General features: G+C 42.5%; 9 protein-coding genes and 2 pseudogenes across 9 annotated transcripts in view; 7 read left to right on the top strand and 4 right to left on the bottom strand.

The window, feature by feature from the left end:
* The first annotated feature begins 1,271 nt into the window (after window positions 1–1,271).
* On the top strand, window positions 1,272–2,960 carry LOC110308473 (PC-esterase domain-containing protein 1A-like; annotated as a pseudogene).
* Window positions 2,961–11,289: 8,329 nt separating this feature from the next.
* On the top strand, window positions 11,290–12,869 carry H1-2 (H1.2 linker histone, cluster member). The gene has a single exon (XM_021180449.2). It carries the CDS (start codon window positions 11,347–11,349, stop codon window positions 11,983–11,985), a length of 639 nt encoding a protein of 212 aa, XP_021036108.1. The 5' UTR covers window positions 11,290–11,346; the 3' UTR covers window positions 11,986–12,869.
* Window positions 12,870–18,210: 5,341 nt separating this feature from the next.
* LOC115029089 (histone H3) lies at window positions 18,211–18,672 on the bottom strand. The gene has a single exon (XM_029468396.2). The coding sequence runs from the start codon at window positions 18,667–18,669 to the stop codon at window positions 18,259–18,261; it is 411 nt and encodes a 136-aa protein (XP_029324256.1). The 5' UTR covers window positions 18,670–18,672; the 3' UTR covers window positions 18,211–18,258.
* Window positions 18,673–19,292: 620 nt separating this feature from the next.
* Window positions 19,293–19,784, bottom strand: LOC115029090 (histone H2A type 3-like; annotated as a pseudogene).
* Window positions 19,785–19,855: 71 nt separating this feature from the next.
* Window positions 19,856–24,620, top strand: LOC110308108 (histone H2A type 1-B). Its single transcript, XM_085831223.1, has 2 exons — window positions 19,856–20,003; window positions 24,168–24,620. Exons 1-2 carry the CDS (start codon window positions 19,928–19,930, stop codon window positions 24,590–24,592), a joined length of 501 nt encoding a protein of 166 aa, XP_085687349.1. The 5' UTR covers window positions 19,856–19,927; the 3' UTR covers window positions 24,593–24,620.
* Window positions 24,621–25,398: 778 nt separating this feature from the next.
* Window positions 25,399–25,869, top strand: LOC147001044 (histone H3). The gene has a single exon (XM_085830780.1). The coding sequence runs from the start codon at window positions 25,407–25,409 to the stop codon at window positions 25,815–25,817; it is 411 nt and encodes a 136-aa protein (XP_085686906.1). The 5' UTR covers window positions 25,399–25,406; the 3' UTR covers window positions 25,818–25,869.
* A 4,246-nt stretch (window positions 25,870–30,115) lies between these two features.
* On the top strand, window positions 30,116–30,527 carry H4c2 (H4 clustered histone 2). The gene has a single exon (XM_021180465.3). The coding sequence runs from the start codon at window positions 30,160–30,162 to the stop codon at window positions 30,469–30,471; it is 312 nt and encodes a 103-aa protein (XP_021036124.3). The 5' UTR covers window positions 30,116–30,159; the 3' UTR covers window positions 30,472–30,527.
* A 2,369-nt stretch (window positions 30,528–32,896) lies between these two features.
* Window positions 32,897–33,530, bottom strand: H4c1 (H4 clustered histone 1). The gene has a single exon (XM_021180466.3). It carries the CDS (start codon window positions 33,391–33,393, stop codon window positions 33,082–33,084), a length of 312 nt encoding a protein of 103 aa, XP_021036125.3. The 5' UTR covers window positions 33,394–33,530; the 3' UTR covers window positions 32,897–33,081.
* A 579-nt stretch (window positions 33,531–34,109) lies between these two features.
* H3c1 (H3 clustered histone 1) lies at window positions 34,110–34,715 on the bottom strand. Its single transcript, XM_085830779.1, has one exon. It carries the CDS (start codon window positions 34,682–34,684, stop codon window positions 34,274–34,276), a length of 411 nt encoding a protein of 136 aa, XP_085686905.1. The 5' UTR covers window positions 34,685–34,715; the 3' UTR covers window positions 34,110–34,273.
* Window positions 34,716–35,965: 1,250 nt separating this feature from the next.
* Window positions 35,966–37,130, top strand: H1-1 (H1.1 linker histone, cluster member). Its single transcript, XM_021180448.3, has one exon. The coding sequence runs from the start codon at window positions 36,041–36,043 to the stop codon at window positions 36,680–36,682; it is 642 nt and encodes a 213-aa protein (XP_021036107.1). The 5' UTR covers window positions 35,966–36,040; the 3' UTR covers window positions 36,683–37,130.
* Window positions 37,131–61,349: 24,219 nt separating this feature from the next.
* Window positions 61,350–69,935, top strand: part of Trim38 (tripartite motif containing 38) — a 10,105-nt gene continuing 1,519 nt past the window's right edge. Inside the window, exons 1-5 of the mRNA XM_021181045.2 lie at window positions 61,350–61,766; window positions 64,675–64,770; window positions 67,005–67,235; window positions 68,128–68,150; window positions 68,251–68,363. Coding sequence (XP_021036704.1) covers window positions 61,350–61,766; window positions 64,675–64,770; window positions 67,005–67,235; window positions 68,128–68,150; window positions 68,251–68,363 — 880 coding nt within the window. The remainder of the gene's footprint in view (window positions 61,767–64,674; window positions 64,771–67,004; window positions 67,236–68,127; window positions 68,151–68,250; window positions 68,364–69,935) is intronic.

The raw sequence follows: 69,935 nt of genomic DNA, 5'->3' as shown, positions 1-69,935 counted from the left end.
TTTAGCATCAGTGTCTTAGTCACTGTTCTATTGCTGTGAAGAGACTCCACGGCCTGTTATCCTTACTCACTGGGCACCTGCAGGCCAAGGGAAAAGTCAGAGCCTTTCAGTACAACTACTAAGTTCGTGTTATATGCATAGATCTGGAGACTCCTCCCTCCTCCACAACCCAACTTTCTGGGATCTCTGAAGTAAAATCAGTTTGCATGCAATCAGTTGCATTATAAACCAATTGAAAACTATGAAGCTCACTAAGGCTCCTTTGTAAAGCAAACAATAAACAACAGTTACTTCATAGAATATTTAAATGTAGACTTCAATATTTCCTATTTAATATAATGAATACATTTAATAATATTTAAATATTCATAGATATTTAAAACTAGAAAAGCTGTTGTAAAACAATATGGTGTAGGGATCTTGATTGGGTACATTTTCTCTTCCAGTTATATTTAGAATTAAAAAGCAAGCAAAAGTCTTTGAGTGAAAGAGCAGAGACTTCTCAAACACTGCAGACTGCAGCAGAGTCAGCTGTTGAAGAAAAGCATTCACTGAAGGCGAGGAAAAAAAAACACATGTAGTTGACACAGAACAAAAGACCTTCTACAAACCAAACGGTCCAACCCCGCCCCCCTCCTGCCCCCTCCGCCACCGCCCTGGTCTACCTAGCTCAGAGAAAGGTAGGATGGTTGATTCGTCCATAACTATTGTATAACATGTCCTGATCAGGCCTCAAACTTCTTGAGCTAAACCATCAGAAAAGGCTTATCGGAGAGAGAAAAAGGCCTGCCAAGTTATCGTTGTTTAGCCACCATGCGTTTGTCTCAGGTCAGGAGGGTGAGGAAGACGCTCTCATCTTGGAAATTTGCTACCTTTATTACCTAGCTATGACCACTCTCCCTATCTGTCTGAATATCAGGGGATCCGTCTAACTCCTACTCTCTCGAAATAACATACGAAGCCATCAGCACAGTGCCTGGTACCCCAATTCATGGCAACTCTGGGTCGTTAAGACTATATACCCTGCTCTGCTCCTACTGCTTCAATCAAATACTTATCCTTATTTCTTCTTCTAGAATTGGAGATTAAATCCAGTGGCCATGAATGTGTTAGGCAACTATTCCACAACTGAGCCACTCCTCTAGGCTATTTCTTAATTTTGATTTTGACAAGGGTCTCGCTAAGTTGCCCAGGTGGCTTGGAACTTGTTCTGTAGCCCAGACAGGCTTTGAAATTGAAACTCTACTTCCTTAGTCTCTTGAAGAGCAGGAATGACAGGGAGGCCTGCGTCCGTGGGCCTGGCTGATGGTATTGTTTATAAGAGATTGTCTGCTTTCCATTAGGAAATAATCCAGTATTCTCTTATAAATGGCTTAGACTGTGGTTATCTTGAGAAAATAAATAACAAAAGGGAATAAGCATATTTAGCTCAAGAAGGTGCTTGTGTTTCCAGCTTAATTCTACACTCTCCCTATGACACAGTTAAAGTGATTTCTCCATGAAACAACCACTTTCTCTTTTGGTGTCTACCCTAAACTAACAAGCATAAAATATAACCAGTCTTGAACTGCAACCCAAGATTCTATACAGGAAGTTAGTCTTCCTGCAAAACAGCTGTTTGAAGAAGCAAAATGACTCTTTCGCTGAAGCGAGGTTCTTCTCCCTGTGTTAACTTGTCCCTCTAAAAACATTTGAGTCATATATGGTGGCTAACACCTGCAGTCCCAATATTTGAGAAGCTGAAGTTTGAAGCCTTCTTGAATGAAATAATTCTAGGTCAGCTATGGCTACAAAACGCGATGCCGCACTGCCTGCTGGGAAGTGCCATGGTCCACTTCCAAGCCTGGCATTGAGAAGCCCTCCGTTGCATTGTGTTTGATTTCACAGGGTGGAAAGGGCTAGCCTTGGTAAAAGTGAGTATTCCGGGGCAGGGGTGGGAACTTAGGAAGTGGTGAGGGCTAAAGTAGATAAGGAAAAGACTGCTTCTCAAGTCCAGCAGCTGCTACACAGCAAGTTCGCGGTCATTTTGGGAGACTCCATCCAAAGAGAGGTGTAAAAGGACCTGGTGCTTCTGCTCCAGAAGCACACACTGCTCACAGCTTCCCAGTTAAAAGCCAAGATGAGAGAAGCTTGGCTGCCATGCTAGTGTTGGGTGGGGGCTGACCCTGGCCTGAAAAGGACCACCTACCTGGCATGGATCTGACTGTCGGTGTGTGGGTGGGTGGGCAGGGGGAGCTGAGCTTTGCACAGGATCAGCTGGTGGCTGGGGGGCCAGCTGGGAGAGCTGCACAATGGGAAATAGTGTTGCCAGGTCCGCCAGTTCTGCTCTGGTTCTGACCACTACTTTGTGTGCTTCTACTTCCTCACTCGTGTTACTCCGAGTACCTTGAGGACGTCTTGGAGGAGCTGTGATATGGACCTGCCCCTGACCTAGTGATCATCAACTCCTGACTCTGGGATCTCTCCAGATATGGCTGCTGCTCAATAGAGAGCTTCAGGGAGAATTTGGAACGAGTGTTTGTACGAATGGACCATGTTTTGCCAGACTCTTTGTTTGCTGGTGTGGAACTTGGCAATACCTTTTGGGGAAACTTGTCACTGGAGGTTTCTTCCTGCCAGGCTCCATCCCTTGGCCGTCTCTCTGCTACAGGATGTGGTTGAGAGGAACTTCTACAAAGCTACACTAGCAGGGAACTACTGTTTTGTTGTCCTAGATCCCCAATTCTGTTTCCAGCATTGTTGTACATCACCGTCATCGATATTGTGTCCATTGGGACCAGCAAGCACACTGCCACCTCTCACACTTACTTCTGACCCACTGGGCTGTGGAGCCACCTAAACATGGCCGTCTCCCAGACCTGTGGGTTGAGGTCTGACCAGAGATGGGGAAACTTGTCACTGGAGGTTTCTTCCTGCCAGGCTCCATCCCTTGGTCGTCTCTCTGCTACAGGATATGGTAGCACACACACACACAAAAGGAAAAAAGAAAAAAGAAAGAGAGAAGAGAGAAAGAAAGAGAAAGAAATGGCTGTTGTAGTTTTCTTTCTGACAGGAAGCTCAGTTTCAAAGACAAACAAACAATAAAAAGTAAAACAAATATTCTTAATGGAACTTTTGATTCGGCCTCAGCTCCTTACCCTGTCACAGTTCTAGGTCATCAGTCTTGTCATCAAAAAACTCTGTATGTGGAAGGGTTTTAAAATCTGCTGAGTAATAGTTAGTGAATGATTAGCCAGCTGACGCTTTAGCCTGGAATTCATGGACCGTCTGCCAGTACAAACACCCGCAATTGCAAAAGCCTACTGTGAGGAAAGAAGCAAGCTGCAGGCGACCTGTTCTCTGTCTATACCTCAGCAGCTCTCCTGCCCCTGGACAGCTTCAAGCAGAACCCTTCTTGTTCAACTCAGTGTCTGAAACTATTTAAAATGATTAGTTAGCAATGTGAGATGGGTGGGTTTTGTTTTTGCATGTGCTTTAAAAATTGTTTCTTATTAATTTATTCTTGTGTATTCTTAGCTGGCTTCCTGAGTACTGAGATTTACAGGGATCATGCCTGACTTGAATGTTTTGGTTTTTTTTCCTCTCCCCTCCACTAATGCTTTACATAATTTGTGTTGTTCCTCTCAGCAATGACAAAATAGTCCTGGGGTGCCCGTTCATTTGGACTTTCATATGATCATGATTGAGTGCAACCTGAGCTTCCTTTAGTTTATTGGGAGTATGACTCAGGGTGCATGTTGGAATCAGGTGCTGGGCTAATCTTGAGCCCACTGTACAGTTATGAACCCTTTGTATGTCCACAATCATCACATTTATAATCATGGGTACTGATAGACCTTAATTATGAATTTCATAATTTTCTCACTATAAGACAAAAGCTGCTCTTGCCTTATGATCACCAGCAGGGCTGGTCAGGGTCAAGACAAAATTCTGGGTCCTTAAAGATACTGCTGAGATGGAGCCAGGGTACACTACCAACAGGAACTTCAGTAGAAGTTGGAAGCAGAGTTAGAGTTTAACTAAAAGATATTTCAACACATATTTCCATATGTTAGCAGATAGAGACACATAGGAAGATAGTCACACCAACTGTATATACAGGATTCTCAACAGAGTAGTGCTTGAGTGACTTTACAGTGGTCACGTACATGACTTTAGTGACTGCAGTTAAGATGAGTGCTCAGGGACTTACATGACATCATAGGGCAACTCCTAATTTGTGTGCATAATTCAACACATTGGGTGGGATTACAGTTGATAAGGTAAAACCTTGGGGCACAAAGGTTACACAAGGGTTTTTTTTTTTTTTAATCTATAAATAAAGTTTATGTTCTTTGTTAGATTGTAAGAGAGCTGCAGGTTCACAAACAGGCAAGGCCTATGGGAAGGTCATGTGGATTCAAGTCTTGAACGTGGTTCATTGCTTACAACTCGCTATGAAAGGAATATTGTCTCTACATAGGCAACCTTCACAGCAAATATTGCTAATTGAGCTGCAGTTGTTGACTTTTAGCTCTCAAACTTCAACTAGACACCCAGTGAGGGATTCCTTTGCCTTGTGTATCCCTTCAACTGCCTGTCTTTCTATTTCCCCTGTTTTGCACGGCAGTGTCTTGTTAGCCTATTTATTGTGGCCATTTTACTTAAAAGCAAACAAACAAACACCCCCCCCCAACAACTAAGAACTGATTTAATAACTTAAATCAAGGTTCTATCATTAAAATCTACCACCGTATAAAGTGACCATTGTTCCTGATCATCCTGCTGTGAGCTCTTTCTCACAGCCAGCATCACTTAACTTTTCTGAGGAGAGCTCCGTTCTCCAGTTCTTACAGGAGGACAGACTGCCTGGATTGCTCTGTCACTCCCTAAGCCCAGCAGTTGTGAGGCTTATTGTAGTTGCTGATGAACTCATTGTAGAGGGAATGAGCCACCATGGATTCTTCAGTCACTTAAGAGAAGAGTCCAGTTCACTTAATTTCTTTTTCTTATGTTCCGTGCCAGTGGACAGACTGCATATCATGAATTTCCGGTTTGTTATCATGATTATATGACAAACTGTGTTAATAACTTCTGAAAGGGATAGAAAAATATGAACATAGCCGAAGATTAATGCTTATCTAGGTCAAGAGAAATTTGAGTGGCATCTAAGGTAGCAGTCTTGTTTTGGCCTGCCATCTAGTGTCTGCTAAGGCAAACAGCAGCACATGTTGAAAATGGTTGTGATTCCTAGAAGATACAAATTTCACACATGTCATGTAGGGGTGAAAACCTATCTAAAACTAAATAGAGTGGTAAGTAGTTAATTGGTAGGGATGTGTTTTTTGCTTTGTATACTTTATATATAGAAATTTGAAAGTCTTATGTTATTCAAGCTTAGTTCAATTGATGACCTATCTCATTATGTAGTCCAAATTGTTCTCCAACTTTGGAGAATCCTCTTGCTTTAGTCTCCAGAATCTTGGGATTACAGACATGAGCCATCACACTTACAACTAACTATTATCTATCTATCTACCTATCTATCTATCACCTATCATCTGTGTTTTGAGAAAATCTCCATGTAAGTATTGGCTGGCCTGGACTCTCCATGTGGAACATGTTGGCCTAGAACTCACAGAGGTCTGGCTGTCTCTGTTTCCTGAGTGCTGCCATGAAAGGGGTGTGGCACCTCGCATGGCTTTAGTTGAAAAGTTTATGCCTCCTTGAACTGTATGTGGTGCTGAAGGCATGAAATGCTAAGACTGCTGCTCTGTGCTGGGGAAGTCTGAGTTTGGGGTTTTCCTTTGCTGAAATGTTAAGGCTGGGTAGGATGCTTGCTATTCGCTGGGATGACCACAGTGCTGGAAAGGCCTCTTTTGACGAGTACTCACTAAGCTCTTTATGAGCCTTAATGACACTCACATCAGCACAGTCAGGGATGGGCACTAGTTTGTACATAGGTGTTTATGTACAGTATTCTAAACTAGTTTTTATTCTTTGTATGTTCATCTGAAATTTGTTGTACATCATAAACATGTATGGATTCATAAATCCCACAACAACCTATAAAACATGTGGTTTATTATTATTGGCATCTTTCAAATGATGAGAGTAGCATGGGCACGTTAATTAACTCATCCAAGTTTAAGCAGCTGGAAAACAGCAAAGCTGAATTTAACTCAGATAATCCGTCTATAAGCCAGGGTAGACAGGCCCTTGGGTAATATACAATGCTGCTTTGTTTTGTAAAATAAGAAAGAAAACACAACTACTCTTATTAGCCACGAAAGTATATTTCATGTATTTGACTGCTACAAATCTTAGGTCAGTCAACTTGATAAGAATTTGGTCACATTAGAAGTTCTGTGTAATATAAGAAGATTGAGATAATGTGGGAGTGCATTCAAGGTCGAAACATCATGGCTTTTCTTATGAAAATTAACCAGCCATAGCCTCTTGTCATCAAAAGTATGATCTGCCTGGAATGGAGGAAGCAGCGACAGAGGTGTTGTGTGAGGGTCTTCACAAGCTTGCAAAGTGGACATGGAATGGGGTTCTGGGTGACTGTTGGGACAGACCCTTATGTGCAGAGTCATAGACTTGCATCATTTACTCATCTCCTGGTCCTCCAGTGCATAACCATATTTGTTTACACACACATACACACACACACACACACACACACACGCCACTCCTTCCCATCTGGGATGGCCCAGCAACATCTCTTATTAGGGTAACACCTGGGTCCTTGGGCCTTTGGGATGCATCTGAGAAATACAAGTAATCCAAAAGTTGGAACCAACTGGTTGGACTTGCTCTACTCTCATCCATCGGTCAGACTTGATCTATTCTCATCAATCTCTTCAAAGCAAGGAAGGGACAACCTGTCTCAGAATCATGCCCACAGCAGAGGGTTCTCCCATCTTAAGGGTCTGGGGGGAATAACTGTTACATGAGCAGTGACTGAGTGAGCACACCCCAAACATTGAAGGGGAACCCTCGCTACTAATCCTCACTATCATCAAAGTGTAAGTTGTTGCTCAGGAACTGGGCATCGTCCCCAGCACGTGACTGAAGGAAGTGGAGATAAAGCCAAGCCTGTGTGCTTCAAAGCTCTGTCTCTCGATCACCGTCTTCACCAGTAAATTGTAATCTCCACCCACGCACAACCGTGCATGTTTTGGATCAGTGTGCTATGGTCTTCTGAATGAGCGGAAGCATAAGAACTTCCCATCTGATGTTATATATGGTTTCTTTGTATATGAGATAGAAATCTGTAGTGTAGCATATATACCTTACATATGAATAACATATAATTATTAATGCATTTAATTAAGTTTGTATCTTAAAAGATTATTAAACAAGTCATGGTTATCAATGATCAGATTACTTAATTTAATACCTAGCTTCAATACCCTCCTTCCTCCTTATCCTCCCCTGGGCTTAATCAATTCTCTTATCTTACAATTTCATTGCTGCATCACTAATTACCTAAGGAAAAAGTTTAGCCCATAGACTAGCCTCTTACCGTTCTTTGTCTTTCAGATTTTTGTTTTCCTATCACTTGATCTTTCCCTGTAATGCTTGTTTGTGTCTGTCCTAGCAGGCACCTGCCTGGCCTTGAGAGGAAATTCTCTCCTTGGATGGTTGTTGTTTATGTTCACTGCAGGTGTTCTATGCTTAAATAAGTGCTGGGAGGCTGCCTGGTGCAGGGTGTCCATAGCAAGCTTGTGCTTAGGGATGACAAAATACTATCTTAGTACATCGAGCTACATAATTCCCACAAAACAACCATGTGTGAGATGATGCCTTGGCTCTCATCAAGGTGACTATCTAACTTACGTCTCCTTTTGTGCCTTCATTATAAGCTTAGACTGAGAAGGGATAAAAAGTGTATATTGTCATCATTGTCAATTTTGTATATTTGGAAGGTGAGATTACAATTTTGAAAGTATTTTAAAGTCTTTTGCAAATCAGTTGGTGGGGGGGAAGGGTGTCTGGGGCGGTATATCCCAGCACTCTGTTGGCAATTCCAAAGTGTCTGGGGACCATTTTGTACTGTGTCTCTCTTTGGCAATTCTCTACTTGCATTATGTCCTTCCTCTATGCTTTACTGTTATGGTGCATGTTGGTTTCCCTATTGCATTTGAGGGTGCACTGGGGCAGAAACGTGCAAGAGATCTTGGCCCTTCATGTACTTAGGTATCAACAGGGAAAACATTGTAGCACAGGTTTGATCTTGTAATTGGTGGACGTCTGTCTGGAGAGACTGAGAAAATAAGAGAACTACTGCTCAAGGTTATTTGTAGAAATTATTTGTGAGACTGAGGTGAGACAACAGACTAGAAGGCTCTAAACCTCCTGACATCACTTATAGTTTTTACTTGTGCTGCCAACATTGTCTGTCTCACAATGGACCAGTTATCATTTATCATTATGAGCAAGGAATTCGAAATAATGTGGTTGTGGCTTTTACCATCATCCCTTGGTGAGTTAGGAAAGCACCGGTTTCAATCACTTCAAGTTGGAATCTATACTAACCTCAAAAAGCGTCTCCAGCTAACCCTACTCTGGCATGTGAGAGCGAGGAAATGAGAAGAAAAGGTGGAAGCCCATCCCTTAAACTTGTCCTAAACACTCTCACCCTCCTATGAGTGTTTCTTGCTGTTAAACTTTTCTGCCTCCAGCTTCTTCTGCACATTCTCTACATATTTAATTCTGTCCACCAGGGCCACACAGCCTGAAGACATGGCATGACAAAACCCTCATGCAATCTTCATCATACAAACAAATGTACGACATCACATGACATCATCACGTTTCATCAGTGTCCTCATTTCATTGGTAGCTATCCAGTGATACTGAATCTAAAGGTCATATTGCCAATCTAATCCTTTGCTTGGAGCACATATGAATGGAAGTTTCCTTGCCCATGATCTTATTCAACTTACTTTAAAATCTCGGACTCCATCATTAAGTCTCAGGTTGCTTTCAAGTTCCACCTTTCATAGTTTTCATTTCAGAGGGCGACATCTGAAGGTTCTGATTGGATGCCCTTAGGACAGTCTGACTAATAAGCATCAGCATGTAATTTTCAAACTATTAAAAAATATGACTCATATATAAATACTATATGTAGTAAGCTCATGTATATGTCGAAGAATGATGGACCTCATTAGTGAGTAAGCGAGCTGGATGACTTTTTAGTTCAAAGAAGAATACAGGAAAATAAAGTGTGCATTTACTCAGAGAAAGAATGAGTGCGGAATGAATACTGAAAAATTAGAGATATAATTTATTATTGTACAATACAAATGTAACTTTCAGGGTTATCTTTTCTATTGGAAGCAATTAATTTGCATCTACACCAGACAAACTTTATTAGTTAATTGCATTAAGGAGTTATGATTTGATTGATTCGGCTTGAAAGGCTATAATAAGTTAAAGAATTACAGCACTCAAATTAACAAATCTAGGATTTTAAAAATAATTTGACAATTTTCAGTGACAGGAAAGTGAGCAAACTGGAGAGCTAGATCACACACAGCTATTTTCCTGGAGGAGATGGACATTCATTCATTTCCCACGTAATCAGAGCAAGGTGACATGTTCTCATTTCTTTCACTGAAGCATATTGGTTTGTCGAAGGTGCTTGAGTTGTGTACTTTCAATAATGCCTTGCAATTCCTGTTTCAAAGTCCACACAGGAAGGCAACTCTTAAACTGGTTCTATTGCTAGCAATTCATCCATCCCTAATCCCATTAGGCTGTTAATTCCCAGAGGACACAAGCCTAGGAGATGTTGTTTGCAAGTGCTAAAGTAATGTTATTACATGAAACCACAGGGCCATTCTCAGTCTTATAAAATATGCTTCGTTTCACAAACATCCCTGAACTCAATTTGTATAACCTTGTGACTTTACCACGCTTTAGTGCTGACAACCTCATCATATGTTTTTATGTAGACATATACTTAAACAGAGACTTCTGATAAAACTAGGGGAACTTCCTTTGCCCCATGTATTAATTATACTAGCAGAGAGTTTATCTTGTATTTTCTCTAACAACAAAACCATGTTGTAGTTATTGAAGCCAAAGGCTGAAATATGAAGCTGAAAACCTTAAGCTAACAAAGCAAAGTTGACTAGAATGCAGATTGCCATATTCCGAGGAACTGAGAAGTGTTGACATACAGCTGTCCATTATAGATGACATGATAATTTGTACTTATCTTGTCTCTTATCTTATTGGTAAAATTGGCTACATTTTCTATTTCAAATATTTAGCTTGTTCAAATCTATGTCAAAGGTAACCTTTAGGAAAGCCAGTAAGTTTACTGACATCTGCACCTCATAGTCTCCAAGTCTAGAAGATCCTCCTGTACTAAGACAAACTATTTTCTAGATTAGAATTTCCATGCACTGAAACATATATCTGTATTGCTGCCAAATAAGCAAATAAATCCTCATCACTTTAAAAACAGATCTTTCAAAGACTCTAATTGCATTTGGGGGAGGGCTCATCTAAACTTTTAGGGTTCCTTTCCTTTCTTATTATCTTTATTCTTCAGAGCTAGACCCCTACCTTGCAAAACTCAGAGGGGAACCAGGAGCTTTAAAAATATAGCCAAAGGTCTCCCTTCATAGAAGTGAATGGGGTGCCCCGCCCCCACCAATGTAAAGCATTTTAAAGTCAGTGTCTTTAAATCAGATATTTAAGTTCTAAAGCCCCCATCACATTATACACCCCCAAGGCTTATGAACCCCCTCTCAATTTACCCCAAGTGTTTTATACTGGAAATCCCAGTCCTAGTCCATAGTTGTGGTGGGTCTGTACTCAGAAGTTACTAAGGACTTGTGTTACTTCCCTTGCGAAGAAACAGAATAATTGTGAAAATTTAGGCGGAAATCGTTTCATTTTTGTCCCTAAATTAAGGGAAGCATGTGTTCTATAGTCCCTGAGAAAAAGAACTTTCAAGGGCAAAGGAGCGACCAGGTAATTTAGAAGAAAAACAGAAAGTGGTCTCTATTTACCCCGGACTTCCTTTGGAGTTGGGGGAATTAGGGACTCCTAGGCGCGTTGTCTTTAGGGATGAGGAAAAAATAAACATATATCCTGAAGCCTGAGACTTCTCGGATCCTTTACCGACCAAACTCGAGAGATTTGGTGCAAGACATTTTAATATTTTCTCCTTTTTGTGAAGTGTAACAAACACAAGTTGGGCGCAGCGCGGCTGCTCAGAGCTTGCCAGGCAGGCCGCCGGAGCACCAATCAGCGCGCGCCTGCGCTCTATATATACAGCGGCCGGGCCCGCGCTACTCTATCGGTGTACTGCCACTAGTTCCTGACTTCCAGAGACTCATCATGTCTGAGGCTGCTCCTGCTGCCCCCGCTGCCGCGCCCCCTGCGGAGAAGGCGCCTGCCAAAAAGAAGGCCGCCAAGAAGCCCGCTGGGGTGCGCCGGAAGGCGTCCGGACCCCCGGTGTCCGAACTCATCACCAAGGCTGTGGCCGCCTCCAAGGAGCGCAGCGGCGTGTCCCTGGCCGCGCTCAAGAAGGCGCTGGCGGCCGCGGGGTACGATGTGGAGAAGAACAACAGCCGCATCAAGCTCGGCCTGAAGAGCCTGGTGAGCAAGGGCATCCTGGTGCAGACCAAGGGCACCGGCGCCTCCGGTTCCTTCAAACTCAACAAGAAGGCGGCTTCCGGCGAGGCTAAGCCCCAGGCTAAGAAGACAGGGGCTGCCAAGGCGAAGAAACCCGCGGGAGCAGCCAAGAAGCCCAAGAAGGCGACTGGTGCTGCCACACCCAAAAAGGCGGCCAAGAAGACCCCGAAGAAGGCGAAGAAGCCCGCGGCGGCGGCAGTGACCAAGAAAGTGGCCAAGAGCCCAAAGAAAGCGAAGGTCACCAAGCCCAAGAAGGTCAAGAGCGCGTCTAAAGCCGTAAAGCCGAAGGCTGCCAAGCCCAAGGTTGCCAAGGCCAAGAAGGTTGCAGCCAAGAAAAAGTAGGCTGCCTCCTCTAACAGTCCCAAAAGGCTCTTTTCAGAGCCACCACTTCCACTTAAGAGCTGTGACATTTGTGATTAATGAAGCAAGGTTGCGTGGGACTCGGCCCCGGCAGCACTCGCTCCCTCGGTGGGATGGGTGGGGTTGCGTGTCCCACCTAGACTTGTTTGTGCTGGGCGGCTCAGGAAGTGCTATGGCCTGGAACACCCTCCCCCCACGGCTGTCAGCTGCTGAAAGCAACCCTCGGCGCTAGTTCGTATTGGACTGCAAGGTGATTTGAAAGTTCCGCCCTGCTTGTGGGTTGGCTCACTCCGTCCCAGGACTCTAGTTCTTAGTTTGATTGGGCGCCATCCCCAAGTTTGAGCTTCCTGCCTGGAGAAACGCATCCGGGGCTTGTAGGTGGCTTCAGTGCTCAGCCTCTTTTCTGGGGGTTAGCCTGGAAGTTTGGGAGAAGGTGGGGTGCTGGCGCCAACGAACTGCCTTCCTTAACATTAAAGACATTTATGGGGCAGCTGCCGGAACGATTAGCCTGCACAGTTAAGTTGAACTCAGGACTGAAACGATTGCTTCTCTTACTTTCGATTTGTTTGCCACAGCGATGGAGTTGTGGGTTGAACTGCGTCACAACCTTTGTCAGCCATTTTTTAAAGTTTTTTACCATTACCAATTATACTTTCTTTGCCTTATTTTGATGCAGCATAGTTGTAGATTAACTTTGTTTTGCGTCACCTTCCGGAGTCGCTTGCTTTATACGTGTGTGTCGTCACTAAAGATTGACTTTATAAATACTGAGGTTTCTTGGTAATGCTTTATACAATCCAAAATGTTAAATTGGCTATCTGTTGAAAGTTGTGTGCTTCTAATAAAAAGCGTTTAGTTTTCATTCACTGTTGGACTCTTTCATACCCACAGTCTTTAAGAGAGAGATTCAGATTGCTGATTTGTTGCAGCCTGGATCATATTTCTGGTCTTCCATATAGTGAGAGATGTGAAACGTGGTTTTTGGAGACCTAAACCAGAAATTTGCTCAGTGGATCTAGTGTTGATTTCAGTGACCTAAGTGTTTAACATGGGAAAGTCAGGAGATCAGAAAGTAAAAATCTCCCGTTTTCTCCCAGGGTTTTGAGCCCTCAGTTTAAATGAGCAAACAGCTGTTTTAGTACAGAGCATGATAAATAGACCCATCTTCGCAATTCCATGCCCTTGGGACCGACCCTGTCCCGATTCTTCCCAGTTTTTATTTCATGTTTGCCATAGGTTAAATTCCTTGAATAACCCGAATCTCAACTTCCTGCGTCTTTTTTGTAGTTTCTAAGGTAGAATTAGACTAACTCTTCTCGGTGCTATCGTCAATGTGGAGGAACTTGGTACGTAGCAATGATTCAAATATTGTTTGGTAAACTTATAATAGGAGATAACTAATTCTCACAACCTTTTTGTTATTTTTGTTGCTGTCAGACCACCCCCACCCCACCCCATCCCATCCCATCCCCGCCCTCTCCCAACCCCTTCTCTGAGATAGGGTTTCTCTGAATAGTTATGGCTGTCTTGAAAGACTAGGTTGACATCTGAGATAGGGTTTTTCTGAATAGTTTGGCTGTCTTGGAAGACTAGGTTGACATTAAACCCTTGCCACCTCCAGGCCTCTTCTCAAAATCTTTCAAGGTATTCCTTTTATATTCGTTGTTAAGGGGACTGAACGTGCTAGCAGTTATTCTACCACTGGAATGTGTCTCTGACAATGTATTTGAAGATATTGTTAGTATCCCAACACTCAGAGAAAAGCTTCTTGGTATTTTTATTGAGATTGTGTTAAGGCACATTTGTAGAGCTAGCAGTTTTCTTATGTAAAAACATGTTATCTATCTATAGATCTTTGAATTTTCTCCAAATATGTTCCAATATTTTTAACCGTAGAAGCATCTTTATTGTTGTTTGCAATAATACTTTATGAAATTTTATTTCTTTAGAAGCAAAGAAAGTGGACATTAAAACCACTTAGTTATTGAAGCCATCTCTGTACAAATGAATTAAGAATTTTAGACCAGGTCTGTCCATTGATACATAAGGTGAGAACAGATCCATGCACATATGTAACTTTAAAATCTAAAAGCAGTATTCATAGGGAAAATCCACTCTAAATCTACTCGATCCAAAATACTGTCTTCCATTGTAAAATGAATATAAAATGAGTAATAATCTATATTTTTGTTTCTTATATCTTTGTAATATATTTTGTACTTGTAGTTCATCTCAGTCCAGAATGTATGTTATTTCTAATGTTCAATTAGCTACCCATGACTGTGGAAACAATCTAGATCAATTCAACTTTAGAATGACCTCAGACCTTTCCTCTACATCTTTGTTTATGATGAGAGTATTTGAAAATGTGTATTGTTAATAAGTCATATACTGAAATAATGAAGACAGTGTGTCTGATTATTGGAATCTCTGAGAGCTCTTGGTGAGGCTGGTCCAATTAGTTCTAAACTAGGTAGGGCAACGTAGTTGAGATCCTGAATCAAAAATTAATTAAAAATTAAAAGGTGGAACAGTGGTCACCTGATGTTAGGTGACGAGCTTGTTTTCTAAGCCACCAGAAAGGAGAACAAGAAAAGTAAGAATAGAACGGAGCAAAATTGCAGGGAAGGGCCTAGATAAAAGATGGGCAGAATTTCATATTCTTATTCACCCCCCACCCCCTTCTGAGTTTCTCATTTCCTCTTGGAGCCAGGTGATATGAATTCTAGTTTTTGGAAATACCTTACTGACCAGAATTGAATCTCTTTTTCAATTGTAGCAGCAATGTGGAGATCTAATTGTGATGCTAAATATAGCTCAGTGTGGTGGCAGGTTTGTAAAGCTGACATTTAGGAAGGTCAAGTAGGAGGATCCTGGGTTGTAGACAGAGCAAAGTCTTGTCAGAAAAAAACCAAAAGAAAACCTGTTGAGTGTGGTGGCCTTTAATCCTAGCACTCTGCAGAAGGACATGAGGGTATCTCTGAGAGTTCAAGTTCAGCCTGGTGTATGTAATAAGTTCCAAGGCAGCCAGTGCTATGTAGAGAGATTGTCAAAAGAAAACAAAAACAACAAACACATACAAACAACAACAAAAAACAAAATAACCAACCACCCAGCCAACAAACATGCTACTTCAAATAAAACCAAAATTTTTAAAGTAAGACTGAGAATGTGGGTCTGTAGCTCAGGGGTAGACTGCTTGTCTGCCATGGGAGATGCCTTGAGTTACATCACCGGTACATAACCGTAACCATCACAACAATAAAATGATAATAATAACAAAGCTCAAATTAATGACAGTATTCAAACTATCAACTACAGTGCACCTTCAGATATTTTTCAATTCTATACATTGGTAGGCTTTCAGCACTCAAATAGTTAGACATGTAAAGAATCATTCCAAGAAAAGATAATTGATTTTCTAGTTTTCATTCAATGCTTCCTTGGGTTTCAATTTATTGGATTTGGATATTTAAAATAGATCTGAATATAGGAAATGTTGCATAAATATATTTTTTAGATTTATTTTTAATACTTTTCCTTCATTTTGGTACTAGAGGGGAAACTAAGGGTCTTGTGTATACCAGACAAATGATCTTCCATTAAGCTATATCTTCAGTCTCCATCTGTACTTCTTTTATATGAAATATTTCCTTTTATTTGAGAGCTAAACATTATAACCCACCCACAGTCTTTAGTTCAGAGTTCACAGAACAGAATAAAACTCAAGGATAAAGTTAGAGTGGGGAACTTAGAATGAATGACGGTAGCCCAGGAAAGTGGGGCTCAAGCTTCAAAAGATGACACAGTTGGTGAAAACTGGTCCAGACAGAGGTTCAAGGTGCATTGACAGCCTTGTTGTCTGAGTAAGGCCTCAGGGCACTGCCATCTGACCTCCGGAGTGGTCGCAATTGTTCCATTTCCAGGGGTCAGAATGGAGATACTTCCATAAGGACAACTTATTCTGATTTTAGGTTAGAGAACCTCATGCCAACATAACAGACATTGAGGTGACATTCTCGTTTCTTTACAAGTTTGCATCCTTCCTCCCGATAGCTTTCATTGTGTTTGCAGTCCTAGCTAGAGATGAACAGAAGCTAGGCATGCAGGCTCACACTGTTAGAAACATTTGAAAGAGAGCAGGGATTCAGGGCTTGTGGTCACACTTGCTAAGAGCTAGTATTTCATGTGCACGATTTTGTAGCAAGCCAAACATAGTAGCTGTAATTAATACATTCATTTCCTGACACAGGCTTGGCATAGCAAATAGAGGGGGGTACTATTATTATTTTTCCAGTTTTAGAGATTAAGAATGGAGGCTTGGGAACATCAAGGATTCATTTAGTTTCTGCTCTATGAATCAGTATATCTTCTATACAGTAATAATTTTCCACAAAACTATATGATCATATGTTTAATTAAATTTTTCTAATTAAAAACTAAAACAACTGAAACCTATCTTAATTCCATCAACCAGGATAAACAAATAGACTTTCAATAAATAATATGAAACTATTCTGTCAATTTTTTTTACTCATATGATGTCTTTGTAATCTGGAATTGAAGTATAATTTGGACTAGACTAGCTAAATTTAAAATGCTTGTCAGTTACAGCTCTCATATTAATAGTGTAGGAAAACAAAAATACATGCTCTGGGGTAGTATCTAGCTGTTTCTAAGGAAACAATAATAATGATGTCGTCCTGAAGTTTATAGAGAATCCTGATGTTTTCCTGCTTTGTCCTACCTGTCTCCTCATACCAGTGCTGACAGAGTTTAGGGTCTAAGGAAGGGCGGTCTCTCACAGCTTCTCCGGCCTACCTTGGCATAGCTTAATACCTGAAACACAGTCACCTTTGAAGATGATGAAGACAAATTTACATTTGATTATCCGATTTGGTAAAAACCCATTTAGCAGAATAACTACATTTGTTTGTTGTGAGACTGGCTGGAAATATTTGCTAGTAGTTAACTTCTCAAAATCCCTTAATGGGAAAAAATGCTTTGAAATTTAGTAAAAAATTATAAATAATAATTCAGTCTAAGCTCCTGTTCTCCCTCTCCCCCTCCTCCTCCTCCTCCCCCTCTTCCTCTCTCTTGAAACAAGTTACTTTGTTGCCCACGCTGACCTGTTACTCACTGTATTGGGACAGCCAGGCCTCAAATTCTTTATCATCTTGCTTCACACCTCCTGATGAGTTTAAGAAATGCTTGGTTCATTTGATTTGTACCAGACTTGTCTGTTGGGGGTCTCTCTAATGATTCACAGTTCTAATTTTTACTTTCTTCCCTGAGGACCTCTTTGTTTCTAGGAAGATGCAATTCAGTGCTGAATCTATAAGATGTTCTAAAGTTGTACCAGGAATTTTCCCCGAGGATCAAGTGTTCAGATTGCTTACAGCTGACTCTATATTGCCCATCACATGCTTTCTCCTTCCCTGTGTCTTATAATGGCATCCCCAGCAAAGCACCACAGCAAGCAGCTATACCCCCGGGCCAGAGTCCAGAGTCTTAATGGAGATGAACTGTGAAAGTGAATAGTTAGTTGGCTTGTTGGGATAGTTGGGTGTAGGGTGGAGAGGCCATGTATTCTTTGAAAAAGCCAAAGCTTAGAGGCAAGTTTACCTGGCAGTTAATGAAAGCCCCATCTCCAACTTCATTTTTTGTTTTGCTCCGGTTGTTTTTTTGTTTGTTTGTTTTTTCTCGACACAAGGGTTTCTCTGTGCACTGGAACTCACTCTGTAGACCCGACTGTACTCCAAGTCAGAAATCCACCTTCCTCTGCCTTTGCCTCCAAGTGTTGGGATTAAAGGCGTGGAGTACTACGCCCCGCTTCCATCTCCAACTTCTAAGGCCCTTGATGGGTGTCGCGGCTTTTTCTACTATTCTGTATTGTCATTTTGGCTTATTTTTGCTGCATTTCCTTGGTTTATAGTTCCAACATTAGCATTTGGTAAACTTCAATTTACAAACTTAATTATAATTCAGGTTCATGCCTATAATTTTAGTACCAACACTTTCTGTGCGGAAAGTTTAATTCATATGGTAGGATTATATATTTACATATTATATATATATATATTTTATGGTAAAGCGACTATAAAAAAATTTCTAAAACAAATGTAAATAACTGCTAGCTTTTGTTGAAACATATACTGTAAGTGAGATACTAAGAATCAGAAGTATACAGCAACTTTACATGACATCTTAGGTGGCTCTTAAAAGAGCCTTTTTTGAAACAGAAAGCATAACACATTACGCTCTCTCGCCACGGATGCGGCGGGCCAGCTGGATGTCCTTGGGCATGATGGTGACACGCTTGGCGTGGATGGCGCACAGGTTGGTGTCCTCAAACAGACCCACAAGGTAGGCCTCGCTCGCCTCCTGCAGAGCCATCACGGCCGAGCTCTGGAAGCGCAGGTCGGTCTTGAAGTCCTGCGCGATCTCGCGCACCAGGCGCTGGAACGGCAGCTTGCGGATCAGCAGCTCGGTCGACTTCTGGTAGCGCCGGATCTCGCGCAGCGCCACGGTGCCGGGGCGGTAGCGGTGAGGCTTCTTCACGCCGCCGGTGGCCGGGGCGCTCTTGCGGGCGGCCTTGGTGGCCAGCTGCTTGCGCGGGGCCTTGCCGCCGGTGGACTTGCGAGCGGTCTGCTTAGTACGAGCCATTCTTGGGAGGGAAAATAGAAAAGTGCAGGAAGAAAGAAATCTTGCCCTTAAATATACTAAGAAACATTTTGATTGGCCTTGCAACTTTTTGAAAGTCGCGCGCCACAAATTCATTGGCTAGGAAATAGCTTTTGTGATTGGTAGTTTTAAGAGTATCTGATTGGTTACCTTGTTTCGACAGTGTCAAGTTACGTTTTGTCTTTACAAAAAAAAAAAAAAAATTAAAAATTAAAATTGGTGTTTTTAATAGTTTTATCTCCATATGGAACCACAATCTTGTTTTCGAGATGCGGTGATCGCAAGTCTGAGTGCTTAGACGTTGCTCCATTCCTTTGTAATTTTGTGTTACAAGGTACAAAGGGTAATGACTTGTAAGTACTTTGGAGTTGGGAAAACTCATGGTCCAACAATCTTAACTCACATTCTTGGTCTTAAAGGGAGCAACTAGTATGTCAAGCGTTGTGGGTGAGTTATTTTAAAGGTTACCAATTTTTACTTCGTAGGAAACTGGACCTTTAAATATGAACACTCACTACTCAGAGCAGTATTTGTGTATTTTCTACAGAAGTGCAGGGCACTATAGGTCATCACAAGCTGATCTTGGGAAAAAGTGGATAACGTATCTAAGAGCTGTTAGATACGTTAATCGTATAATTTCTTGACTTAAATATATTTCCCTTGGCCCTATGGTGGTTCTCGGTCTTCTTGGGCAGCAGCACGGCCTGGATGTTGGGCAGGACGCCGCCCTGCGCGATGGTCACGCGGGATGATGCGCGTCTTCTTGTTGTCGCGAGCCGCGTTACCCGCCAGCTCCAGGATCTCGGTTGTCAGATACTCAAAAACGGCCGCCAGGTACACCGGGGCGCCGGCGCCCACGGCCCAGGAGGAACTGTAGGCCGGCCGGGAGGAGCCGTTCTTGCCTTTGGCGGGAGCCTTGTCGCCCCACTTGCACTGTCCAGACATCACTAAAAGTTCTCAAATAAGGAAACACTGTAACCTACTGCTAACATACCACATAGACTGTGTAGTGTCACGAAATATCGTCGTCCTATTGGTCAAAATGGTCTTCTTCTCCTGCCCAATTGTAGATGGGATTTTGGGTCTCTTATTTGCATAAACCCTTTGAGGCAATTATTCTTAACCAATCAAAAGTAAAGGCACTTGTGCCTTCATTTGAATTTCAGGAGTATAAATAAAATAAGTGCGCCTTCTCTGGCTACCAGCTTCTGATCATTTTGCGTATCTTCTCTTGAGCAAAATGCCAGAGCCTTCTAAATCTGCTCCAGCCCCTAAGAAGGGATCTAAGAAAGCCATTTCTAAAGCTCAGAAAAAGGATGGCAAGAAGCGCAAGCGCAGCCGCAAGGAGAGCTACTCGGTGTACGTGTACAAGGTGCTGAAGCAAGTGCACCCGGACACCGGCATCTCCTCCAAGGCCATGGGCATCATGAACTCGTTCGTCAACGACATCTTCGAGCGCATCGCGAGCGAGGCGTCCCGCCTGGCGCATTACAACAAGCGCTCGACCATCACGTCCCGGGAGATCCAGACGGCCGTGCGCCTGCTGCTGCCCGGGGAGCTGGCCAAGCACGCCGTGTCCGAGGGAACCAAGGCCGTCACCAAGTACACCAGCTCCAAGTGAGCTTACAGAGCTCACAACAAACACAAAGGCTCTTTTAAGAGCCACCCACACTTTTCACAACAGAGTTGTAATTCATGACCTAACTTTGTCAGCCAAACTGGCTTTATGAAAAATTGAAATTGAGCATTTGCTCAGTTAAGGATTGCCATTTTCCCAGTTTGTGTCATGAGTATTACTCAGTGTATTGTAGCAGTGGTATCTGTAGGAGTTGGCCTTTAATGTTTATTTAAAAGTAGGTTCCTACTGTGAAATTGAGTATTACAACATTACAGCCAATTGCCCTTCAGTGAAAAGCAACCACAGCTTTCTAATTTGTTTTTTCTTGTTTCTTATGTATTGTGACGTTTACATTGAGGCTAGGATATTGACAGTAGATGGAACCAGAGGAATTATAAATAACTTGTAGCCAGTTAGCTTTTTTGAAAAACCACCATGTTGACAATTGGATTTCCATGACTTACAAAGTAATTTGTTTAAAAACTGGTAAAGGCTTTGACTGGGAAAGAGTCAGTGCCTGGAGCATTTGTGCAGGAAGACTAGGAACCAGATGGGGCAAATAGTTTAATGGGTGTTAAGTTTTAAATTTCTTTTTTCTTTTTTTCATTTTTAAACTGAGAGTATGTGGTGACAGGAGAAAATAAAGTTGCTCAGAATGAGTAGTTCATGAAAAATATTTTAAAATATTTTACCCATGATTCGGGACTTTACCCCTGCTTTCTCATTGGTTTATCGATTCGTTGACTATGAAAGGCAGGCTCCTGAAAAGGCTAGGCAAAGACTTCAAGAGCTGTTAGAATGCTGGGCAGTGGTGATATACCTTCCTTTAATCTTGGGAGACAGAGGCAGGAGGATTTGAATATGAGGCAAGCCAGTCCTTCAGAGAGAATTCCAGGACAGCTGAGGGCTACACAGAGAAACCTGGACTACAAAACACACACACACACAATGCGATTGGGGGTGGGGGCGCAGAGAGACAGACACAGAAGTCGAGAGACGGAGAACTCTCATACATACAAAATACCATGGTTAAAATACTTGTCTTAGTAACATTTCTCTGTGTGTGTGTGAGAGAATACACACCCCACCTTAACAGCAAGAAAAGAACATAGCATACAGTTACTGAAGCTTACTTACCTTGAGAATGTCCCTTTGGAGTAATGTTAATATTCTTACCGTTTTTGAAGTGGATCTCTCAAGGTAGGGATTATTTTCTCTGTTGTCTTCATACCTTTCCCTTTTTATTTTCTGTTTCTTTTACACAAAAAGACATGAATACTTGATGTTTTACTTGATCATGCCATATTGGAAGAAACCATGGCAAATGTTGGAAAAATAAGCAAGGTCTTCAAAGAAACAGGTAGCGGGAAGTCCAGACAGTTCATTATCTGAGGGAGCATGAACAAGAGACACGAATGCCGTACTCTGCCTTAATTGTGAGGAGGAAAATGCAGGCTTCTCAAGTCTGCCTTAGCATCTTTCAACACATTTTTAATTTAATGAAGAAATTGAAATCTCTATGTGGCTGAGATTGACATGAAGCTTTGGATCTTCTTCCTTTTACCTTTCAAGTACTAAGATTATGGGAGTCTCCCAGTCCTCCCTGACCTTGAGTAGTGTGGAACATAGGACTTAAGGCCTGCTTTTCAAGCCTTCTGTCCTACTCCTTTACATTTCCAGCAGTGGTGGTTCGTTTGTTTTTATTTTTGCTTCTGTCTTTGGTTTTTTGCTTGCTTGTTTTATGTTTGTTTTTGTCTTGGTTTTATTGGTGAGTGACTCCTGTTGTTGGGTTTTTCATAGTAATGTCCTTAAAATATACTACCTGACCATTAGTTAAAATATTGGAGACTTACCAGTAACTTCAAATTTTTAAATCATAAAAATACAGAGTGATACCTCTCTATGCAGTTTTGTAAAAACCTTATGGGAAACATTAAGAGGTGGGATTTATAGATTGAATCACAATTATAGAATATTTTCCATACTTGTTCCCTAGCTGCCTTCGAGAATGGCTATTTTCATTCACCAAAATACCATCTTGCTTTCCAGAAGGCATGTACGGTTAGACTTCTAGATACTTTCCACTGGGAAACTGTAAATGCAAAACAGTCTACTCACTGCTATTTGAAAACAAGACATTTTTGTGACATTTCTTCCATTATGTTTCCATGATTCATATCTTCTGTTTTTCTTCTCCATTGTTCAAACTGGCCCAGGCTCCTTAAATAATTCTGAAAATAGCAGTGTTCGACACAAGGGATTTTTTTTTTTTATATCCCCTTTGTCACCTAAAGACACACACTCCAATAAAAGCTCAATTTTGATAAATCCTTTCTATAAACTGAAGCAGGGTCAGTTGATTACATTGTTAACTGTTATCTGTTATTTGTTTACTACACCTGAGCACCTATGTAATAATCTTTTCTTTGATTTATATTGCTAAGGTCTATGATGAAAATGCCACAGCACCACCTCAGTTACACTGGATTTTGGCATAGTTTAAGAATAGTTTACACAATCTTTCTTGTGATGCTCCCACACGACTCGTGTATCTGTGTGGTTCTTTTCATTCTTCTATATCTCTATGTGATACACCGACATTATCAGACACTGAGTCATGAGACGTGCCCCTGCTTTTATACTTATTGTCTGGCTAGGCACAAGGAGTAGAAGGTAAGGTAACAGGGAATTTAAAAAATGGTTAAAATGCTTTGTCATGTCAAGTGGAAAAAAGACCAAGAACATGATGGAAACAGCTCAACAGGAGCTGGGCAAGGTTTCCTGGAGCAGGAGAGTCCTTAGTCTCATTCTTTTAGGCTGGCCTTGGACCAAAGAAATGATGTTTTCTCCTTGAACATAGATGTTTCATCTATGTTGTCTCCAGTCACCAAGACAGCAACACTTTTCAGTGCAAACTCTTCAGGACCTCCTCAGCCTCATATATTGCAGGTTTTCCTGGGTCAGTGACAGGGCAGGGTCTCCTTCTCCCCAGTCTCTATTTTCCAGTCAGTTTAAGGATAATTCAACCATGATGAAGAATAATTTTGCAAGCTTTTACATTCTTTGATATTGGTGGAGCTAAAAGAAAGCCTGCCATAGAACCTCAAATTATGTACCTAATCTATTATGAAAAGCCCACCAAAGATGACCATTCAGAAACAGTTTGTAGCTGATTGAAATGATTTACTCCTTGTATTGAGGACCACATCCTGGTATCTCACTCTGCTGCTAGAGGGATTTTGTTTTTCTGTTGTTGTTGTTTGTTTGTAACAAGCAGTTTAAAAGAAGCTAAATTAGGTAAGGAATCTTGAACTCTGGTTCATAAAACAGTTTGGTAATATTCTATAAGATTCTACGTCAAGATCAAGAAGTAAATAAACCTGAAATGGCCTTACCAGGAATACAAGGTTGAGGAAGTGCCACACTGACTTTCCTTGTCATAAAAACACAATTCTAAACCCTGAAAACAGGACAGTAGCTTAACAACTCAGAAACACTCCTACTCTATATTTCAGAGTTTTTAAGACTACAAAGACCTTGATGAAAAGAAGAAAATCAGTCATTTACTTACTTCCATTTAAGTAAAAACTGGAAAAGAAAGTAAAAAAAGTTCTTGACTATTAATCATGAAAACCAGAGTTTAAATCCCAGAATCCACGTGGTTTTTATTTTTGAAACTACCATGTAAAAACAGACTAGATGCGAAAAACAAAATGCAGGCCTTTATGCAAATGAGGAGGTCAAATTCTAGCTTTCTATTGGGTACAACGTATTAACCAATGGGAGAAACACAAACAGAATACCTCCAACTAGTATAAATGCTTGCTGTTCAGCTTCAGAATTTACTGGTTTTTTTTCCTTTCTCTGCTTTTCCTTTTACATTTAAACGCATTCATGTCTGGGCGCGGCAAACAGGGCGGCAAGGCTCGCGCCAAGGCCAAGACCCGCTCCTCCCGGGCCGGCCTGCAGTTCCCCGTGGGCCGCGTGCACCGGCTGCTCCGCAAGGGCAACTACTCGGAGCGCGTGGGCGCCGGCGCCCCGGTGTACCTGGCGGCCGTGCTGGAGTACCTGACGGCCGAGATCCTGGAGCTGGCGGGCAACGCGGCCCGCGACAACAAGAAGACGCGCATCATCCCGCGCCACCTGCAGCTGGCCATCCGCAACGACGAGGAGCTCAACAAGCTGCTGGGCCGCGTGACCATCGCGCAGGGCGGCGTCCTGCCCAACATCCAGGCCGTGCTGCTGCCCAAGAAGACCGAGAGCCACCACAAGGCCAAGGGGAAATAATCTGGGTTTTGTCTTTACTGCCCACAAAACAAAGGCTCTTTTCAGAGCCACCCACATTTTTCCATGAAATGAGCTGCCACCTCGTGAAACGTTTTTCTTCCTTCCACTGTGGTTTTCATACATTTATGGAAAGGTTACAAAGTAATTTTAAATCTTGGAAAGTTGACTTTAATACTATTACTCCCTGAAATAAATCTTTGCGACCTTACTTAGTTTGAACCAAAATGTGTAGAGATGAAACCTTTAGAACATACTATAAGTTGGCACCCACGTTTGTCATTCACGTCACGATTGTCTAAGAGCATAGTGGTAGTAAGGGCTAAGGATCATTAAATCCCACTTCCATAGTTTCGGCAGTATTCTCATTAACATGATCTGCCTGTGTGTATCGGCTTAACAAAGATTTCTTTTTAGTTGATAAACTACATTTAAACTAGGTCTTGCAAAGCTCACGAAACCTGTTTAAATTTCTATGTTCACTTGCTTGATTACCTGAATTGAGTTTTTAAAGTTTGAGACAATTTGATGTATGTAAAATGTAAAATTTTCTTGTATAAAATCTCTGTTCACTGGAGTTATATACACTACAGTGTAAAATTAAAGTTATAGCAAAGATGGAGGGGAAGAGAGGCGGAGAGTGTGCATGTTCTGAAAGCTTTTTAACCAGGATTTAGAAACAGAGGCTGACCAATCCGAACAAAGCGCGGGCCCTTTGAATGTTCTTCCGTCCAATAGCGGATAGTCTGATTGTTTAAAAGGTCGACAGCGCCTTGTAGCTCACGATAGTGTCTGTCTGTTTTCCTTTGTTAACGTCATGGCTCGTACTAAGCAGACCGCTCGCAAGTCCACCGGCGGCAAGGCCCCGCGCAAGCAGCTGGCCACCAAGGCCGCCCGCAAGAGCGCCCCGGCCACCGGCGGCGTGAAGAAGCCTCACCGCTACCGCCCCGGCACCGTGGCGCTGCGCGAGATCCGGCGCTACCAGAAGTCGACCGAGCTGCTGATCCGCAAGCTGCCGTTCCAGCGCCTGGTGCGCGAGATCGCGCAGGACTTCAAGACCGACCTGCGCTTCCAGAGCTCGGCCGTCATGGCTCTGCAGGAGGCGAGCGAGGCCTACCTTGTGGGTCTGTTTGAGGACACCAACCTGTGCGCCATCCACGCCAAGCGTGTCACCATCATGCCCAAGGACATCCAGCTGGCCCGCCGCATCCGTGGCGAGAGGGCTTAAACTAAAGTGCAAACTGGAACCAAAAGGCTCTTTTCAGAGCCACCCACAGTGTCTGTAAAACAGCTGTTACTTTTCTACTGTCTTGGAAACTTTGTTTTTCAGAGATTTATCTAGTTTTATTATATATATAAGTACACTGTAGCTTTCTACAGTCTTCAAGAGAGGGCATCAGTTCTCATTTCAGTGGTTGGTGGTATTTGAACTCCTGTCCTGGAATAGCAGTCAAACTGTCTTTAAATTAGTAATTTACATATTGTAGTAAGTGGCCAAGTAATGGACTGTCAGGATTTATGTCATAAGTATTGCTTGTCTTAATTCCTTGGTGCTCTGTGTTTTTGGGTTTTGTCTTTTTGATTTTTGTTTTGTTTTCTTGACATATATTTGATTGTGCTCTCTGTTGTGTAATTTCCACTACAGGTCATATCCATGTGTCTTGTTCACATATTGCTGGTTCCAACACTTGTCTGTCCTAGAAGCTACCAGTACATACTGTGCAATATTTACTGTTTTTGCTGTTACTCATTAAAATCTATTACAGAACTTAAAATGTTTTGTTTTTTATGTTTTAATAGAGGCTGGATAGTAAAGTAGTGTTTCAAGTTAAATACAATTTACATTATGCTGGGATATTAAAGGCAATCGTCAGAATTTTTGGTTTTTGTAAATTTTTTTCACGATTTCTGAACTTTAAATTACAGAGGCCTCTCTACACAACCTCTCACTCCAGACATTGGCTCCCATCCCTTTCCCACTACTTTCTTACATGTAACAGCGCCTAAATCGGGAATGTGAATAGACAAACTGCCAAGATTTAACTTGAGTGGGTGATTCGTGTGGATATATTTTCCACGGATAATAATAGCAAATACAATGACATAAAAACCTGGCTTACAAAATGATAATTTCTTTTAAATCACATCTGCACTCCCTGATACTCTTACATAGGTTGAGTGGGGCAGCAGGATCACAAGTTTGAAGGTCCCTTTGGTTACAGAATGACTTCAAAGACAGCCTTGGTAGTTTAGTAAGACCTTGTTTTGAAATTAGAAGAGACTGGGGTCCAGGTCAAAAGGCATCGCACTTGCTTAGATTACCTATTAAACAAACCAAACCAAACAAAAAGGAAGAAAAGGTATATGTCTAGTTATTTGATTTCCGAGAGGCTGCTGTAGATAGCTCTGCCTGGCAACCATATGTCATCCACATATGCTGTCTTATGGTGATGATGTCCATTGAATGCTCAATATCTAAATATTTGGTTTTTGCTGTGCTGGCATTCATGTCCCCTGCTTAACTGCTATATATATATTACTCTCCTCTGTAACAAAGTAGTTTTAGGTACAGTTTGCTGAAAGGCAGCAAACTTGCTATTTTTCTGTAAGAATCAGATGAGCAGTCTTCAAGGGTCTGGCTCTTCTTGCCTCATTGTCCTTACTAGAAGCATGCATTTAAAAACTGGATTCTACATTCAGTCATTTATTTGAAGATTTAATAGAATTTCATAATATAACAAATATAACAATATCTTAATAAATAATAAAATTGTGCATCTTCTTTGAGAGTCCTCAGTAGTGGATAGTCCTCAGCAGCAGATAGTAGCCACTGTGTGGGAAGCTTGCACAGGCTCAGATTCTATCATAAGTGCCTACTAGGCCATCTCAGATGAATCTTTTTCTCCATTTGAAATTGGAATCAACACCATCTATCTTTTATGATTATCATTAGAATATATTCCAATGCATAGTTTCAATTTTTCTGAGCTATATATTGTTTTTTAATAAAAATTTTAAATAACTCAAACAAGCTTCCGAAATTACATCTTACTTAGCATCACTTAATTGCATAGACTCTGCTCAGTTTATAAATTATCACCATGTACTTAAAAATCTTAAAGATTTGTTGTTTTTGTTCTTAGCAAGCGAAGGTAGTATGGTCTAATATCCCCCTATTCTCTCTGTAGAGCAGGAAAAACAAAAACAAAACCACAAACTAATTTTCAAATTTTGCTAAAGTAATATTTATCTTTCGTTAGTGTTCTACTATAGCTTACTCTCCCACAATTGCCTCTCTGAACTCCACTTGGAATAAAAACACTTTTTTAAAAAATCATTTATTGGGTCTTTCTTTATGGTAACTTGTAGCTTTGTATTATATAACTTGTAAGTTATATAAAAAATGTTTTTGCCAAATCCATCCTAGAGCCCAGATGGAGGGTCTAACTGTGAAGTTTTACCTTGATATATATATATATATATATATATATATATATATATATATGTAATTTAACAGATAGTATGCATTTGAGATTGATTGTTCCAGGATCTATAGTAAACATGATTTCCATCCTCCAGGAACTGCACACAGATTGATATCAGGCACATGATAATGTTTACAGCTAGTACTCTTGAAGAAAACAGTTGTGTTATGGATATTTGTATGAAAGTTCAAGGCTCTTAAAGACAACTTGGAAGTCAAGTTTTAAGATCTGCTGTTTAGATTACAAGTTTTAACAGTAAAAATCATACACAGTGGCACAAACCTGCTACTTAGCTCTGAGGAGACTGAGGCCAGAGAATTGCAATTTCCACCTAGGGTTACATAGCAAGAGTCTTTCTGGGAAAAAGGAAGAAGGGGAAGCAAAGTGGGAGGAGGAGGAAAAGAAGTGGGGGGAGGAGGAGGAGGAGGAAGAAGGAGAAGGAGGAGGAAGAGGAGAAGATGGACTAGAAATAGAAAATGGAAAGAAAAAGAGCACAGAAAGACAGAAGTTAGCAGTAGGCCTTACAGTGTAGACTGGGAGAGGCAACTTCCAAGTATTCAGAGAGCCTTAGTAAAATTAAACATATGCAAAATAAGTGAATGGAAATTCATAAACTGAGCTGTAACATGGCTGCATTGTGATTGTTAATTCACCTTGGGAAATGGACCAACAGTTCTTAAATCTTCACCCATGAAATACAAAACAAGATCTGTCACTATACTTCATTACATGCTGTAATAAAATGTAATCCTGATACACATTTGGTGATACTGATAGTGTGTTGGAAATAATAGCCTGATATGGAAATACTTCTAGGAAGAGTATTAAAATAGTGTTTATTTGGGGTTTCTATTGCTGTGATAAAACACTACTATCAAAAGCAACTCAGGTAGGAAAGAGTTTATTAGGCTTACAGTTCTGCATCACTGTTCATCACTGAAGGAGGTAAGGAATAGGAAATCAATCAGGGAAGGAACCTGGAGGCAGGAGCTGGTTGCAAAGGCCATGGAGGGATGCTGCTTACAGGCTTGCTCTACGTTGACCCCCCCACCCCCCCAAGCCTGATTTCCTGTAGAACACAGGCTCACCAGCCCAGGAACTGCACCACCTACAACGTGCAGGACACTTCCCTCATAAGACACTAATTAAGAAATCCCGTACTGATTTGCCTACAGATTGATTTTATGGAGGTATTTTTTCTTTTTTTTTTTTTTATGAGGTTCCTCCTGTATGATGGCTCTAGTTTGTGTCAAGTTGGAATAAAACTACCCAGCACAAATAGTAACAGGTAAAAATATTTATTATCTCTTCTAATGTAGTACCCAAGCAAGCAAACTGTGGGCAGCATTATCAGACAGGTTTTATAAGTATAAAGGGGGAACAGGAAAATTACCAGTTCCATTATCTCTGAATTCATTCCTTTGAATGAGAGCATACACTGTGTAGGTGTGGCAAAATAGAATACAAGCATCATGCAGTTTACTGCTTTAATAAAAAATGTGGCAATCCAAACCAGCAATGAATGGATTGCAGACAGGGAATAGCCAAGTGCATCTATATGACTAGGCAAAGGGGCTTGAGCTATGTTGACAAGTAGAACTTTAATAACTTCTACTTGTAACGATTCTTTCAATTCCTATTAACAAAACTCTCTTACAATTTATTTTTAAAAGTATCTTTCACATTTGAATTTTTAGGTTTTAAGAAACAATAATCACATGGTCTTTTGGCACCTGGAGAATTTTTTAAAAAGATGTTTTAAACCTAAATACTTTACAGAGGTGTTTGTTTTAATCCTCCAGGTACTGGTCCATAAAAATGTAACTCCTTGCTAAAATCCTTATAGAACAATATAACATATACTAAAAGCAGTATACTCAAATCTGGGGAAACCTCAGGGACTCTATGATGCCTGCACGTGCTGTATACACTACTCCAGAGTTACCGCCCTGAAATGGGCTGAGCAAAAGAAGCCTTTGGTCCCCGCCCACTTGAGGTTCTCAACCAGGTCCGATAAGAGCCTATAATAACACAGCGTATTCTTAGTTCATCAGCTTCCTGGTGAGAGGTTGTAAGAGTTTAGCCATGTCGGGTCGCGGTAAGGGAGGAAAAGGTCTGGGCAAAGGCGGCGCCAAGCGCCACCGCAAAGTCCTGCGAGACAACATCCAGGGCATCACCAAGCCCGCCATCCGCCGCCTGGCCCGGCGCGGAGGAGTGAAGCGCATCTCCGGCCTCATCTACGAGGAGACCCGCGGTGTACTGAAGGTGTTCCTGGAGAACGTGATCCGCGACGCCGTCACCTACACGGAGCACGCCAAGCGCAAGACCGTCACCGCCATGGACGTGGTCTACGCGCTCAAGCGCCAGGGACGCACCCTCTACGGCTTCGGCGGCTAAGGGACTGAAACAAATTTCTTAGCTGTTAACAAAGGTCCTTTTCAGGGCCACCCACTTAATTACTTAAAAAGCTGTGCATTTGGTTCCCTCACCCTTCCCCCACACTAGCAGCCACCCTCACCGATAGCTTCAGGTTTAACTAAGGCTGTGGATAGTAAGCATAGTTGAATTCAGATTTTTCTCCAGGCTGAATTTGTGCACAAAGTCATAAGAAGGCCTCACCTTGTACAAATTAAAAGACACTCTGAAAGGCTCTTCTCAGGATTTGTTCAAGGACGGGTTCAAGGACAGTCTTTAAAACCTAGAATAGTGAGGAAAGCTGTTAGAACCTCAAGTTCAACGACTCATTACCACCGCCTGAAAATAACCTTGGGTAGGTTCCCAAAGGTAACCATCCAGATGAGAATTTACTAAAGAAACAGGCTCATCGGGTCCTGGAGGTAAACACAGTTGAGTAAAGAGTGAAGCTTGAAGATCTAAGCTTCAGAGCAAGCCTTAGGTCGAGAACTCATCAGCATGCACTTTGTGTGTGTGTGTGTGTGTGTGTTACAGATAAGTGGATTTGACATACGTGATGTTTTCTTGACCAGCCCTCCCTTTTAAACAGTTCATTAAAACAAATATTGACATAAAAATCTACATCGTATTAATTACTACAGGTAATACCAAGATAATATAAAATGTAAGGGTGTGTACATACAGGTTATTTGTATATACCACTGACACCATGTACAGGGCTTCAATATTTTCATATAGTGGTATGGGTCTTTAATTCTGTTCCCATGAGTTTTGACAGTCGACTAAATAGTGAAACTAAATGAGATTAATGGCATAAAACACAATGTAGTGTAACATTTGTAGCGTGAAAAAACGAAGTTTTAGCCAACACACTACACACTGACCAACAGCTGTCATCCCAGCACTCCAGAAATGGGTGCAGAAGCCAGCATATGTTCTGTGCTATTCAGAGAAACTCAGAAATGAGATTATATGCCAGCATGTGTTGTATACTCTTTTTCAGTTCTTGGACCCTTTCATCAGCCCTGGAACTGCATCTTGTTAACAACGGAACACTAAAAAAATTACACAATTGTTAATAGCACAGAGCAGAACTATCAGGCATTCGCAATTAACTCTCTTTTCTGTAGTGTCTTTGTTAAAACACTTTTCTTCCTGCTAAAATGCATAGGTACTGTAAAATAGTTTATGTTCAATATAACTCCATGGCCTGCTTGAGAAGCTAGGACCGACCATCTTGCTGCAATCCCAGATCTGCATCTACGTGGCATTTACTGCTGGTGAGAATCCAGTGTTTTCTGCTGGCCTCAGGGAGCGGCTGGCACATTACCTAATAGCAAACAAATACCTCCCAAAGGAATTTAGAGGAAGGATAAAATGATCAATCACGATCAAGAGATCACATTTTCTTGTTCTTCTGTCTGCTCTACTCCTGAAACTTTCCAGGATGTGTTATCCATGAATTATATTCATTAGTTTAAGATGAAGCTATGCTGAATAGTTCATTTTTCTACCAGAAATTCACGGTTGGAAAACAGGAATTCCCAAATCAAGGAGAGATACTTAGACCTAGCTAACAGTGACAGGCTGAGGTTCAAATCTCTCCTTTGTAAATGATGATAAAATAAAGATAATTGAAAGAAAAAATATATAGACAACAAAACCACGAGAAGATGAAGATGGAGGAGGAGGTCCTGCAGGAAGAGGAGGAGGAGGAGGAAGGCAAAAAACTGCCAGCAAGCTGGGTGTGGTGGTAAACAGTAAAGCAAGAACTTGGGTGAAGGATCATGTTGTCTAGGCCATTCATTGCAGGAAAAGTTATTTTCCTATTTTCAGTCATGAAGTGAGCTCACATCCCCTTCACCTGTGCTCTCAAACTCTCACTGCTTCACCCCAAAATTGTAGCAGATATTTATTCCTCAATCTGCCTATACTGTCTAATCATATTAACAAAAAACAGACTACAGGAACCATTCCAAGAACACCCCCGCCTTTACCAACCTTGGCCACAGGGTGAAGCTGTAAAAGGGGTTATGAAATGGAAGCTACTATACTTACACAGCATTAGAGTTCTCAAATACAATGCCATTTATCTTAGTTGTGTAATCACCATGTCTGATTTTAAGACATGAATCCGCTGGGACACTGCCTGTTCTGAGGAAAAAAAAAGAGACAAAAAAATTTCTCGCAAAAAGGCCACTAATTGATGGCAAATGGTTGAGAATTATGAGGAATGTTTAATTCTGCCTTACAATGATTATACTTGGACCCCGCCCGGACTTACAGACGTCTTAAACGTGGTTTAATGAGAACCATGCTTAACCATGCTTAGCTGCTTTCCTATGCCTCAGGCTTTCCTCAAGGAACCGAGTTTAGCTGCGCACACCTAATAAGACAGTATTTCTTTTCCAAGAAAATGGTGCAAACTTGACTGTACAATTCTCCAAAGGCACTCAAGGTTTATTTTCTCAATTTCTCGATATTCTCGGAGATGCCCAAGCTGTTAGGTGGTTCAGTATTACAGCGCTTTTTCAGGAAATGTGGGCGGCCCTGAGAAGGGCCTTTGGTTAAGAAAATACAAACTAAAAAGTCTTAGCCGCCAAATCCGTAGAGGGTGCGTCCCTGGCGCTTGAGCGCGTAGACCACGTCCATGGCGGTGACGGTCTTGCGCTTGGCGTGCTCCGTGTAGGTGACGGCGTCGCGGATCACGTTCTCCAGGAACACCTTCAGCACACCGCGGGTCTCCTCGTAGATGAGGCCGGAGATGCGCTTCACTCCTCCACGCCGGGCCAGGCGACGGATGGCGGGCTTGGTGATGCCCTGGATGTTGTCTCGCAGGACTTTGCGGTGGCGCTTGGCGCCGCCTTTACCCAGGCCTTTTCCTCCCTTGCCGCGACCAGACATGTTTTACGAAGAATGGAAAATGGGTTCAGGGCAGAGAGTCGGTCCTTTATATAGCTGCTTGGCCTTGATCTCCCACCCCCAACAGAATCACCCAAACGAAAACCCGCTCGCCGGATGGTGACGTCATAAACCCCGCCAATAATACCTGGCGGGAAAGAACCGAAAGCCGGCGGGAAAGTGACGTCACAAATCCCTCCCATCAACCGTGCCCCGAAAGCGCGCCGGCGGGAAAGTGACATCACAAATCCCGCCCCTCAGTCAAGACCCGAAAGCGCGCCGGCGGGAAAGTGACATCACAAATCCCGCCCCTCAGCCACGACCAGAAAGCGCGCCGGCGGGAAAGTGACGTCACCGATCCCGCCCCTCAGCCATGCGGGGAAAGAAGCAAAAGCCCGCCGGCGGGAAAGTGACTTCACAAATTCCGCCCCTCAGTCAGGACCCAAAAGCGCGCCGGCGGGAAAGTGATGTCACAAATCTCGCCCATCAGCTCCGCCCCTAAAGAACCTAAAGACCGACGGCGGGAAAAGTGACATCACAGATCCCTCTTTGGATCGGAGCCCTAGGAGGACCGAAAGCCTGCGAGGTCGTCAGAGATCCGACCCTTAAACCTTGTCTTTAGTTTCAGAACATATACTATCTTAAATACGTATATTCCACGGGTAAAACTCAGATGACCCATGTTGTATTTGCTTACATGGAAAATCGTGCAATCAACTTAAGGCTATTACAATTCCTACTGCAAGTTTTAGTAACCACCGTTGTAGACACTAGGGAATATACAAGTTCGCCTAAGGATAGAGTAAATTATTACAGCCATTTTGTTTGAAATCGTGTGTGGCTCTGAAAAGAGCCTTTTGTTAATTCCTTAAGAACTGTACAATTATGCCCTCTCGCCGCGGATGCGTCGGGCCAGCTGGATGTCCTTGGGCATGATGGTGACACGCTTGGCGTGGATGGCGCACAGGTTGGTGTCCTCAAACAGACCCACCAGGTAGGCCTCGCAGGCCTCCTGCAGAGCCATCACAGCAGAGCTCTGGAAGCGCAGGTCGGTCTTGAAGTCCTGCGCGATCTCGCGCACCAGGCGCTGGAACGGCAGCTTGCGGATCAGCAGCTCGGTCGACTTCTGGTAGCGCCGGATCTCGCGCAGCGCCACGGTGCCCGGACGGTAGCGGTGAGGCTTCTTCACGCCGCCGGTGGCCGGGGCGCTCTTGCGGGCGGCCTTGGTGGCCAGCTGCTTGCGCGGGGCCTTGCCGCCGGTGGACTTGCGAGCGGTTTGCTTAGTACGAGCCATAGCAAAAACTAGAAAGCAAGCGGGTGAGAACTTGGAAATGGTGACTTCAGAACTACTATTTATAGTATGCAAAGAATAGTGATTGGATAAAAATACTGGTTATCTGTGACGTTTTAGACTCTGATTGGTTAAAGTTTAAGAACTGCAGTTGGTGCTAAGGTAGTCTGCAGCGGTACTTATTTTTATGTGTGTGTTTTAAAGAAAATGGAATAAAATTCCAGTGACTGTTATCTTCTACAGCACACCTGCTTCCAAACACATTACAGCTTGTACTTAGTGCCATTGAAGAATAGAGAACAATTTTGATATCTCCATTATTGAAATGTAAGAATGTGACTTCTACATTGAAGGAGAGTAGGTCAGATTCTATCTTTTGATTGGTTTACTGCCTTTCGTAAATAGCCACTAAAACAGCAGATTTAGAACTCTTCATTTGCGTGGAAAGTCTCCATGTTGTTGCAACCCACACTGTAAAGAAACGGAGAGAAACATGGGAGTAAAAGTACAGACGTCTGACTCGGGTTATTTTGAGCATTTCTTCATTAAATGGCTGTACTTGAATGGATGCTTTGAGTTCTTGCATTTGGAGATTGAATTTTCAAAATACTTTGACGCTTTTTTGGCCAGAGATCACTGATATGTTCGAAAACAATTTTTTAAATTATAAACCATAGAAATTGTCATAGCATGTTAGGATTGCATTTTTAAATTCTTCTTTAAAAAAAAAAATGGGCAAGACTTTCCCAGAGCTATTGAGTACTTGCATATCCTGGGAAAAGTCGTGTCCTGCCTTTTCTCTTTTTATTTGAGCTACTACTGGCTCACAATATGAAATCACTGTCGCAAGCTGACACTCCTTAAAAGAACACTAAGCCTCTTGCGTAACTAAAATATAAAGTAACGATATGTAGCTCCCAGTACTGCCAAGAATCTATACTGAAACCCGCAGAGAAGGCCCACAAGCTGGCTTTCTGGGTTTTAATTGACTAATTTACAGCCACCTTTCACTAGTTGAGCTACTTTTTGATAGGCATCTACCACTTTCTGATGATAAAACAGGAGAGTACAAGGAGAATCTGCTGTGGTTGAAATTCCACCTCAAGCAGCCAGCCGGAGAAGTTTTGAGGCCGCCTCTACGCGCACAAACCCGAAGATAGGTCGGTGGAATCGCAAAGGAGTTAGTTTCTGAAATCTTGCAGGCAGCCAGGGGGCACGAGGGGCGGGGCTTTAGGGTCCAGGGGGCGGGCGTTAGCATGCACCAATCACAGCACAGCACTGCTCTATAAATACTCCGTGCAGGGGCCTTGTCTTTCTACTTCTTTTCTTCGTCTTGGGTCTATCTGTTCATCAGTAACCATGTCGGAGATGGCGCCAGTCGCTCAGGCTGCTTCTACTGCCACGGAGAAACCTGCTGCTGCAAAGAAGACCAAGAAGCCGGCAAAAGCTGCGGCTCCTCGGAAGAAGCCCGCGGGGCCTTCGGTGTCAGAGCTCATCGTGCAGGCGGTTTCTTCTTCCAAGGAGCGCAGTGGCGTGTCCTTGGCCGCGCTCAAGAAGTCGCTGGCTGCGGCGGGGTACGATGTGGAGAAGAACAACAGCCGCATCAAACTGGGGCTGAAAAGCCTGGTGAATAAAGGCACACTGGTGCAGACCAAGGGCACCGGCGCTGCTGGCTCTTTTAAGCTGAACAAGAAGGCTGAGTCCAAGGCCATCACCACCAAGGTGTCAGTGAAGGCGAAAGCATCCGGGGCTGCTAAGAAACCTAAGAAGACTGCTGGGGCTGCAGCTAAGAAGACTGTCAAGACTCCGAAGAAGCCCAAGAAGCCTGCAGTTTCCAAGAAGACTTCCAAGAGCCCCAAGAAGCCGAAGGTGGTGAAGGCCAAGAAGGTAGCCAAAAGCCCTGCCAAGGCGAAGGCAGTGAAGCCCAAGGCTTCCAAGGCGAAGGTGACAAAGCCAAAGACCCCAGCTAAGCCCAAGAAGGCAGCGCCCAAGAAAAAGTGAACAGTTGGAGGCTTCTTCTATAACCCAACGGCTCTTTTCAGAGCCACCAACATAACTCAAAGAGCCTGACACTCGTTTCACAGCACAACTACTGCAATTGGGTACAAACCTGGTGGCTTATAGGCTTTAGTTTCCCCAGTAAACAATTCAGGTCAGTCTAGTTTCTAGCTTTGTTTTCCCTGAGATCCTGTGAAAATAGCTTTTTACTTTTATAACTGATAGCCCTGGGAGGCGCTACCCTCTCCAGGTGTGGTGGATAAGCTCTCTATGGTATGGTACTGCAATGACCTGGCGCCTCAACCAGGTAAGGTCCTATGTTGCCAATGAGAATGAGAACTCAGGTGTTTGGTCAGTAAGAGTGGACTGCAGCAAACGTTCACATGCAATAGGGTTTTTTTTATTTGTTTGGTTGGTTTTTTTTTTTTTTGGCTTTTCGAGACCGGTTTCTCTGTGTAGCCCTGGCTGTCCTGGAACTCACTCTAGACCAGGCTGGCTTCAAACTCGAACTCAGAAATCCGCCTGCCTCTGCCTCCCGAGTGCTGGGATTAAAGGCGTGCGCCACCACGCCCGGCTACAATAGAATTTTTTAATTCAAGCCCACCAAGACTGGTCCTTACAGGAATGCTAGGTGCTTGGAGGCTTGGTTTTGTGAGGAAGTGAATATTATCTCCCATGTACTGCAATGTTCACAGGCAGCTCTTGAAGCCTTTATTGGTTTTGCTAAGTAGCCACTTTTGTCCCTGAACTGATCCTCCTTCCTCCCAAGAGCTAGGGTTAACAGCCCACACCGTGATTTACTGGGCTCCCTTATTCTGAGTTCAGTTTTTAAATTATTGGTGGGGGGTGTTGTCTGGAAGTTGAGGGGCAACTTGAAATTGGTTCTCTTCCACTACTTGAGCCCAGAAGACTAGTTCAAGTCATCAGGCTTGGCGGCAAGTTTCTCTTACTCTGAGTGTCTTTCTGGCCCTGAATTTAACTTTTTCTCTTTCAACAAAACATTAGAAAACCAAGTGTCTGAGGCATTGGTCTGTTATCTCAAGTACACAGGAGGCCAAAGTAGTTTGGATCCTGAATTCAGGCTAGTCTAGGCTATAGAGCCAGAGGCTGTCTTAAACAATTATTTGGTTGGTTGTGGGTGTTTTGTTTTTCAAAAAAAAAAGTTGGGTATTGCTTGTTTTAATGTTTTTTTTTAGTTAACATTTTTTAGTCTTTCACATAAGGTATTATGCTCATCCATTTGTTAAACTGAATATGATGCAACAAGTAGGATCTCATACTGCTAACTATAAAGTATATTTTGCATTTACTAAATGACATATTCTAAGAACAGCTCAACTTCCAGAAGTGTCAGTTTCAGCTTCCCCTGCTTAGCGTGTGGGCTCATTCATTTTGGTTGAGTCTGAAGGATGTAGATTAATGTCAGTTATTTTTAACTCAGATTTTATATTTGTTGGCTTTATGATTGTTGGCTATTTTAATATTCCTGGGAATAGATTGCTTGTATCATTTGTTTGTTTGTTTGTTTTTAAAGTGGTCTGCCTTATTGTTCAATTCTAGGTTTTGTTTGTTTGTTTTAGATATGTTTATTTCTGTGTTAGCAGTTTTCCCACATCTCAGTATGTGTACTGTGTGCATGTCCTGGAAGTGTGGGTGCAAGGAACAACCACCCAGGGGTCTCTGCAAGAACAAGTGTTCTTAACCACTAAGCTTTTTCTCCCATTGCGTCTATTGTGGTTTTTAATATAGTAGAAAAATGAATTGTATTTATTTATTTTTTTAACCAGCATTGCACACAGTTTTGTTTTGTTTTTTGATTGTTTGTTTGTTTTTGGTTTGTTGGTTTGTTTGTTTGTTTGTTTGTTTTTTCCTTTTCTTTTAGTTGTTTGAGACAGGGTTTCTCTGCTTAGCCTTGGCTGTCCTGGAACTCATTTTGTGGACCAGGCAGCCTTGAACCCAGAGATCCACCTTCCTCTGCCTCCTGAGTGCCAGGAGTAAAGTTGTGCACCACTACTACCCTGCTGCACAGAGTTCTCATTTTGATGTTCTCCTTATTGTCTGTGTGGCATACTTTATTTTCATATGTGATGCATATTTTGTTTAATGTTTTGAATATTCTATGTAAATGTTTTAATGTGTTAAATATGCAAATGTCTTTAATGACTTCTAGGTATCCAATAGAAAAAAGGACCCCATAAGATCTGGTTGTAAGGCATTTTTCTAATTAGTGATTGATGGGGGAGGTAGGTGGTGCCATCCCTACCCGTGTGGTCCTGGGTTCCGTAATAAAGCAGGGCCAGCAAACTATGATGAGAAAGACAGTAAGCAGCATTCCTCCATGGCTGCTGCACACCTCCTGCCGCCAGGTTTCTGACCTGTTTGAGATCCTGTCCAGACTTCTTTCAATGACCAACAGCAATATGGAGGTGTAAGCAAAATAAACCCTTTCTCCCCAACTTGCATTTTGGTCATGGTGTTTCATTGCAGGAATAGCAGCTCTAATTAGGACACAAAGGAAGAGGAAAGAAGCTGTGCTAACCAAGCAGGCAATGACATTGGAAACAAATATATTGCTGTCACTTTGCCTGGCAAATGCTGTTGCCCTTTCCTGCCATGATACAAAGTCCAGCATCTATCTCTGAACTGGGACCTTGACATATTGAGATAATCATGCCAATAATGGTGTATGAGGGATCTGGTAAGATAGCTCAGTTTGTAAAGTGTTTCACTTGAAAGGGCAAGGAGACAAGTTCAATTCCCAATACTCAGGCACACAAAGGACTCTGGCCACACTTGTAATCACCTCCTCTTCTTTCCCTGAAGGTGGTTACCTGCATCCCCCTGCCTCTTCCCTCCTCATAAAGAGGGTGTAAGCTTGCAAATCTGAGTTTTAGGATATTCTCTTTTCTTTCACGTAATAGTCTACATATAAGCCAACTGTAAGTAACTGTTCCCTTTAATGTGCCTGATGTCAGTTTATTTCATAGACCAAGTTATGGAACCCTCAGAGGGTAGAGGCCCAGATGTTTACAGTCCCATGTGTTTCTCTTACAAATTTCTGTCTAATGTTCTTAGGCCCAATCAGGAAGTCTATGCTTTCCTACATCAGAAAATAGTTACAAAATAACTATAAAATATACGCAGGTATATATATATATATATATATATATGTGTGTGTGTGTGTGTGTGTGTGTGTGTATGTGTGTGTGATTATATATATATATATTACATATATATATATATGCTTTTGCTGCAATTTAACCCATTAAATCAAAAATGATACCTGTGAGAAAGCCAATAGATTATTCTGGAGATGTGGAAGGTTTGGTGGTTTGGATGGAAATGGTCCACATAGGTTTACAAACTTGAACACTTGATCCCCAATTGATGGAACTATTTGAGAAAAATGAGAGCGTATGGCTTTCTTGGAGGTGCATCACTGGGGGCAGCCTCTGAGGTTTTGAACGTTCACCTTTCCTAGTGAATGTGTATTCCCCACCCCTCCCCAGCCCCGACCTCCTACTTGCCCCTAAGGATTCAGGTGTTGACTATTGTCGCAGTGTCATGCATGCCCTGCTGGAATGCTTCCTGTCACGATGATCATGGTTTCTAAGAACCCTTTAAACTGTAAGCCCCCAATAAACACTTTCTTCTACAAGCTGCCTTTATTGTGGTGTCTTTACAGCAATAGAAAAGTCACTGAGACAAGAGGGTTAAGTGGCTAATGATTCAATTTAAGCTGATGCAGAAAGCAGGAAAAGGAGGAAGGAATGGATCAAGTTTAAGGTACAAACCAGTAATGAGACAAATCACTTATCTGGAAGAGTTGAAATATTAAAACAAAACAAAACCTGCTTCTTTTGAAATCCCCAAGATAGATCATTGTCAAAGAAATTAAGCCTGATAAGTAGAAAATACCTGTAATCTAGCACTCTGTAGATTGAAGTAACCGTGTTGTAAATGCTATGCAGGAGTGGAGATGCTCTAAGGGGAGACTGTGCATCTCCTTAGTCTATCAGACTATTGAAATGATGGATACCAAAGAATAAAATTTCTTTTAGAAGTCCCAAGCTAGGAAAAGGCTGAAGCCCACAGTGCACACCAGAGTCAAAAGCTGCCTTCCAGGAGACTTCAAACGGTTCTGAGAACTTACTGGACCACACAGATCAGAGATTAAACCGTGGTAGAACGATACCTTGACTGGTATAGTTTAGCTATATATATGTCACTACTCATGAAGACAGACTTGGAAGATCCCTGTATTTGTTCCTCTTCCCAGTGTGGTAGCAGTGAATGAATCCTCTTTTCTCTGCTTTTCACGATTTCATTAATGGATATAATGAGTACAGGTGACTGGGCTTAGTTTGTTGAGATTTTTGGGAACCCAGATATTGCCCCAAGAACTCTGGAAACAGCTGGGACACAAATTCAAGGCCAGCCTGTGTTGTAAGGAGTTTGCCCCCTCTGTCCCATCAGAGACCAAGAGATTTAAATACAAGAGGAGAAGGATGAAATTCAAACACTGACACAAAAATATTTGTTGCTGCCCCGGACAAAGCTTCAGGGGAACAGTGTGGTTTGCTTTGGCTGAAGACAGCGTTTCGTGGAGCCCAGTGTGGCACTAAACTTGCTATGTGCCTGCCCTAGAACGACTTGAGCTCCCAATCTTCCTACTGTTCCCTCTCACGTGCTGGAATCACAAGGCAGTGCTGCCCTGCCTGATCGACTTTTTTTTTTTTTAATAAACTTTCTAAAACGTATACAGATTAAAAAAGGAACCAAAGATGATTAAGCTCACTTTAGAATACTTAAGATTAACCCTCCAGATGGCAGTGGCACAGTAATAAAAACAAAGAAAACAGGGACAATGAGAGCTCAGAGACAGACTCTCTGGGGCCTGAATTTGTAAAAAAAAAAAAAAAAAGAGAGAGAGAGAGAAAGAAAAAAAGAAAAAAAGCAGTACCTATAACGGGAAAGGCCAGGAAAACTGCATCACTGGATTCCAAAAGCTGCAATTCAGTATGCGAAATGCTTAGAAGAACAAAACAAATTCTAAGATTTGTAACATAAAGCTGTCATCCAGGAAACAAGGGGTAGGGAAGAATTTCTCAAAGCATAAGTTACAGGCAAATTGCAATCATTTTGACTGTGGTTGTACTGGCTAGTTTTGTGTCAACTTGACACAGGCTGGAGTTATCACAGAGAAAGGAGCTTCAGTTGGGGAAATGCCTCCATGAGATCCAACTGTAAGGCATTTTCTCAATTAGTGATCAAGGGGGAAAGGCCCCTTGTGGGTGAGACCATCTCTGGGCTGGTTGTCTTGGTTCTATAAGAGAGCAGGCTGAGCAAACCAGGAGAAGCAAGCCGGTAAAGAACATCCCTCCATGGCCTCTGCATCAGCTCCTGCTTCCTAACCTGCTTGAGTTCCAGTCCTGACTTCTTGGTGATGAACAGCAGTATGGAAGTGTAAGCTGAATAAACCCTTTCCTCCCCAACTTGCTTCTTGGTCATGATGTTTGTGCAGGAATAGAAACCCTAAGACAGTGGTAAAATGAGGGGTTTCTGTTAAAGATTTACACTCTTAACACAGATATCACTTTATTCCTACTAGGGTAGTATGAAGTAATGTGTTCGAAAGGGCCATGGGATGTCTGGGAGTGGGAGGACATAACTTCAGAATACTCTAGGGGCGGATACAGGAACACCTGGCAGTCCCCAGGACTTGTTTGAATTAAGGCCATCACTGAAAGGGTGGAAAGGGTTGGCTGCATAGCTTAGAGACACCCAGTCTGGTTACAAGACTAAGAGAAACTCGGCAGCAGGGAAGGACCTGTTTAGCAGACGTGAGGAAGGCAAGTCAGTGTGGTGGCCCTGGGCAGTACAGCCTGGGGACTCTTCTTCCAGCACTCAGTGGCACCCAGACCCTTGGCATTCCCCAGAAAGGGTCTCAGTGTACAGCAGCGTGAGGAAAAAAAGAAAAAGGTGAGTTTATTTTTAAACAGAAAGACAAGGCAGGCTTGAAGAGACTGAGGTGCCAGCATTGGCTGAGGAAGCTCTGAGGAAGCTCTCCAAGTACCCTAGCAATGGCGATCAGTGTGATGGGGGAGGGGGTTGAAGCTACCTCATCCAGGACTAAGTTTAGATGGTAGGAAGGTTGTACGTGCTCGTGTGCTTGAGTTTATCCAAAGACCTCTGTCCTGGAAGAGGAGACTGCTTAGGCATACTGTGCAGCTTGCAGGTTGAAAGGGGAGGGGGGAGGGGTGTAGGCGAGGAAAAGCTTTGGTTACTCTTTAACAATCTCTTTTAAGCTGTTCTCTTAGAAGCAGTACAATTTTCTGCAGATGGTCTGGTAAATTACATTGAAATTCCTGGATGTCAACCAGAGAGTCTGAAAAATCACAAGCGGGCCCTTTCCTTCTCAAGATCACTTCAGTCTCCTATGCAACTACCCAGCCTCTGTCTAAAGAACGTTCTGGGTCAGAGGAATGCGAAAGAGCATAATATCACAGTGGCAGAGACTGAGAAACTCCACACTGCAGTTATACACACAGAAATGTCCAGCCCAGTGGTGGAACAAAAGAACGCGGTGTTGAGTTAGCCTTTGGACTCAAATGTATGGGACCTACATAGCTGAAATGCAACCAATACCAATGCCATGGAAAGGCATGGGATCAAAGTTTAAAACAGGAAGGTTGGCAGGAGAGAGCATTTGATAGATACTAATGTGCCTTTCCTTAAAAAGTCATTTAAAAGCCGGGCGTGGTGGGGCACACCTTTAATCCCAGCACTCGGGAGGCAGAGGCAGGCGGATTTCTGAGTTCGAGGCCAGCCTGGTCTACAAAGTGAGTTCCAGGACAGCCAGGGCTACACAGAGAAACCCTCTCTCGAAAAACCAAAAAAAAAAAAAAGTCATTTAAAAATGTAGGATGAGCCCAGCGGTGGTGGCGCACGCCTTTAATCCCAGCACCTGGGAGGCAGAGGCAGGCAGATTTCTGAGTTCGAGTTCAAGGCCAGCCTGGTCTAGAGCGTGAGTTCCAGGACAGCAAGGACTATACAGAGAAACCCTGTCTCGAAAAACAACAACAACAACAGAATGTAGTATGGACTCTGACACTTAGAAAACTTTAATATGCAGTACTTTCTTTACAGAATTGGACATTGAACTTGGAGCTCACCGCTGAGCTACAGTCCGTTTTTATTTTTTTTATTATTTTTCATGTGTTTGTTCACTCAAAAGACAGCAGCAGTAAAATTGTATTCGTGTCTGTATTTCATTTTGAGACAGGCTCCCCTAAATTGCTTGAGTAGGCTATGAACTTATTATGATCCTGCCGCCTCAGTCTCCATAGCAACAAGAAGGCCTGCACTTCCCAGCCCAAGTTTTAAACATCTTAATACAAACAGGCACAAAGAGACTCAGCCTTGGGCATAAGGGTGACTTCTTCCTTTTATATCGCTTCATCTTTTACTTCTTTAAACGCCCTGAAGCAGATACAGTCATGTTGGCATATTTGGGTTAGCTATTTTATTTGTGTTTTTCTATACCTCTCTTCAGACTCTTATTCCTTCCAGCAGCACCAGGTAGGAAAAAAAGAAGGTTAGAGGGAAAGAAGCCATAGGTCTCTTTAAACTACTTCCTGATGAATAGCGGGGTCAAATCCAATCTTCGTCTAGTCAGGTCATCTCCAACTTCTAGTTTCTTTTCTTTCGACCATTAGCAAGAGCAGGGGCAGGAGTAGGAACCATCAGGCGGAATGACCCTGTCTTCTTCAGAGCACTCGCTGGCCTCTGGCATTTATACCCTCTTCACAGTCCCCAGAATTAAACTATCTGCAGCGGGCAGAATCAAACCCCTACCAGAACATACACAAGTCAAAAGTCTGCAGCTGTGGATAATCTGGACAGCCCCATGTCGCACACCTGGAACTAAAACAAAAGCATGGCTGTGCAGTGGATTAAAGTGGCCTTTAATCCCAGCACTTGGGAGGCAGAGGCAGGCGGATTTCTGAGGCCAGCCTGGTCTACAGAGTGAGTTCCAGGACAGCCAGGGCTATACAGAGAAACCTTGTCTCGAAAAACCAAGAAAAAATAAAGCATGTTTACATATCATAACTAAGTTTTTTAAAGAAACCAAAAGTCTCACTACACACACATATCTAAAAGTGTAAGCGTTCATTACATTATTTGGGAGGTAAAATAGGAATTCCACTCAAGTCTTGCACAAGGAAGGTCAGTTAGGTCTACCACGCCAGAAAGAGCGGATCACACTTAGGCTCTGCCCATCCTCCACTCGCCTCAATCTTGGGGGCTCACAGGTCTTGTTTCATTCTATTGCCATCTTCACTCCCAGACATCTGTTCCAACCTCGACCTCGCAGCTTAGAGAACCAAGGCCCATCCGCCCACAAGGCCCATCCGCCCAGCCTCCGGCGCTTGGCTCACAGTGACCTACCAGATGATTGGACGCTGGGTCTGAGCAGACCAATCAGAAGCGTCGGAAATCAAGCCTTGTGGCAGCACTGGGTCCTGAGGAGTTAAGCTTACCACCCCGGGCGGTTCTCCAGCCTGGCGTAGTCTGAATGCATACTCCGCCTGCAGTTCAGGAGCACATCTCATTAATTCATTCGTTTGTTTGTTTGGGTGTGTGTGTGTGTGTGTGTGTGTGTGTGTGTGTGTGTGTGTGTGTTAAATTCCCTTGCAGCTCATTGGCCAGCTCTGGAGTTGAAGGTTCTCTGGATAATCGGACTTGGTTCCCTACTGCTCATCCAGCTGATGAGGAAGACATTGATTCAGGGTGCCTCACAGGCCCTCTGCCTCCCATCTGCTACTGCCCTCTATAGGAGGTTGACCACACCTTGGAACAAAATCAGAAGAGAGACAGTGAGATGGATTTATTATGAGAAGGCAGGGGCTCAAATCTTTTCCTGATTGTTTGGGAGTGGCTTTATTTTAGTTGGGCATGGTGGCCGGCATGCAGCTGTAATCCCAGCATTTGCGGGGGTGGAGGCAGAAGGATCAATGTTTAAGGTCATCCTCAACTACTTAGTTGGTATTGGGAGGGGTGTGTAAGAGAGCGGGATAGATGCTTTTCAATAACTTAATAATTTGATGATAAAGTTCGGTAATTTCATTAAAATCCCTAGCACTTCGTTCCTGATTTTAATAGGAACCCAGGATCACAACTCCAGCACACGACTTGAGTGTGGGAAGCCACATACGCCATTACAAGGTGGCGCTGGCTACCACCCATAAGTTTGGGTAAACAACCAATGTGTGCACGTGCAGTAGAGTTTTTTGCCGAGAGTCACTGCCTGGCCCAAGGAATCGGGTGTAGACACGCCTCTCCTAGGCCTATATAAACAGCACCAGTTCTGGGGCTCAGGGTCTTTTCGCCTTTGCAATCAAGCTCTCCCAAGAAACATGTGCAGAAGGATCCTGTTGTGGCATCTTTCTTGCTGGTGAGCTGTTACAGGGAGAATTCAGAACTGCATCACGGGGAGGAGAAGTGTTCCTGCAATAAAGGCTGTTGAGAAGGATTTGACTTTGTGGATTCAGAACTCTTCAGCTAGGGAACAGTGGTATCGGTAAGTAAAAAGAAATTAATGTCAGTCTCTGAGAGGCATGCTTTCCTATGGAATAGATCTGGTAATTGTTGCTGGGGTTGTGCTGCTTGTCGTGAGTTGATCTTGGGACTAAGAATTACACGTAGATAGTAGATAAGTGACTCAAGGACACTTTAGTCCAGGATGACCATGAGTACTGGCCAGGCTACGCTATTAGTAGGGCCGGTGCAAGTCTTGCTTAAAGAACAAGGTCTAAAGATTTCTGAAAGAACAGTGAGAGGGTTCTTAAAAGAGATAGACAGACTCGCTCCTTGGTTTGCCACCACTGGGTCGCTGACGCTGTCTAGTTGGGAAAAGTTAGGGAGAGATATAGTGAGAGAGGAAGCTGAAGGGAAAGTGAACGCAGGAACAAGACCGCTATGGAAGTTGATTAAGGCTTGTATCCAGGACAAGAAATGTGAACCAGCTGTTAAGGAAGGGCAGTGACTTTTGCAGGAGCACCAGGAAAGCATGTCAGAAACAGAGAGAAACGAAAAGGAAGGAGCGCGCAGAAAAATAAGTAAAGGAAGAGATATAAAAAGAGAAAAGGAAAAGAAACCAAAATATAGAGATTCAAAGGATAATATAAAGAATGAAGATCAAAAAATTAAGTCAATCTACCCTCCTCTCGAGGACTTTGAGTTATTAGAATTATCTAGCTCGGAGGACTCGGAATTATCAGCAGGGGAGGAGGAAGATTTGGAGGAGGCTGTTGCAGAGTACGAGGCAGAAAGATATGGTCCAATAGGGAGGAGTATCAGTGGTCCCCCACCACCTCCGCCTTATACAGATAAGAAAGCAATTGGCAATGGGCACTCTTTTTGCACTCCTAGAGGGTTGCGAAAAATATGTCAGGCTTTTCCTGTTTTTCAGGATCAAGCTCAACAGCGGTATTATGAGCCAATATCGCATAAACAATTGAAAGAGTTAGTAGAGTCAGTAAGGACCTATGGAGTCAATGCCTCTTTTACTCAGTCCCAGATCGAAAGACTGGCTCACCATGCCATGACTCCTTCTGATTGGATGAGTGTGGTAAAGGCATGTCTTACGATGGGACAGTATCTAGACTGGAAGTCTATATGGCATGATCTGTGTTTGAGTCAGGCCTGTGCTAATGCTGCTGCAGGGCAACAAGCATGGGACTTTGAAATGCTTACAGGTCAGGGTCAATGGACAAACAATCAATTAGGATACCCAGTGCAGGTCTATGATCAAATCAATCAGGCAGCAGTGAAAGCTTGGAAAGCATTGTCTAATCAAGGAGAGGTATCTGGTAATTTGACAAAAATTATTCAGGGAGTTAATGAGCCGTTCTCTGAATTTGTGGCTCGCATGATGGAAGCAGCCGCCCGACGCATATTTGGTGATTCTGAGGCCACAATGTCGCTAATTGAACAATTAGTTTATGAGCAATGTACCAAAGAATGCAGAAATTCTATCACACCTTGGAAAGGGAAAGGACTACAGGCATGGATGAAAGCCTGTAGAGAAATAGGAGGACCCCTTTCAAATGCAGGGCTGGCTGCCACACTTTTGATGGCGCAAACAAAAGGAATAACCTGCTATAATTGTGGACAAATAGGTCACATGCAAAAGCAGTGTACAAAGGGTAGAAAGAGTAGGTTTAAAAAGAAGGTACCAGGTATTTGCTCAAAATGTGGGAAAGGAAGACATTGGGCAAATGAATGTAGATCAGTCAGAGTCTAATATTAGTCATTTTGGGGGAGCCACTATTACTTTACGGTGTGTTACAGCACAAAAGATTAGTATAAGAAAAGATCATTTAAAGACATTAAATTATTTTCAAAAATTATTAGGAGATATAAATTGGATTAGACCTTATTTAAGGATCCCTACTTCGGAATTAAAACCTTTATTTCAAATTTTAGAAGGAGAATCACATATTACCTCACTGAGACAATTAACACCTGAGGCTTCTGATGTTCTTAGGAAGGTGGAAGCAGCTATCCAAAAGGCACAGTTAAATCGTATAAATGAGCAAGAACCTTTATACCTATGCATATTAAGAACCATAAATTTGCCAACTGCTGTGTTATGGCAAGATGGTCCTTTAGTATGGATACATCCACATATATCCCCTAATAAGACTATAGAGCATTATCCCACCATGGTGGCAAATATGGCCCATAAAGGCATAAAAAGTTCAATTACTCACTTTGGAAAAATGCCTGATAGCATAATTATTCCATATACTGCTGCACAAATGCAAATATTGTGTGCTACTATAGATGAATGGGCCATTCTTAGATGTGCTTATTCTGGTTTAATTGATAATCATTATCCTAAACATCCTTTATTACATTCTATGCTATCATATCCAGAGATTTTTCCGAAGGTGATGGCTAATACCCCTATAAAGGGAGCTATTGATATTTATACAGATGGATCCAAAACAGGGATTGGAAGTTATGTGATTAATGAAAAGGCTGTAAGGTTGCAATTTACACCAGGAGCCCCTCAATTGGTGGAATGTTTGGTGGTTTTAGCAGTTTTTAAAAGGTTCCTTATGCCCATAAATATTATCTCTGATTCTGTTTATGTAGTTAATGCTGTATTAGCATTAGAGACTGCCGGAAATTTTAAGCAGTCTAGTCCAGTATCTGAAATTTTGATGAAAATACAAGATTGTATTTTGATGCGTGAGCATCCCTTTTATATTCAACATATTAGAGCACATACATCTTTACCTGGATCTATGGTTAAGGGAAATGCAATTGCTGATTCAGCCACCAGAGATATGGTTTTCCTATCACAAAGTTCTATAGAAGGTGCTACAAATTTTCATCAACTTTATCATGTCCCTGCTTCTACACTGCGACAGAAGTTTAAGCTCACACGAACAGAAGCTAGAGACATTGTTCTAAAGTGTGGTAAATGTGTAGAATTTATTAATGCACCTTCCATGGGCGTTAATCCTCATGGATTGCGACCCCTAGATGTTTGGCAGATGGATGTGACGCATATCCCAGCTTTTGGTAAATTACAATATGTACATGTGTCCATCGATACCAGTTCTGGTGTCCTACATGCCTCTCCCTTGACAGGGGAAAAAGCAGTTCATGTCATATATCACTGCTTAGAGGCTTGGGCTGCATGGGGCAAGCCCCTAGTGCTGAAGACAGACAATGGTCCTGCATATACTTCTTCTAAATTTAGTCAATTTTGCAAACAAATGCAAGTGGATTTGCCCTATAATCCACAGGACCAAGGCATCATTGAAAGAGTTCATCATACTTTGAAACAATATTTGCAAAAACAAAGAGGGGGAATAGAGGCTATGATGCCAAAGATGGCTCTATCCCTTGCAATGTTTACTCTTAATTTCTTAAAATTGGATGATGCTGGGAGAACACCAGCTGAAAGGCACGGACAATGGCCTCAACCGCCCAATGAAATGGTCAAATGGAAAAATGTCCTTGATAATAAATGGTATGGCCCGGATCCCATATTAATTAGATCCAGGGGAGCTATTTGTGTTTTTCCACAGGGTGAAGATAATCCACTTTGGGTTCCGATGTGACTGACAAGGACCGTGAAAGAGCAAGATGAATCCCAAGATGATCCTGTTATTCTTACTCCTGATGATTGAGACCGGGATAAGTATACCTTTGTGGGCCGTAGTGAGATCATGGCCAGTACCTTTACCGGTACATTCCAATTCTTCTACCTTGCCTTTGTTTTTTGCAATGGAATGTTTTTTTGGATGCGCCTTGTGCACGACAAACTCCTCAAGAGCCACAGGTGTATAATAGTACAAGTTTTCATTTAAATTATACGCTATGCTTTGTGCATAATGTGAATAAACCTTTTACACCCTGTATATTTTTAAAGAAAAAGATTATCTCTAATTGGGCAGATCCCATTTACCAAAATAAAGTGAGCTCTGGAGTGTTATTTAATGCTTTAACGCAAGTTGTTCAAGAAGCACAATCAGGCTCAGGTGATGTTGGAAATAATGTAACTTCACCTATAAACATCACCACTATCATGATAAAGGGAAATGTGACTATTCCCAAAAGAATAGTTGGCAATGCTATTGCTATACGCAGCATGCCTTGGTGTCATCCGGACCTCGCATTTCCTATAGTTTTTTCACCTTGTCAATCAAATGTTTTTCCTTGGAAAGAAATAGCAAAGGGTTTTGTCACCACCATTAGATTTTGCTGTAATGAATGATAAAGGAAATGCTACAGGAAAAGAAAATATTTGGCCATATTACCAATGGATTTTAAGTAATGAGGCAGGTGGTAGTACCAGTTTGTCAGTCTTTGCACTGCTGACTGGAACCTTTCATGAGATATTGAATGTTTCTGCCAAACTTTCCAATATCTCTACTCATTTGGATAATGTGACATCTAATAGAGTTATCAGAAATATGACTACTTCTCCAGTAGAAGTCTGTGTCAATCCTCCATTTTTCTTTATATTGGCTGAATTTCAAAATAATACAGAATGGTTAGACTGTACAAGTGTCACTTGTTTTTTGACACAATGCTGGAATGGAACTAATTTCTTAGCCTTAGTGGTACATTTACCAACCTTTGTCCCTGTGCCTGTTGAGGCAGATCCAGAGAAGTTCCCAATCATGAGTCTTGTTCGGCGGAAGAGAGATTTTGGAATCACAGCCACCATTGTTACTGCCATTGCAGTGTCCACAGCATCCTCGGTTACCGCAGGAATTGCTATGGCCTATCAAGTCAATACTGCTGATACCATAAGTCAGATAACAGAAAAAACATCTGAGGCATTGCTTACCCTGCAAAGGGTGGATTCTCATATTGCCTCAGGACTAATGTTAGTGAATCAAAGAGTAGATATTTTACAACATAATATGGAACAGATGATGGATGTCATACAAATGAGTTGTGTGGCATCAACTCCGCATATGTGCATTACTCCCGTTAGGTATATTAACAGTTCTTTCATTAAAAGTACAGATTTATCGAATTATCTGAAGGGGAACTGGTCGCAGGAGCTGGAAAGGTTGCAGACAAAGCTGCAGATACAGATCCTGAACCTTAATGGAACCAGAGTGGAACCAGTGACCCTTGGAGACTTCACCTCTTGGCTTACCTCTGCATTTTCTTACTTTAAGGAATGGGTGGGAGTGATTTTGTTTTGTGCTGCCATATGCTGTGGACTGGTGTTCATGCTTTGGTTGGTTTGCAAATTCAGAACTCAACAAAAACGTGACAAGGTGACTATAACTCAGGCACTTTTAGCCATTGAAAATGGCGCCTCCCCTGAAGTTTGGTTATCTATGCTCAAGAATTAGTCGGCATCTGAGTCCTCTGCTCTTGTACCCCACGGATTTATGGATCCATTGCACTGGGATGAGAGAGACTCAGCGATCATTGATCAGCCCTTGCACATTGCTGAGGTTTCCTCATTGCATACGGTAGGGTGATCATGATTTCCCCACTAATTCATTCCCTTAAAATTTGGCTGACCTCTTTTGTATGTAGAGTTCGCCCTAGGTCATTTAGCAGTTGCTGTCACACAGCATCGCAGCATCAAGATGGGAAACTTTCCTCGTGCACAGACCAACCTAAGACACGGGGCCTGGTGGCGATAGGGTAACCCTATGACGGGTAAGGCTGTGACACTAGAGGAATGACCTAAAACAGGAGCTGCGGTGGATGGACATAACTGCACAGGCCTAGTCCAGCATCATTTCATTAAAATTAAAAGGGGGAGATGTGGGAAGCCCCATACACCATTACAAGGTGGCGCTGTCTACCACTGGCCACCACCCATAAGTTTGGGTAAACAACCAATGTGCGCATATGCAGTAGAGTTTTTTGCTGAGTCACTGCCTGGCCCGAGACATGCAAATGAGGTACTGAAAGCATAACCAATTGGGTGTAGACACGCCTCTCCTAGGCCTATATAAGCAGCGCCAGTTCTGGGGCTCGGGCTCTTTTCGCCTCTGCAATCAAGCTCTCCCAATAAACGTGTGCAGAAGGATCCTGTTGTGGCGTCTTTCTTGCTGGCGAGTCAGGCACTCACACTTAAGGAAACAGGGAACAGAGAGAAGGGTTCTCTAATCCATTTTTACCCATCTGTTCATAGTCAGAAATCATAGTCAGAGATCTAGCTCTTCCATAGAAAGGGTTAATGGTAGTGTTTCTCTTTCACCATTTTATCTTTAATGGACTCAGAATGTACAGTGTACTAATGCAGGTGGCAGGAGTGCCTCTTAAACAGCAGGGACACTCAGAAAGTAGCTAAGAACTATCAATTAGGGAGTCAAATCATCTGGAATGGACACCTTAACTTGATTTAAGAACATAAATCCTAACCATGTTTACAGTGGATTCCTACTGTTAACATTACTAGTGCTTAATGATCTTTTTTGTTTTCCTAGTTGGGTTTCACTATGTAGACCAGGCTGGCCTCAAACCAACAGAGATCTGCCTGCCTCTGCCTCCAAGAGGGAGTAAAGGTGTGTCTCATCATGACCACCTATTAATGACCTTTCATGTTTGCTTTGTACCTGTGAGAGATATGTGACCCATGTAATTGTTGTGTGTAAAATACATTTGTTGTTCTTAGATGCATTTATGCATTTTCTTCTCCTTTCTTGTTTTTGGATTTTAGTTTTCCTTTTTATCTTTTCTGTTTTATTTGTTGGCATCTTTGATATAAATTACTTACCTGAGAGGCTTTTCTTTGTTCTTGTAGTTATTTATCGGTAAACATTTTCTTATTACTGGTATCTTTGCACCTTGTAGATTTTTATATATTGTTTTCATCATAAAATATTTTCTAATTTTTCTTAGTGATTTTACTATTTAGGCTATTGACTATTCAGGAATATGTAATTTACTTACCATGTCTGTCTGTAGACTTTCAATTCTTCTCTCTTGTTATTAATTTTCCACTCTACTGTGGCCAGGGAATATACAATGAATAACATTAATATTTTTATGCCTGTGGATATTTGCTCAGTGGTCATCCAAATGGTCTATTCTGAGGAGTGTTTGGGTACCCTTGATGAAAAAGGGATGGATTGTTCCATAGACAGGGCTTCTGGTTCTTAGAGTCCTGTGGTGCCTTAGATTTCATTACTGATCTTCCATCTACTTATTGAATCTACTATTGAAAGTAGAGAATTAAAGTCTCTTACTTCTACTGTCTAACTTCCCATTATTAACATCAGTCCTTTCAATTTTGTTCATGAATGTTTGGCTCTGCTGTTAGGGACATATATGTGTATGGATATAATGGTATGCTTTCTTGATGAATTAATGTTCTTACTACACAGTGATATACATATCTTGTGACCATTTTGTCTTGTGGTTTATTTTGACTGGTTTTAACAACTATTTCAGCTCTTTTTGGGGTACTGTTTGTGCTATGCCTTTCCCATCCACTAATTCATCCTATTTCTCTTCCCTAGCCTGATCCATGTCACTGCTGGGCAGTATAAAATCACATTATCTTGTGTATTCAATCATAACCTTTAAAATACATTAGCATTTAGTATAGTTGCTGATAAAGTGAGATTTGCATCTTCCAGTTTGCTATTCATTTATACATGTAGATAAATTGCTACATTGGTAAATATATATTGATGTGTTGATTATTTATATATTGTTATTTATTCTCTTATTTTCTTTCATTACTGGTTTACTTTGTGTCCAATCGATATTTTCTTATATATCATTTCAATTTTTAAAAGTTATTGATTTTAAATGTGTTATTAATATGCAATGTTATTATTACATTATTATTAACTATATATTATTACATGTATGGGCACATGTGCCCATGACACGTGTGGCAGCCAGGAGACAACATTAATTCTAGCATTTTCTGCTATTCTTTGTCCTATTGAACTGTGATCTACAGGTTATTAATGTTTATTGTCAACCTGACTGGCTTTAGAATCACTATGGAAACTACTAAGAGAGTGTTTCTAGAGAGTTTAACTGAGGAAGGAAGACTCATCCTGAGTTTGGGTGGCCCAAGCTGGAGTCTCAAGACTGAACGAAATGAGAAAAATGAGCTTTTTTCTGCTATACACAACAGTACTTTCCCCTCAAGTGTGGACTGCACCTGCCTTAAACTATGAGCTGAAATAAGTCCTTTCCTGAAGTGTTTTCTGTCTGGTATTTTGTCAAGGCAATGAGAGTAGCAGCTAATACATCACCCATAACATGCTGTACACAGCATACATCACCTCACAGAGCACACTAGCCATACCACAGCACACAAGCATCACACCGTTATGCACACATGGAGTTGTCCAGCAGCCATGGATGAACTGGATATGTCTTGAAAGGGGGGCTGGAAATGAAAACGGGCAGGCGAGCGAGAGAAGGATGACACCCAAAGGTTTCTGATCAAGGCTCAAAGTTTAATTTTCAGATCTGCGTTTATATAGGAAAAACCCACAGACCCATCCTTTGTTTCAGCTGGATTAAGTTGCTTTGTTTCAGCTGGACAAGGTTGCACAGGAAGCTCAGCAGGTGGTCTGCTCCTGCAGGAAACAGCAAGGCAGAAGACTTTACCCTAGGTGGGCTAGGAAAACAATTAAGGTCTGTTTAGCCAGTTCAAGGCTGAGGGAAGGGCACACACACACACATCTTTTCAGGTATATGGTTAGTGCTAGTCTGAAAGTTACTTTCACTTAACATGCTAGAAACTGTTATAGACGTTTGTGATTCATGGGTGAATATTATTGATAAAAAGAATCATACCCATGTGGATCTGGCATAATAAAAAGTCAATAAAAAGTGCCACAGATTTAAAAAACAAAAAGGTGGGAGAGGGAAATGAGAAGGATTGAGAATAACAGGGTTACAGTTTTAAACAGAAGGAGAAGGGAGTCTTCAAGCAGGCAAGGGCAAATTTATCAAGGCTTTATGGGGCTGACCCTTCCTCACAGATAGCACACTCAGTTCCAAGTGGGACTTTTGTTAAAGAGCTCCTGTGAGATCCCGACTTAGAGTGTTTCTCCCTGGAAGGTAAAGCCCCTGGATGTTCCCAAAGCTTGTTTTCCCTGATCTTTAAAAATACAGCTAAAAAGAAGCTCTTTGTTCTCTATAGCCAGCAAAAGACCTTTTTGTTTCTATACTGTACAACCGGAGATGCCTGCCTTCCTGTGCCAAGGACATGGAGATAGACGCCTGAGAGGAGGCTGCAGCTCACTCCCCCCCTCACCAGAAAGGAGCTGTAGCCAACTCTCCTCCCAACTCCTCCCAATTCCTCAGCTAGCTGTTAAAAGCCCTCTACTGTCACTGCTTGGGGTGAACTCCCCTGCCCTGCACAGCAGCGGAGGGACTTCGTCCTCAGCTAGCTGATAATAAAACCTCTTGCAGTTTGCATCAGGTGTGGTTTTCTCTCGGGACACTGGAGTGCTGGCCAGCTCATCCTGGGACTTGAGCGGAGGCCCAGCTTTGGGGGTCTTACACTCCTACTGTCCCTTCTCCATTCCTAGTGTCTGTGCTACTGCACTCGAGCTCCAAGGACCACAAACAGCTTTCCCTGCTGAATATCTTGATTTCCCCTATTGGAGACGCTCCCATTGGTATTTGTCTAAGTTAAAGTTACTATTGCTCTGATGAAGCACCATGATCAAAGCAACTTGGGGAGGAAAGCGTTTATTTGAGTAACTACTACTACATCGTAGTTCAGCATTGAAGGAAATCAGGACAGGAAAACAGGGCAGGAACCTGGAGGCAGGAGCTGATACAGAAGCCATGAAGACTAGCTGCTTACTGGTTTGCTTTATCTGGCTTGTTCAGCCTGTTAAGCCCAGGGATGGCAACACCCACAATGGGCTGGGCCCTCCCCCATCAATCACTAAGAAAATGCCCTACAGCTGGATCTTATGGAGGCATTTTCTCAAGGTTCTCTTCTTTCAAATGACTCTGGCTTGTGTCAAACTGACACAGGAGTGTGTTTCTGGGGTTTATCTTTGGGAGCATATCTCTGAAGTCTCATCTGAAAACGTCTCCCTCCTTCTACGCTCTGTTACTCATACCCACTTGTTTCCTCATGAGTCAAGACACAGATATGAGGGTCATCTGTCACGAGACAGACTCCAATTTGCTTTTGTGTTACTAGTGTTTTGTGGGGTAGTGGTAGTTGGTTTGGGCACTCACAAACTTCCGTCTCTTCCATTGACATGAACTACACTTGAATATAGTCTCACAAATACACAACAAAAGCTATGGGTATCTGAAGGGGTCATCTTGGAATCCAGGACACAGGGGCTCCTTCTTTCTCACGGTGCCTCGGCATTGATATGGTCTCAGGATTTCACAGTGGTGAAGAGTCTACTATTTGAGGTGGGAAGGTAGAAACCTGTCTTAACATTTGCCTGTAGCCTGAGTTGAGACAGTGGTTGGGATGATCTCTGTGCACCCTCTGCAACCTGAGGACCCAGCACTGAGCACGAGTAACTATCACAATTATGGCCTTGGGGACTCGAGTCCAAGTAACTCATACTCCATCCGATGCCCTCCACCCCCTTTCCCAGCTCCTTAAGCAAGCAGGAAAGGTATTTGCATACTTGCCCTATCAACCTGCAGCTACAAATATAGTCAGGCCCCTTGTTTTTATATAAAGGAATGATTCATTTCCCTCCTTTTGATAATTCTGTTTTGCTATCTTACTCAGTGAAACCATCTTCGCTTGATTTTTTTGGAATAGAGAGGCTGAGTCTGACATCTTCATCTCCAGCCTTTCTCCATAGAGCACTGAGCACACTGGCATGTAGGGATCCTAGGGTAAGTGTCCTAACTACCTCAACAGCAGTGGCTGTTGATGTCAGTGATCCACTATGACAACCTCCCCTTTGCACCTCCAAAGCAGTTAAGAACGGACAAGCCACCTCGACATGCCAATGACACAACACAGCTTTAGAAACCTTTGGAGTCTCAAGAGGGTTGGAAGTAAAAGCAGATAGATCTCACATCAGAACATATCCTGCCCTTCTGCACTCTTCTGGCTGTGTCACAAGAGTTTTGAACTTTGTTTCTTGTGTTTGTCCTTTCGTCTTTTTTTTTTTTTTTTTTTTGATAAAAAGTTTCAAAAGAGCAGAGCGACTTCCTTGGCTATGGATTGGCCTCCTGTAGTGCTCTCACCCAGAGGACTCAGCAGAGAGTCCTAGGTTTCTGGAAGTGGCAAGTGCTCAGCAGATCACAAATGGATCCACGATTGTCGCCAGAGGTGTAGGTCCGTGCACACTAGAGGGAAGGCTGTTACATGTGTGACTAATATGTGGGGTGGTGCGTGAAATATATATAGGTACCCATGCTAGCTCCCGCTAAGTAGTAGTCACGCGGTTTCCCGCCATCAGGATCTCTGTGGTCTCCATTGTCCCCAAGTGGCGGCCGCCCAACTCTTGCTTCGGATCCTGTTCTCATTCCCAGTCCTCTGCCCCCTGTGGTTAGCCGTCACAAATCCTCATAACCTGGCAAAATCAAAACTCTAGCAGCTTGTAATTTATCATTCAGATTTAATAAGCAAATTCTCAACACACAAAGCGCCCAAAGAACTTAACACTCAATTGATATAAATACAAGCTGTACACCAAGATGGGGCAAATGCACCCTACTTATTATTTAATCATCTATCTAGGAAATCCCCAATAGTTATGGCTCCCAGGACTGTGTGGTTCTGGTTCCACTTCCTCTCCTACAAGTTTCCACCATCTTGTCTCCTCATCTCTAACTCTCCACCCACCTTCTTTTTCCACTGCCCACTCACAGGCTCTAGCCTTATCTTGTGCCTGCCCTCACCTGCTTGTAGACTGCAATCCACAGGGTGGGACCTCAGTGGAAAGTGTCTCCAGATAACAGAGGCCGCTCCCCTACAGCTCTGGAAAGAGTCAGGACTGGGGCAGCTCTCACATTGGCATCTGCTTTTGCTTCTCGAATGGCCCAAGCAATCCCAGATAATCCAGAATACAGGTGAGTGAAGCTTAGGTCAGGCCAGGCTGCTGGAGTCTTTGAAGTGGTCAGGGGAGCCCTTTTGCCAGGAATGTGATGCCCCTTGCGAGAAGCCCCAACTATATGGGGTCAGTATCCTCCCTTCAGAAGAAATTCTTGGTGGCTCTGTGTCTTGTTTTTAAGAGGAAGGCAAGCTTTTTGACAATTCAGTTGGACTTCTGTTTTAATTTCTCTCTCTCTCTCTCTCTCTCTCTCTCTCTCTTGTGTGTGTGTGTGTGTGTGTGTGTGTGTGTGTGTGTGTGTGTGTGTAAGTAACCACGATGGGTCTCAGAAGCAGCTGCCATCATTGCCATCATGGCTGCTCTTAGCCCTTTGGTTGTCAGTGTCCTCCTGGGGCAAATCAGAATTACAGTTCTCATTGAAGTCTGGCCTCCTTCCCACTTTCTCTATAGCCTAGGCTCTGACATGACACTCCCTGAGTTCACATTACCTGAACTTCTGGAAGCAGGTTTCGGTCTAGAGAAGAGACATGAATCCCCTGGCTCTTAAGGACTGTTACTCCCCTCTGCCCTATTTGAGCCTTCTTTCCAGTTCTCTTGGCACCAGAATAAACCAATCTTTGGCCAGGCATAGTGGTACAAACTTGTGTAATGCCAGAAGGCAAAGACAAACAGATTAGTTCATGTGCCAAATCAGATTGATAGGCATAGAGGTGTTTTGGTTTGGTTTGGGTTTTGTTTGTTTGTTTGTTTTGCCAGTCAGGGCTATGTAGGTAAGCCATGTCTCAAATAACGGACAAGCAATCCCACCAATGGATCAATTTTGTTTGTCTCAGTTATATTTGCCATCCTCCTATTTGTGTCTCTACTGATATTTTATTATCAAGATATCTTGTGATCTTTAGGGGTAGAGGTTTAAGAGAGATTTAAATCTGATAGTCTGACTGGAACCTTCCACCGACCACCTGAAAGTTCCAAACAGTCATAAAGTTTGCAATCTATTTTGTCAGATATTAAGACACCTGCTTCCTTCCTGGTCCCATTTGATTGGAGTACTCTAAGGCAAAGCCTATCTTTCAAACTATGATGTTTTCTTGTAGACAAAAGACAAATGAGATTTGTGTCTTCATCCATTCAGCCAGCCTATATCTTTTCTTTAGAGAATTGAAGACATTAATATTTAAAGTTATCAAAATGTATGCCTTGATTGCAGTCATTCTGCTGATTTTGGTGTTAGGTTCCTAGGGTTACTTTGGGTTTGAGTAATTCTAACTTTATACTTCTTTGTACAGTCTCATTCCTCTATTCAACTCCAAATACTACTTCCTATATTTTCTTTAGGTTTAATGTGTTGGCTAGATACATTTTAGGCTGTTTATATCATGGAAGGTATTTTCCCCCTTTCAACTATGGCAGGCAGGTATGCTGTGTATATTCATCTAGGTTGTCTGGCATGGTCTTTTAGGACTTGGAACACACTGCTCCATGCTTTGCTGGCTTTCAGAGTTTTGGAGTTGTTTTGTTTTTGTTTTTAATGTGTTCATTTTATACCTTATTTTTTAAATTTTGTTATTAGATATTTTCTTCATTTACATTTCAAATGCTATCCCCAAAGCCCCCTATACCCTCTCCCGACCCTGCTCCCCAGCCCACCCACTCCAAGCTTCCTGGCCCTGGCATTCCTCTGTACTTGGGCATATGATCTTCACAAGACCAAGGGCCTCTCCTCCCATTGATGGCCAACTAGGTTATCCTCTGCTACATATGCAACTAGAGACACAGCTCTGGGGGGTACTGGTTAGTTTATACTGTTTTTCCTCCTATAGAGTTGCAGACCCCTTTAGCTCTTGAGTAGTTTCTCTAGCTCCTTCAATAGGGACCCTATGTTCCATCCAATAGATGACTGTGAGCATCCACTTCTGCATTTGCCAGGCACTGGCATAGCCTCACAAGAGAGGGTCCTGTCAGCAAAATCTTTCTGGCATATGCAATAATGTCTGGGTTTGGTGGTTGTATATGGGATGGATCCCTGGGTGGGGCAGTCTCTGGATGGTCCTTCCTTCCATCTTAGCTCTGAACTTTGTCTCTGTAACTCCTTCCATGGGTATTTTGTTCCCCATTCTAAGAAGGAGTGAAGTATCCACACTTTGGTCTTCCTTCTTCTTGAGTTTCATGTGTTTTGCAAATTGTATCTTGGGTATTCTAAGTTTCTGGGCTAATATCCGCTTATCAGTGAGTGCATTTCATGCGTGTTCTTTTGTGATTGGATTACCTCACTGAGGATGATATCCTCCAGATCCATCCATTTGCCTAAGAACAGAGTTTTCACTGAGAAATTATGCCTCCTTTATTGTAGCTTTCAATACATCTTTTTTGTTTTAACTATTGAACACTGTGGGGATTTTCTCTTCTGATCTTGTCTTTTTGGTATTCTATGTGCTTCTTGCATCTATATGAGTATGTCTTTCCTTAGTTTGGGAAAGCTTTATTCTATGATCACACTGAAGACGCATCTGATTGATGCCATCTTCCATGGATTCTCCTCCCTCATTTATTCCTGTAATTAGAAGGGTTGGTCATTTCTTGGTGGCCTACATTTCCTGTATGCTCCTTTTCTGTGTTTTTATTTTATATGTTTATTCTTGATCCTTTGCCTCCTCTTCAAGTCATGGTATTCTATCTTCTACTTGATTCATAGGAATAGGAAAATTTTCATACTCTCTAGCTGAGTTCAACTTCTGAGAGGAAGCTATCTTACCTCTGCCATTCTTAGCACTTGGCCCAAGAGAACACTGGACAAAAATGGACTGTTCTATATCTGGGCTATCATGTAGTCACCAGCTGCATCTGGCAATTAGAAAAATGGAATGTGAGCAATAAAACTGAGAAAATATACTTAAAAATGATTAAATTTTTATTAGGTTGAATGTAAATGGCTACATGGGATAGTGGCAATTATGTAAATACAATAATATTTATGCACCTTCTCAATTCTAATCTGCTTCTCTTTTCTAGAGACTACACACCTCTAAACCCAGTAGCCGTCAGTTGATTGTATTTAAGTTTAGGTGAGGTGTATATCTACCGCTGTGGGAAACATTTCTCTACTTCTGATTGCCACATTTGGAAACTTCTCAGAAAAAGCCATGGGCGCAGACTTTAGCACGGTGAAGATAAGAAAGATCACTTCTTGCTCCATCTGCAAGGCCATGATGTATCACCCAGTGAGCATCAACTGTGGACACAGCTACTGCAAATCCTGCATACAGAGCTATTATTGCAATGTCAGCCCAAAAACAGGATGGGAGATGTTGGGCTGTCCTTTGTGTAGTAGTCCCTTTAGTTTAGAGAACCTCAGGCCCAACAAGGAGCTAGAAACCATAATTGATATGATCAAGGGAATGGAAGAGCAGGATCAAGACATGGTGTGTGAGGAACATGAAGAGAAGCTCAATCACTTTTGTGAAGATGACGGTCAGCTCCTCTGCTGGCGCTGTTATTGGAAAGGTCAGCACAAAGGTCATACCTTGGCTGGTGTGAAAGATGTGTACCAGAACTACAAGGTAAAAATTATGGTTGGGAGCCTCTACAAGTGTCCAATCTAATGAGCTCTATAAGTATGAGAATTGCTGTGTAATAAAGACCCATGTTCAGATTCCAGCACCCACATAAAATGCATGGCTACCCCTCATCTGAAACCTTAGTGTTGGAAGGAACAAAGACGGAAGGATCAATGGAACTTGATGGCCACCAGCTTAGCTCCAAGTTCAGTGTGAGACCCTGCCTCAAAAGAATAAGGCTGAGAAACAGAACAACAACAGACAACCAGTCTTCTTCTGGCCTCTGTGTATGCACAGGCATTGGCCCTCCCATACATGTGCATGCATACAACTATATCTCTCCTTCCTGCACACCTCTCTTTTTCATATGCACACACACACATATGCCACACCACACTGTTATCACCACCACCAACACCACCACCACCTACCAAGATTGTAGAAGGAGAGAGTCTACATGCAAAGCCGTAGGAACTTCCTCATCATTGCCAAGGCAAGCAGCACTGTAAAGGTAAGGGAGAAACATAGCTGAACCCAGACTCTTCTCATCACTTCCCATTCTTAATCCTAGACCAAGTAGTACCTACTGTGTTCATTTAGAAAGCTTATTTGGAAAGTAAAGGGCCAGAAGCACTGAGAAGATCTGGTTCTGTAAAATAAAAACATCAAGGGGAAGTTTCAAAGAGTGTGAGAGGGCAGATTCAAACAAGATTCCAGAAGAGTCAACGATCTGAAAGTAAATGCTCATGGTGAGTTGCGCAGTGGGAGATTTGCCATGATTCATAGGTTCTCCCCTGAGAGCACAGGGCCTTCTGTCTGACACAGTGAGAAAAATGGTCAGTCTTGCTATTTTTTGGATGGTTTTGTTTTGTTTTGTTTTGTTTTAAGGTGATATGATTTTTAAGACAGGATCTCTCTACATATCCCTGGCTGTCCTGATACTCGCTATGTAGTTCAGGCTAGCCTTGAACTCACAGAGAGCTGCCTGCCTCTGCCCCCAAGAGCGGTGTTCAGAGGCATGCACCACCACACTTGGCTGCCGTCTTGATTCTTGTCATTCTTCTGGCGTGCAGGAGAACTTACTAAGTGGGCTTCTCATGCTCTAGTCGGTGAAGCAGACATGGCCTCACATACAGGCCTCACGTCTTCCATAAGGATGAATCGGTGACAACTGCCACTCAGCACACTCGGTTCTCCTTCATCCTCCCTCCAACAGCTGCAATGCAGAAATTCCTATTCGAATGATTTAAAAAAAAAAAAAAAAAAAAAGGAGCAAGGTAGGATGACAGCTACCTGCCACTGAGTCAGACTGCTTGGGCGAAACATTAGCCCTGGTGCTCAGCAGATGGATAACTGTGCTAATTTGCTTCAAGTTTTCCCATCTTGTTATCCCTCTCGGTACATGCTCTCAGACATGAGAGCATCTGAGTCCTCAGAACATAAACTGGGAGCCGTGTTTGCTTTATGGATATTAGAGCATGTGAAGTTTAGAACAGCACGTGACACATAGCAATGGCAATATGTGGTTTTTCTAAATCAATCACAGGTTCTTTTGGAGGACCTCTTGGAAACTCATGCATACACACCTGTGCAGTTACAGAGATGCATACACACCTGTGCAGTTACAGAGGACAGAAGTCAATTTTTTTTAACCTTTTATCATTACAAGCAATTTCTGGTAGCCTTAAACTGTTCTAAGTGAAAATACAAGAAACCATGTTAAGAATTATTCTGGGGTGGGGGTGGGGGGGCTGGAGGAGTAGTTTGACAAGGACACAAATTCCTTTAAGTTGGTTTCTTGATGTCATCCTCAAGACCCCTCTTCTTTCCGAGCTCTAACAACTTCAATTAGTATCCTGGCCTTTTCTTTGTACCTTAGCATAATAAGTACTGTGCTGATTTGAATATGTGTGGCCCAGGGAATGGCACTATCAGGAAGTGTGGCCTTGATGGAGGAAGTGTGGCCTTGATGGAGGGAGTGTGTCTTTGTGGGTGTGGGCTTTAAGACTCTCAATCTAGCTGCCTGGAAGCCAATGTTCTGTGTGCCTTGGAAACAAGATGTAGAACTCTCAGTTCCTCCATCACCATGCCTGCCTGGATACTGTCGTTCTCCCACTTCGATGACAATGAACTGAACCTCTGAACCTGTAAACCAGCCCCAATTAAGGTTGCCCTTTATAAGAGTTGCCTTGGTCATGGTGTCACTTCACAGCAATAGAAACCCTGACTAAGACACATACAGAGTTCCAGATATGTCAAACATCTCAGTATTGGCTATGTTTGGTTCGGCACACTATTTATAAACTCTCCCTGCAAATGGCTGTAGCAGTCTATAACAACCTTCCCCAAGTGACATGGTTTGGCAAATGACACTGGAGTCTAGTTTTACTCTTGAGACTCCCAATTATGCCTCCTAAGGTGAGTTATTTGACCCCTTCCTAAGCCTCATTTTCTACAGCACAGCAAAGATATTAAGCCTCCTACCAACTGCCCAGGATTGCTAAGGCAATTAGTAACTCACCACATACAAAACCCTCAGCATGCACTCAGAGAGATGTATGAAGAGCTCAATAGCTATTCATTGTGATTTTACTACATTTTGGAGTGCTGAGACTCATATTAAGTGCCTAATGGAGAATCAAATTAAGGGTAAGGGATGTAGCTCAGTTGGTTGTGTGCTTGCTTAACTTGCCCTAAGTTCAATGTTTGCCAATACTGCACAAAACAGGGCACAGTAGTGTATGTCTGTTTCTTGTGACTCAGAAGATAAAAACAGGGATTTCAAGGTCATCTTTGGCTACTTAGTGAGTTCAAGGTCACCTTGGGCCATATCAGACCCTGTTTGATATGAAATGAAAATGAAAGCAAGGTTGATAAGAATTTATTTTACTCACTCAAATTTTTCCTTCAGGTAAAACTCCAGAACACCATGACAAAATTGCGTGAACTTCAAGAGAATCACGAAGTTGAGATACATTTCATAACAAACCAAAAAAATGCCTGGAAGGTAAGAGTCTGAGTTCATTGGTGTCGAGTGATTTTTCTGTAGTGAGTCTAGGCATAGAGGAAGACTGGGACAAATTCATGGATGGCTGTCTCCTGCCAATACATAGGAACCCTAAAGAAGAGAGCACTGCTTTCGTATCCTAGATGTTTACATCTGTGAAGCTTTGACACCAAGATCTGCCATCTGCCAATGGTAACTGGCTGGGATTTCTGATGTTTCATCAAAAGCCAAACTTGGCTTCTCAGGTTCTTTGGACTTGGACTCATCTTTATGGAGTCATCTTGCTGCCATTATCCTTGGGTGTCATGTCCATCCACCCTTTTGTCTCATGCTTATTTTACATACTAGGATGTATGAACACTTCCATCTTTGCTTTGAGGCACAGACTTTAAAAAAAATTGTCCATAAAATTAATTATGTATATATATGGGTTTGCGAAGTGAGTCCAGGTATCCAGGGATGCCAGAGAGGGCATCAGATCTGGAGCTCACCTGATAGGTCCTCCGTGAGAGCAGTTGTTACTCTTAACCATTGTGCCATCTTTTCCAGTCCTAAGACTTTCATCTTTAATACTGAATGCTATTTATTTATTCTGTGACACATTTTGCTTTACATATCGAATGCAGTAGTCTGGTACTCTTGTGTCATCGCTCTAGAGGTAGTGGAACATGGGAGAATGGAGCCTACAAATGAGGTGGACTTTATTTAGAGCATCAGACAGTTTATAATTCTGAGGGTTAACCCAGGTCTGATGAGCAGAGTTCACATGCATTCAAGCTGTATACAATCACAAGGACTATGTACCTGGAAACATTATCTGAATAACAACAGTAAGATAATGAAGATAATGGATAATCTGGCATAAACCACTCCTGTTTATACCTGGGAGGGGCATGAAAGTACAGTCCGAGAATCACTGTGTACTTTGCAGGGCTGAGCTCAGCAGACTTGTCCAGTTTTCTTGGAGTTTTCTCACAAGCACACAGAATTGTTATAACAGCTTCAGTCATGGGTCATGTTCCAACCCTCAGACACCAACATTCTGACCTTGTTGTGTTTGTCTGAATCCAGCTCTTAGCCTCACCAGGAGAGAAATCAACCTTGGAGAGAGTTTATCAAGCACGACTTTGCTCCTAGGCATGGTAAAAGAGGTTTATTGTAGATATGAGGAAAAACATAGCCAAAGACACCTGCAAGAGTCCAGCGTGACCATGACCCTGAGCCAGGCCATGTGAGAAGATGGGAAAGGGGAGAATCGGGAAAGTAAAGGGAAGACAAAAAATAACCAGGTAACCAAAATGTACAGAGGGTAGCCCAACCCCTGGGCTGGAGAAGTCTAGCATAGGGAATGGGTATAGCAGCCATACCCTGTAACTGGTAGGGACCAAGGGATCCTGGGAGATCCTTGCAGCCAAGTCTGCCTTGATATATTAAATAAGCACCTTAGCCATCCATCCTGGGTTTGAGACCAATTACGACACAGTCAGCTTCCACAGCTAGTGCCATTTCTTCCTTCTGCCTCCTTGGCATATGGATGTTTAACTTCAACTTCCAGAACACTTAAAAAAGAAATTGTTTCCTTTTATAACAGATAAAGTATTTGAACAATGCCCTCCTTCTATAATTCAAGTTTCCCAGGTTCCTATCCCACCGTTCTCCCATATCTTAGTTGAACCAGAAGAAAATTAATCGGTAGTTAAATTAAATAAGAGGCTAGGGACACTCTCTCCCCACACCTCTGAGTGCCAGGTAAGAACTTAAGGCACTCGTCCTGCTTGGGTGACTCATCGTGAGCTTACATCCGTGTAGCTGATCCTGCGTTGGGGGGTACGGGTGGGGGAGATATTATACATAGAGCATAAAACTTGTTTTTAGCCATTGGCAATCACAACTACAGGTGAGGACACTAAGGACATTGTTGCTGTTGTGTAACCATCACCATATTCACCTTCAGGACACTTTCCTACTTTTCAAACTGAAGCAGGAATTGTCCATTCCTTCTGTCTCCCAGGGCCTAGTAATCACTGGGATTTCTGTGTCTCTGAAATTTACCCCTGCTGGTGCTTTGTGTAAATACGCGTATCAGTTCCCAAGTTTTGAGCTTATTTCAATTAGCTGGATGTCATCAAGCTTCCTCCTTGTCTTTTGTTTATCTATTTGTTTGTAAATTCAAAGACAAGCGTGTTCCCATGCTTTGAGCATTTTGTTGTTGTTGTTGTTGTTGTTGACTCCAGGATGCCATAGAGGATCGTCGGCAAACAATCAAGTCTAACTTCAAGAATCTCCAGAGTTTTCTACAGGAAGAAGAGAAGTTTTATCTTTGGAGGTTGGAGAATGAGGAAAAAGAGATGCTGCTGCAGCTGGAGGGCAGTGAGGCTGATCTACAGCAGACATTTGAGAGAGCTCAATGCCAAATTCAGGAACTGGAGGCAAAATGTCAGGGCTCAGCCCAGAAATTGCTACAGGTGAGGCTGTGTGCTGAAGTAGGGAGAGAAGGCAGGTGATTCTGATAGCAGGAGGGGGCTGGTAATGAAGCATGGAGATTGGCAAGGCCTGTCTCCACTCAGAATGGCAGTAATATTGGTCTGGGGAATTTGGGATCATGTTCGAGTAGTATCAGGATGATCTCCACTAGTCTAAAGGATTCTTGAAGTTAATTAGAAGAAGTAAATTATTCTGGGTGAACATGGAATTAGAAAAAACGGGGTGATCCCTGCTATCATGCTCGCATTAGCTCATTCGCTGAGGTACCTGTCAGACTTATTCTTCAAATATGCTTTCAAGTGACAGATGATGACAGCATAAAGATGTAAGAGAATAGTAACTACTCAGTGGTTTGTTTATAGGATCCCCATTCCAGGACTAACTTACAGCTGCATGTCTGATGTATCCATCCCATCAGGATAAGTAACTGGAGCTCTGACTTCTTCCTCCTCGGCTAGTGCTGCTGGTTACAGCTTAAGGTTGAGAACGTGGCTTCTATGCTGCACTTCTCTGTGGTACCTGCTTAGCTAAGGAGCGATGTGCAGATTTACCACTAGGGATTTGTGTTACAAGTTATCTCTAACAAGGATTCTCTGTAGAGGAAGTTTAACCACTGGAAGCAGATCTTGGTTTTTATCTTAAGCAGCCCACATTGTAAGGTTCACAGATCCACAGGCTTCAATCGTGAACGACAGGCTCCCCCTTTATGGTGAACCAAGGAGTAAAACATTCCTCAGTGTCCATTACATGGAAGGGTACTTGATTCTTATTTCTTCTGAGAGGAGTGTATTCAGAGAGTGGCTAGACATGGAAAACTCCATGAATGACTGATATAAACACAATCGCCTTTTGGTTTTTGTTTTTTCCCCATAGGACGTGAAAAACACTTTGAGCAGGTAAGTCCTGCATCTACACCCAAAAGAAGGACTCAGGGTCTGCATATAGAGCTGACTGGAGCATGACATTGAGAAAAGCCCCACCTTCTTATTCTCCTAGGTGTGAGGCCATGAAGCTAAATCCACTGAAGGCTAATCCCCTGAAGGTTCACACTAAATGCAATGTGTCTGAGCTGTACTTCGATGTGAAGACGATATTAAGACGTCACCAAGGTAGGGATGTGAATGCAGGAATCCCTACCTGCTACAGCTGGAAGAACCTTAAGCGGGAACCAGGCTCATTTCCAGCTGCAACACTTATTCACGCATTACGTTTTTACAGTTGTCTGTCGGCATCAGTACAAATGCTTAGGCTGTGGTTATGGATTATGCCAGTTTAGTAAGGCGGTGGATGTGTGTCCTTCCCCAAGATTCATGATGTCATTGGCATTGAGTAGTTGGCTAGATTTCCAGTACCAGGATAGTTTCCCTGGTGTTGAGTAGGTCTTAAGTCCAATTAGAAAACTGTTGGTTACCCCCAAAGGTATGTGTGCCACTACTACACACATATGGTTATCACATCTTATTGGTTGGTGTTTTGGTTCACTGGTTTCATAGCTGGGTAGGTCTAGTTCTTAGAGAGAAGGAAGTCAGGTCAGTTCCAGACCAGGTGACTCTGAGCCCTGTGTCTGAAGTAATGGTGCCTTCAGCAATAGGGACTTATCTTCCATATCTAGGGATAACAGAGGACAATAGCAATGAGCTGTGAGTTTTAGAAATCTCTTGGGCAACCCTGAACAGCTCAAAGAGGGCTTCTCATGTCTGGTATTTGTGGTTTTGCTAGATCATCTATGGCTCTTGGAGGACACATTCTCAGTCCCAGTGAAGAAAGTTCACTTAAACTCTGTGTGTATACATATAAACAGAATTACTTGTACAACAGAGGTTTTTAAAAAAATATATAAAGATAGTTGCTATTATAATTCCTTATGACTCATTCAGAATTTCTTACTGTTATTTTACTACCCTTCTTCTGTATTTATATCCCCCATCGCTCCCCAAAGAGCCCCCTTTCCCATTTCTCCAACCAGATCACTTACACACTATTACTTCTCTCTCTATTGCTCCTTAACACCCCCATCCCAGGAATGGTCCATTTTTACTTTTCCTGGTTTCTGCAGTTACTCCAGGACATATACTCATATCTGAAGATCTAGTTGTTCATTTATTTTTTCACACTTTTGCTTTCTAGTATTTAGCATGCTTGGCATATTATGTACATAGTTCTCTTTACAGACCCTTCCAAGTCCTGCTTCCATTATTGGTCATATCTCTGCAGGAAATATCAGTCTCTCAGTTTTTCCATGTGAGGAAAAAAAAAAAAAAAAAAAAAAAGGTCCACTCTGAATGTGGGCAGCATGGACTGGAGATTAGAAACAAGGAACAGAGAAAAAGGAGAAAAGCATGCCCAGTACAGGCCTCCCTTCCTCTGCTCATGGTCAGTGCAAGAGACCAAACTATTCCAGTAGACATGCCTTTCCACCAGGATGGACTGCATTCCTTTGAACTTTGAAGCAAGACAAAACTCCCCCACCTCCCTTTAAGTTGCTTTTTGTCAGGTATTTGGTCACAGTAAGGAACTGTGTTTACTGTGCAGTTATAGTAAGTAACTGATATTCAGTGTTTATTGTGAACAGTTCTGATTCATAGAGCAATGTTAGAAAGTCAAGTGTATTAGTTACTTTGTCTATTGCTTAAATAAACACCATGACTAGGGCAAACTTATGAAAGAAGTCATTCGACTCA

Source organism: Mus caroli, unplaced genomic scaffold, assembly GCF_978045245.1.
Source record: "Mus caroli unplaced genomic scaffold, Mus_caroli_1 scaffold_15, whole genome shotgun sequence".
Lineage (NCBI taxonomy): Eukaryota > Metazoa > Chordata > Mammalia > Rodentia > Muridae > Mus > Mus caroli.
The sequence above is the reverse complement of the archived record's forward strand: the minus strand, read 5'-3'. Positions and strand labels throughout refer to the sequence as shown.

Coding starts and splice junctions, on each gene's coding strand:
- H4c2 (XM_021180465.3), top strand. CDS start 30,160: ATGTCGGGTCGCGGTAAGGGAGGAAAAGGTCTGGGCAAAGGCGGCGCC.
- LOC110308108 (XM_085831223.1), top strand. CDS start 19,928: ATGCCAGAGCCTTCTAAATCTGCTCCAGCCCCTAAGAAGGGATCTAAG. Junction 20,004..24,167: donor TTCTAAAGCTCAGAAAAAGG/ATGGCAAGAAGC, acceptor TTTTTTTCCTTT/CTCTGCTTTTCCTTTTACAT.
- H3c1 (XM_085830779.1), bottom strand. CDS start 34,684: ATGGCTCGTACTAAGCAAACCGCTCGCAAGTCCACCGGCGGCAAGGCC.
- H1-1 (XM_021180448.3), top strand. CDS start 36,041: ATGTCGGAGATGGCGCCAGTCGCTCAGGCTGCTTCTACTGCCACGGAG.
- LOC147001044 (XM_085830780.1), top strand. CDS start 25,407: ATGGCTCGTACTAAGCAGACCGCTCGCAAGTCCACCGGCGGCAAGGCC.
- H4c1 (XM_021180466.3), bottom strand. CDS start 33,393: ATGTCTGGTCGCGGCAAGGGAGGAAAAGGCCTGGGTAAAGGCGGCGCC.
- H1-2 (XM_021180449.2), top strand. CDS start 11,347: ATGTCTGAGGCTGCTCCTGCTGCCCCCGCTGCCGCGCCCCCTGCGGAG.
- LOC115029089 (XM_029468396.2), bottom strand. CDS start 18,669: ATGGCTCGTACTAAGCAGACCGCTCGCAAGTCCACCGGCGGCAAGGCC.